A 72089-nucleotide genomic window follows, 5' to 3' on the forward strand; every position below is an offset into this window, starting at 1 on the left:
TGATTTTGAAAATATTTTTCATCAAAATGAAAGATCTAAAAATATAGGTTACAAATATTCAAACGGATTGAAAAATGGATTTTTATAGCCTAAGTTATGATTTTTCAAAGATTTAAAAGAAGAATTTTTGTGTTCCTTAAACACAACCTTCGGCTTCCGAAAGTCAGGGACAGAAACGAAAGTCCCCTATGTTCGGCCGCCGAACATTGACTTTCGGCCGCCGAAAGTGGGTTTTCAACCAGGCCCCTAAGTATAACCTTCGGCTTCCGAAAGTGAGGGACAGAGACGAAAGTCCCACACTTTCGGCCGCCGAACATTTAACCTTCGGCCGCCGAAAGTTGGTTTTTCAACCAGCCCCCAAAGTGTAACCTTCGGCTTCCGAAAGTGAGGGACAGAAACGAAAGTCCCACACCTTCGGCCGCCGAACATTTAACCTTCGGCCGCCGAAAGTGTGTTTTGGGTCTGCCTCCGAAGCCTAAAGTTTGGCTTCCGAAAGTGAGGAACAGAAACGAAAGTCCACCATGTTCGGCCGCCGAACATTGAGTTTAGGCCGCCGAAAGTTCAGTTTTAAAGGAATAGTTTCTTCGCCCCAAATGGTTCGGCCGCCGAACTCTAAGCTTAGGCCGCCGAACCTGAGTTTTTCTGAACACGTTGTAACCGTTATTTCTGAACATAAACGGCTCTATTTGCATTTAATGCACCCCCAACGGCCATATTTATGAATGAACTATAAATACAACTTGTTTTTGTTGTTGTGAGGCTACAACAACCATCTAAGCAAATATTTATTGACATTACAGCATTTTTCATTCTCTCTCTCTCAAAACCTTGAGCCAAAGCATTGATTTCTTGAAAGCTTGTTTTGAGTTGTAATTGGTTGGCTTTTCTGAGTGAGTAAAGGTTGATTGAGAGATTCTGTTGTTGTGAGTGTGGCATTGAGCAAAGAATTGCTCTTGAGTGAAAAAGGAGATTTGTAAAGAGCAAAGGCTTGCTCTAAGATTGTAAGGGTTTTGATCTTCACCCAAAGAAGATTTGATAGTGGAGTTGAACTCTCAAGTGGACCTTGAGGAGAGGACGTAGGCTTGGATAGCTGAACCTCTATAAACCATTGTGTTGATTTTTCTCTTCCCTACTCTCTTCTAATTTCTTGTCTTAGCCATTAAATTTTTTATAAACCCAATTCACCCCCCCTCTTGGGTTGCCTCAAGGGACAACAAGTGGTATCAGAGCTAAGTCTCCCTTTCTTGAAGATATAATTATCTTGGAGTAAAGATCAAATGGCAGCCCTCAATTCTCAAGAAGGTCAATCGGTTGTGAGACCACCTTTCTTTGATGGAAATGACTTTCTATATTGGAAAAATAGAATGTATTATTTCCTTAAATCAGAAGGAGTTGATTTGTGGGACATTGTAGAGAATGGGCCTTTCTTTCCCACAAGATTCATTGATGGAAACCAAGAGCAAAAACCTAAGAGTGAATGGAGTGAGCTAGAGAAGAGAAGGGTAGCCCTCAATGACAAAGCCATTCACATCTTGTTTTGTGCTCTTAGTAGAAGTGAGTACAACAAAGTATGCATGAAGTCCACCGCCAAGGAAATTTGGGATGCTTTGGTTGTCACTCATGAAGGTACCAATCAAGTCAAGGAAAACAAGATGGAATCCCTCATCTATCAATATGAGTTGTTCAAGATGAAATCCGATGAAACTATTAGCCAAATGTATGATAGGTTCATTGAAATCATTGGAGGAATGAAATCTCTTGGGAAGACATTCACAAATGAAGAGTTGGTGAAGAAAATCCTAAGATGTCTACCTAAAGAATGGCTACCAAAGGTAACTTCCTTAAAGGATGCCAAAGACTTGACCAAAGTGCAATTGGATGAACTCTTGGGAAATCTCATTGACTATGAGATGACTCTAAAGAGAGAGCAAGTGGAGGAACCTAGCAAGATGAAAAAGAACATTGCTCTAAGGGTAGCCTCCGAAGATACTAGTGAGGAAGAAGAAGAGATAAGTGAGGAAGAATTGGCTTTGGTAACTAGGAGAATAAGGAAGTTGCTTCTCCAAAATAAAAGGTTCATCCCAAGGAAGAATTTTAGAAAGGAAAAGGGTGAATCAAGCAAAAAGGAAGTAGTCATTTGCTATGAATGTAATAAGCCGGGTCACTACAAAGTGGATTGTCCCAAGTTGAAGAAGCCTATCAAAAAGTTCAAGAAGAAGGCCTTCAAAGCAACATGGGATGAGTCAAGTGATTCCGAAGAAGAGGAGGTTGGTGATGAAATTGCCAACATGTGCTTCATGGCTCTAGAGGAAAGCTCCGATGAGGTAACTACTCTTGATGACTTTACTTTAAATGATGATGATGTTGAGTTTTCATATGATGAACTTGTAGGTGCTTTAAAATTGATGAATGATGAGCTTGAAAAGAGTCATAGGAAAAATAAAATTTTGAAATGTGAGTTAGCTAGCTTTAAAAAGGAAAGTGAGAACTCACCCAAGGAACCTTTACCCTCAAATGACTCTTTACAAAAATCCTTAGATGAGCTCTCACTAGAAAATAAAAATTTGAAAAATGAAATCCTTGAGTTGAAAAATTCTCTTTCAAAATTTTTAAAAGGCAAGGACAAACTTGATGAGATTTTAGACTCTCAAAGGTCTCCTAGCATCAAGTATGGCCTTGGCTATGATAAATCAACTCAAGCAAATTTTTCTAAAACCGTTTTTGTTAAAGCTACCAACTCACATGAACCTAAGGTTTCTAGCTCAAATGGAAATGTGCCTAAAGTTTCTAGTAGCAATATGTCTATGAGGAATGCACCTACAAGGAATGCACATGTACACCAATCCACTAGTTACAACTCTCATATAAGACACACACCTAGGCAATTTGCATATAAGAGAAATGATCATTATAGAACACACACTTCTAGTTCACAAAATCACCACTCTAATCATATCTCTTGCTCACATGCTTTTAATAAGCAAATGAGAAATGGCCACATGAGAACTCAAACACACTCACTCACCTATGGACCTAGAGTAAGAAGGTTCAATGGTCATTGTCACTATTGTGGCAAGTTTGGTCACACCAACTATAAGTGCTATATTAGAAAATTGCATCTTGGATATGGTAGCATATGGAAATTGGATAGTGGAATGACTAACCCCCAAGGACCCAAGTACATTTGGGTACCTAAAAGTGTTTGAATTCTTTCTTTTAGGTGTGCTTGAAATCCTCCAAAATTGAAAGCAAATGGTATCTAGATAGTGGATGTTCAAGGCACATGACCGGAAACTCAAATCACTTCATCTCTCTTGAAAAGAAAGACGGAAGTGGACAAGTAACCTTTGGAGACAATGGAAAAGGTAAAATTGTTGGTATAGGTAAAGTCGGTAAGGGAAACTCTCCTATTCTTGATAAAGTTCTATTAGTTGATGGTTTGAAGCATAATTTGTTAAGCGTGAGTCAATTATGTGATAAAGGTTGTAGAGTTATCTTTGAGCCAAAATCATGTTTTGTGTCTAGAATGTCGGATAACAAAATATTGTTTGTTGGTGAAAGAGTTGAGAATATCTATCTTATTGACTTACAAGCTATGACTAACCAAGATATGAAGTGCTTTGTGTCTATTAGTGATAACTCTTGGATTTGGCATAGAAGGCTTTCTCATGCTAGCATGGATCTCCTCAAAAATTTGAGCAAAGATGAGCTAGTTGATGGTCTTCCAAAGATCAAATATGAAAAGGACAAAGTATGTGATGCATGTCAAATGGGTAAGCAAGTTAAGAGTTCCTTTAAAGCTATTAACAAGGTAATCTCTTCTAGACCTTTGCAACTCTTGCATATGGATTTATTTGGTCCAACTAGAGTAGCTAGTCTTGGTGGCATGCATTATGGTTTTGTTATAGTTGATGACTACTCTAGGTATACTTGGGTTGTGTTCCTTGCTCATAAAGATGATTGTTTTGATGCTTTTAAAAGTTTTACAAAGAAAGTTCAAAATGAAAAGGGTTTTCAAATTTCTTCTATAAGGAGTGATCATGGTAGAGAATTTGAAAATGAAAAATTTGAAACTTTTTGCAATAAGTTAGGGATCACTCATAATTTTTCATCTCCTAGGACTCCCCAACAAAATGGTGTTGTTGAAAGAAAAAATAGAACTCTTTTAGATATGGGGAGGACTATGTTAAGAGAGTATAATTTACCTACCTATTTTTGGGCGGAAGCCATAAATACGGCTTGTTATGTTTCAAATAGAGTTTTAATTAGACCTCTCCTAAATAAAACTCCTTATGAGCTTTGGAATGGAAGGAAACCTAGAGTTAGTTATCTTAGAGTTTTTGGTTGCAAATGCTTCATATTAAACAATAAGGATAATCTAGGCAAATTTGACTCCAAAACCGATGAAGGTATCTTCCTAGGATACTCTATTTCTAGTAAATCATATAGAGTATTCAATAAAAGAACCTTGATAGTTGAAGAGTCAATGCATGTTGTTTTTGATGAATCTAATCCCTTTGCTTCTAGAAAGGAGGTATCTTGTGATGATGATCTTGTAGGTAATCTTGATGAGTTGACCATTGAAGATCCTCAATCTCATGGAGATCAATGTCAACCCAAGGAGGATTCAATAGATGCAAAGGAAGATGAAGTTGGACTTCAAGAGCAACAAATGCAAATTACACAAAGTCAAGGAGTCCAACATGACTTGCCAAAGGATTGGGCCTACAAGAAGGATCACCCCAAGGATCAAATAATTGGTGATACATCACAAGGGGTAACTACTAGATCCTCTCTTAGACATGTATGTAATAATATTGCATTCATATCTCATATAGAGCCTAAATCTATAGATGAGGCTATTGGTGATGAGAGTTGGGTTCTTGCTATGCAAGAAGAACTCAACCAATTTGAAAGGAACAAGGTTTGGACCTTAGTGTCTAGACCAAAACATCACCCCACCATAGGCACCAAATGGGTGTTTAGAAACAAGCTTGATGAAGATGGCAATATCATAAGGAACAAAGCTAGGTTGGTAGCTAAAGGCTATAACCAAGAGGAGGGCATAGACTATGATGAAACTTTTGCCCCCGTAGCTAGATTAGAAGCCATTAGAATCTTGCTTGCATATGCATCATACATGAATTTTAATCTCTTTCAAATGGATGTGAAAAGTGCCTTTTTAAATGGTTTTATTGAGGAGGAGGTTTATGTTGAGCAACCTCCGGGGTTTGAAAATCATGCCTTTCCAAATCATGTTTTTAAATTGTCTAAAGCTTTATATGGTTTAAAACAAGCTCCTAGAGCTTGGTATGAAAGACTAAGTAATTTTCTTTTGCAAAATGGTTTTTCAAAAGGCAAAGTGGATACAACTCTTTTTGTCAAAAATCATGAAAATGACATCCTTGTGGTACAAATATATGTTGATGATATTATATTTGGTGCTACTAATGTGTGCTTGTGTGAAGAGTTTTCAAAAGTTATGAAAAGCGAGTTTGAGATGAGCATGATGGGAGAACTCAAATTCTTCCTTGGGCTTCAAATCAAACAAGCTAAGGATGGCATCTTCATCAACCAAGCCAAATATACAAAGGAGCTAATCAAAAGGTTTGGAATGGAGAATTGCAAGCCAAGTAGAACTCCAATGAGCACAAACACCAAGCTTGACAAGGATGAAAAGGGTAAGCCTATTGATGAAAAGCTCTATAGAGGTATGATCGGAAGCCTTTTATATCTCACCGCATCTAGACCGGATATCATGTTTTCCGTATGTCTATGTGCACGTTTTCAATCATGTCCTAAAGAGTCTCATTTGCATGCCGTTAAACGCATTCTTAGATATTTACATGGCACATTGCATTTGGGGTTATGGTATCCTAGAAGTTCATCCTTTAGCTTATGTTCCTACTCGGATGCCGACTTTGCCGGAAGCATTCTTGATAGGAAAAGTACCTCCGGTACTTGTCAACTTCTAGGACAATCTCTTGTTTCTTGGTGTAGCAAGAAACAAAATTCGGTTGCACTATCAACCGCCGAAGCCGAATATGTGGCGGCGGGTCTTTGTTGTAGTCAAATCCTTTGGATTAAACAACAATTAAGAGATTTTGAAGTATCTCTTGATCACATTCCTATTAAATGTGATAATACAAGTGCAATCAATCTAACCAAGAACCCCATTCAACATTCTAGAACTAAGCATATTGACATTAGACATCATTTCATTCGTGATCATGTGTTAAATGGTGATGTTGTTCTTGAGTTTGTGGATACAAACAACCAACTAGCTGATATTTTCACTAAACCTTTGAATGAAGAAAGATTTAACTTCATTAAAAGGGAATTGGGAATGCTAGATAGTGATGCTTGTTGAGTGTATTTTTTATTTATTTTTTTTTATTATTTTCTCTTATCTTTTGAAAGTTTGTCATTGTTTGTTATTGTGTTAATTCCTTTTATAAAAAAAAAAAAAAAAAAAAAAAAAAAAAAAGGAGAGAGGGAAGCCCAAAAATTCCAGGTTCGGAGGCACATTCGGCCCCCTAACCTTCAATTTCAAGGGCAATATGAAAAGCGGGAATTTATTTTGTCTTTTTCTTTTCTCTCTTTCGGCCGCCTAACATTTTATTCGGCCGCCGAACATTCTGAAGTTTCGGCAGCCGAAGATTAAGTTCGGCCCCCTAAACCTTGCCATTTTCGGCCGCCGAAGATTAGTTCGGCCGCCGAAACTGCGCGTCCCTTAAAAACCCCCGCGACAGCTCATCATCTTCCTCGCGCGCTCTTCCCTCTCGTCGAAGCTCTCTCTCTCTCTCCCGAAGCTCTCTTCATCTTCCTCTTCGAAAATCGCCTGATCCAAGCCATTTTTGCCCAAAAATCTCCTTTTTCTCTCATTTTCTTCTCCTAAACTCACAAAAACACCTTCTTTTCTCCAAAAATAACCCATTTCGAGATTTTTCATTTGGGTAAGTTTTCTGTTTTCTCTCTCTATTTTTTATGGGTTTTCCTTATTTTTAATGATTTATCTTGTGTTTAGTTTCTTATATTTCTAGGGTTGTGTATTTGTTGGCATTGTTGATAGCTGGGTTATTTGATTGATGAGCTTTTGTTGATATGGGCATATGCAAAATCCGCTGATTTTTTTTTTGCTCTGTTTTTTGAATGTGTGCATGATGCAATAACTGGTTAGCTGGGTTATGTGATTGATAGCTGGGTATTTGTAAAAACTGCCTATTCTTTCTCTGTTTTGTTAGCTGAGCAACAATTAGCTGGTTATATACATATACTCTGCCTATTTTTTTTTGTGTACTGCTCTCTGTTAGCTGGGTATATATACATATATATACATATAATATTTCTTTTTGCTCTCTTTATAATGCATTTTGATAGCTGGATTGAGTTGGTTGGTTTTGTCTTAGATACTTGTTTATGTTTTTGCAAACAATGGAGCATCAGAATTTTTCTCTGGTTTTGAACATGACCTTGGCTCTGTATATGGGCTTGGTGCAGTAACTGCTTAGCTGGGTTGTTGTGATTAGCTGTGTTATCTTGATTAGCTGGGAATTTATATATCAAGTTTTAAATATAAGACTGTGATGCTTATTGGTTGGCTGTTACTGTGGTTTATGGATTGAGTTATGTGATAATGAATTGCTTATGGGTTGGTATTTTATTTTCTGGTTGTTTCTTTCATTGCCTCTTTAGCTGCTGTGTTTTAGAATGGGTAGAAAATCCACAGCCCGTAGGCACCCATATTTTAGAGGTCAATCCAGTAGAGCTCCTATGTCTTCCTCCCCAGACCGTCCTGCCTCACCACCCTTTGAGTTCCCTGTAGTTAGAGAGCAGGATCCAGCTTTTGAGCCTTTTTCTCTCAGGTTTGTTCATCCTGGGAGAACAATCCATGATAATAGTGTTCAGCTTTTTCACACTCAGGGTTTCCTACAGCCCTTCATTGTTCAGGGATGGGACCACCTTCTTACCACTCCAGCAGACACCCATCCTAGAATTGTTAGGGAGTTCTATGCTAACCTTCACACCTTTACCCGTCACACTCCCCCTCACCTAGTCAGTTTTGTAAATGGTCAGAGGGTTTACCTCACTCCTGACATCATTGCTCGTCACCTAGGTATCCCCAACTCTGGGGCTGTTGTATCCACCACTCATAAGTGGATTACTGGTGAGGTCTCTTCCCTTCACCAGACTAGGGTCATTTCAGGAGACATAGATCGTGAGGAGCCCTCTAGGCTTAAGGCCTGTGACCTCAACACTCTCCCCAAAGTTGTTCACCACATAGTCACCTATGAGATTCTCCCTAGATCGGGTCATAGGACTGCACTCTCCTACTCTGACATGTTTGTAGTGTCATGTCTGCTAGAGGGTCGAGCCCTTAACCTGCCACATATTATGATTCACTCTATAGCAGACTCCCTTAGGCTGAGTCGAGGCTGTCTCCCCTTTGGTCGTCATCTTACTCTTCTTCTCCGAGCCCTAGGTGTTGACCCAGGTACCGAGTCGGCCTTACCTTTGTCTAGTGAGTACACTCCCTATACTGAGGCTACCCTCCACCACATGGGTTTGACTAGGAGAGGCAATGAATTTTATAATTCTAGGAGAGATTTTGCAGCTCGCAGAGCAGCACATGCAGCAGCACAGGCACATGATGGTTCTGATGAGGAGTCAGATGATGCTTCTCCTGCTGATCTTGAGACAGAGCGAGCTCCCAGAGGCGATACTAGTACTGGGCGGTCCACCGAGCAGGGTACATCTTCTCGGACTGCATCTGATCTGTATGATGCCATGGGTCGTCTGGAGTTGCAGGTTGCTCAGATGTCTGATCGCCAGACTCAGATGGAGCAGCAGTTAGCACGACTTACAGACCAGCAGCAGACCATGATCGAGCAGCAGAGTCAGATTTTACACTTCCTTCAGCAGTCATCTGGAGTGCCACCTCCTCAGCCTCCTCAGTGATATATTTTTTTTTGTTGTTGCTTATGTAGTTGCTTTTGTTCTTTCCCTCTTGATATTGTGATATTTTTTTTGTTTTTGATGATGTCAAAAGGGGGAGAATGGATGGTATTTTTTATGTACATATTTGATGATTTTATGGATATTGGCAATATTTGGTTATTACCTTGATTTTTTGTTTGACTCTTTTGAATATATATTTTTTCTCTCTCTTGGATTGTGAATATTGTGTGTATTCATTTGAGATGCATTCCTTGTTAGCACTCATTCATTCATATAGGATCCATTGCATCTCATTGCATTGAGTCAAAACCTCCCTTATGTGCCTTCTCTCATTTTAAATATGGCATAAATTATTTTTGACAGGGGGAGCACATTAAGGGGGAGAAATTTTTTTTAAAATGCACACACTACACTTATGATAATTATCCTAAGTTTACCAATTGTTTGTCATCATCAAAAAGGGGGAGATTGTTGGACCTAAATGTCCTAATCCTTGTTTTGATGATTAATAAACAATTGGTGTGTTACTAATTATTTCCAAGAGTGTTTGTATTGAGCTTGCAGGTCCCTTATTGAAACAAATGATATTGCTTCAATCGCAAAAGTGAAAAGTGCCAATTTTGGAAGCATACTACAAGGAAGGGATCATAAAGTATTTTCATTTAGCATGCTTGTCATTTTATTCATTGTGAATTTCAAGTAATTAATTGTGATGGCTCAAGGGTTCTTTCATTTCTAAAAGTTCTTTTAGATATGGCCACTTTTTTGAAGTACTTGACTTTCAGGGACCAAAATGAAATTTTCCAAAAGAAGTGATTTTGAAAATATTTTTCATCAAAATGAAAGATCTAAAAATATAGGTTACAAATATTCAAACGGATTGAAAAATGGATTTTTATAGCCTAAGTTATGATTTTTCAAAGATTTAAAAGAAGAATTTTTGTGTTCCTTAAACACAACCTTCGGCTTCCGAAAGTCAGGGACAGAAACGAAAGTCCCCTATGTTCGGCCGCCGAACATTGACTTTCGGCCGCCGAAAGTGGGTTTTCAACCAGGCCCCTAAGTATAACCTTCGGCTTCCGAAAGTGAGGGACAGAGACGAAAGTCCCACACTTTCGGCCGCCGAACATTTAACCTTCGGCCGCCGAAAGTTGGTTTTTCAACCAGCCCCCAAAGTGTAACCTTCGGCTTCCGAAAGTGAGGGACAGAAACGAAAGTCCCACACCTTCGGCCGCCGAACATTTAACCTTCGGCCGCCGAAAGTGTGTTTTGGGTCTGCCTCCGAAGCCTAAAGTTTGGCTTCCGAAAGTGAGGAACAGAAACGAAAGTCCACCATGTTCGGCCGCCGAACATTGAGTTTAGGCCGCCGAAAGTTCAGTTTTAAAGGAATAGTTTCTTCGCCCCAAATGGTTCGGCCGCCGAACTCTAAGCTTAGGCCGCCGAACCTGAGTTTTTCTGAACACGTTGTAACCGTTATTTCTGAACATAAACGGCTCTATTTGCATTTAATGCACCCCCAACGGCCATATTTATGAATGAACTATAAATACAACTTGTTTTTGTTGTTGTGAGGCTACAACAACCATCTAAGCAAATATTTATTGACATTACAGCATTTTTCATTCTCTCTCTCTCAAAACCTTGAGCCAAAGCATTGATTTCTTGAAAGCTTGTTTTGAGTTGTAATTGGTTGGCTTTTCTGAGTGAGTAAAGGTTGATTGAGAGATTCTGTTGTTGTGAGTGTGGCATTGAGCAAAGAATTGCTCTTGAGTGAAAAAGGAGATTTGTAAAGAGCAAAGGCTTGCTCTAAGATTGTAAGGGTTTTGATCTTCACCCAAAGAAGATTTGATAGTGGAGTTGAACTCTCAAGTGGACCTTGAGGAGAGGACGTAGGCTTGGATAGCTGAACCTCTATAAACCATTGTGTTGATTTTTCTCTTCCCTACTCTCTTCTAATTTCTTGTCTTAGCCATTAAATTTTTTATAAACCCAATTCACCCCCCCTCTTGGGTTGCCTCAAGGGACAACAGTCCTCAATGTAAAAGAAGAGAGAAAAAGAGAACAAAGGAATTTGAATACTCCCCTGGGGTGTGGTGTGCATGGCATGATCACTTAGGCAGAGTGAGTGACAAACATATATTTGTCTGGGAACTCTTCTTTGACTGGGCATGGCGTAGAACTATAGGGAAGTCGGCTGAGGTAATCTGCCACAAGATTCTCTTTGCCCTTCTTGTCTCTTATCTCTAGATCAAATTCTTGTAGAAGTAGGATCCACCTAATGAGCCTTGGTTTTGCTTCTTTTTTCTTGATCAAGTATCGCAAGGCTGCATGGTCAGAATAGACAATGACTTTAGTTCCCAATAGATATGGTCTGAACTTTTCCAAAGCAAATACAACTGCCAAGAGTTCTTTTTCAGTTGTTGTGTAGTTGCTTTGCGTAGCATCTAGTGTGCGAGAGGCATAGTGAATGACATGGGGTGAGTTTCCCACACGTTGCCCCAAGACTGCTCCTACTGCATAATTGCTTGCATCACACATGATTTCAAATGGTAAGTTCCAGTCAGGTCCTTGAATAATTGGGGCAGTCACAAGCAATTCTTTAACCAAATCAAATGCCTTTTTTCAATCTGCATCAAAATCAAATGTTACATCCTGTTAGAGCAATCTGCATAATGGCAATGTAATTTTAGAAAAATCTTTGATGAATCTTCTATAGAACCCTGCATGGCCAAGGAATGACCGAATGTCTCTAACATTTGTGGGATAAGGCAGATTTTTTATGGTATCCACCTTAGCTTTGTCCACTTCAATGCCCTTTGCTGAAACAACATGACCTAAGACCATACCTTGATTAACCATAAAATGACATTTTTCATAATTGAGCACAAGGTTAGATTCAATGCATCTTTGTAAGATCTTTTCCAAGTTAGCAAGGCATTCATCAAAGGAGTTGCCATGTACTGTGAAGTCATCCATGAATACTTCAATGGTCTTACCCACATAGTCAGAGAATATGCTCATCATGCATCGCTGAAAGGTGGCAGGTGCATTGCATAGTCCAAATGGCATTCTTCTGAAGGCAAAAGTGCCAAAAGGACAAGTGAAGGTGGTTTTCTCTTGGTCCTTTGGGGCAACTGGAATTTGATAAAAACCTGAATAACCATCAAGACAACAATAATGAGACTTACCTGCGAGCCTTTCGAGCATCTGATCAATGAACGATAGTGGGAAGTGGTCTTTCCTTGTTGCAGAATTTAGCTTTCTGTAGTCCATGCATACTCTCCATCCATTCTGAACTATTGTGGGAACAAGTTCTCCTTCAGCATTCGGAACAATGGTAATTCTAGTTTTCTTTAGAACTACATGTACAGGGCTCACCCATTTACTATCGGAGATTGGGTATATGATGCCTGCATCAAGGAGTTTGACTATCTCTTTTTTCACTACCTCCATCATAGGTGGATTCAGTCTTCTTTGAGCATCTCTGACTGGCTTGCATTCATCCTCCATGTGAATTCTATGCATGCAGGTGGAGGGAGAGATACCTTTGATGTCATCAATGGTCCATCCTATGGCTTCTTTGTGTTTCTGTAATACCTTTAAGAGGCTTGCTTCTTCTTGTTGGCTCAATTCATTGGACACTATTACTGGTAGTGTCTTGTCAGCTCCCAAGTACATGTATTTCAGATAGTCTGGGAGAGGCTTCAGATCAGAAGGTTGTTGCAAGGATGGATTAGAGGAGCTTGCTTGCGATGGATTCTGCTGTGAGAGGTTCGGCGACCGAAAAGTGTCTGAGTTCGGCGGCCGAAGTTCTTCAGTTTGCGGAGTGAACTGTGGCGATGGATTCGGCTTCTGAAAGTCGGTCGAGTTTGGCGGTCGAGAGATGTTCGGCGGCCGAGAGATGTTCGGCGGCCGAAGGACGTCTTCCTTCTGCATAATGTGTTGCAAAAGTGGTGCAATAGAATCTGGTGTCTGAAGAGCAGTGGGGTTCGGCAGCCGAATGTGGGCTGTGTTCGGCGACCGAATGTCTTCTGTCTGCGCAACTTCTACTTGCTGAATGCTGCAGATGGTTTCTTTCAGTTTCAGGTTTTCAGTCCTGCAAAGATCATCCTCCAAAATACAATCTTGATTTTCATTAAACACATCTTGGCTTAAACAATCAATAATATCAAGACCATAAACTGGGGACATATCATGTGGGTATTTCATCGCATTATAGACATTGTACTTAATGACTTCTCCTTCAAATTCCATGGTAAGAGTACCATCATGCACATCGATTTTAGTTCTAGCAGTACTCAAGAAAGGACGTCCAAGAAGGATGTCAGAACTAGTATTGCAACTATCTTCCTTAGTATCAATCACATAAAAATCAGCAGGAAAGACAAGTTCATCTACTTGGACTAACACATCTTCTAGAACACCTATGGGGTATACCACAGATCTATCAGCCAATTGTATCACAACTCTTGTTTCTTTTAGTGCACATGCATTTAGAGATCTATAGATGGAGAGAGGCATGACATTAATGGATGCACCAAGATCACACATGGCTTTCTTGATACCAACATTCCCAATCTTACAAGAGATAGCAAACATACCTTTGTCCTTGCATTTGGTAGGGAGTTCTCTTTTAATAACAGCAGTAACTACTTCACCTACACTTACTTTTTCTCTTTCAGCAAGCTTTCTTCTATTTGTGCAAAGCTCTTTCAGAAATTTTGCATACCTGGGGATCTGCTTGACAACATCTAGCAGTGGTATGTTGATTTCCACTTTTCTGAAAGTCTCAAGGATCTCCTTTTCCTCTTTTTCTTTTTGTGTTCTTTCAAATCTTTTGGGAAAAGGAGGTGGAATGTGAAAGCTCACCTTCGGATCAGGCTTGTGAGAAGGAGGTGGTTCAGATTGTGATGGAGAAGCTTCAGGTGGCCTTGGTTCTTGCGCAGGAGGTGTCTTTGGTGCAACTTCCTTCTCTTGCTCATGACTGGTATCTTGAAGCTCTTTGCCACTTCTCAAAGTAATAGCACTGACATTCTGTCTAGGGTTAGTTTCAGTTTGAGAAGGGAGTTTGCCTTGGGTTTGCAGTTGGCTTATAGAGGTGGCCATTTGTCCTAGGTCTTGTCGCACGCCTTGCATGGTGCTTATCAGTGTCTCCATCATCTTTTCAAGGCTCGGATTGGAGCTTGAAGGTGTTGGTTGAGCTTGATTTCTTTGGTAATTTTGGTAATTCTGATCATTGTTGGCCTTTCCATAGCTAAAATTGGGGTGGTCTCTCCAACCTGGATTGTATGTATTGGAATATGGATCATGTCTAGGCTGGTTGTTGTACCTCCCAATTGCATTGACTTGATGATTGTCTTCTTAGAGGGTAGGACATTGATCAGTTGGGTGTCCCACATATGAACAGATACCACATGGCCTAGGAGGCTGGGGTGCTTGAATCTGTTGCACTACTTCTATGGCAATATTTTTCATAACAGATGTTAGTTCAGAAATAGTGGGAAAACTTACCTCATTGGCTCTTTGTAGTTGCCTCTCTTCTCCATACTGCCTAGATGAGGCTGCAAGAGTAGATATCAACTCTTTCATCTCCCTTGGTGACTTGTCTAGGATGGATCCTCCACAAGCTACATTTATGAGTTTTCTTTCTGATGGAATCAATCCTCCATAGAAGAACTGTATGAGGGCTTTGTCTGACATATCATGTTGTGGACAACCTGTACATAGTCTTTCAAACCTTTCCCAATAATCATATAAGTCCTCATTTTGTTTTTGTCTTATGCTAGTGATTTCTCTTATTATGCCAATTGATTTAGATGGTGGGAAGTACTTGTCCAAGAAGGTTTGGATCATATCATCCCAAGAAGTTATAGATCCAGGTGGCAAATAAAATAACCAATCCTTAGCATAGTCATCTAATGAAAAGGGAAAAGCTCTCAACTTAACATGATCTTCAGAGATCCCTTAAGGTCTCATGGATGAACAAACAATACTAAATTCTTTTAAGTGCTTGTGTGGATTTTCATTCTCTCTACCTCTAAATTTAGGGAGAAGATGTATCAAACCTGTCTTGAGTTCAAAGGGAACTATAAGAGGTGGATAGGTGATGCAAAGAGGTGCTTGATCACCTATAGGTGTTGCTAACTCTCTCATGGTTCTTTCCCTTGGCACTTGAGGTCTTATTGCTGGATTTTCTTGAACTATTTGATTCTGGACAGCTTGTCCATTGGGGCAGCAGCTGGTGCTTGAGGTTCTGCCATTGGTACAAAGTTCGGTTGCTGAGTGAAGGACTTTCGACGGCCGAATATAGGGATGGTTCGGCAGCTAAAGGTTGGGCAGAATGTTCTTCAGGCGCAGAGGCTTGCTTTCCTAGCCTTCTGAGGGTGCGTTCAATTTCTGAATCAAAGGGCAGAGTGTCCCTATGCTCAGACTTGGTCATGAAAGAAAATTAAACAAGTAAAATCAATTCCCCGGCAGCGGCGCCAATTTTTGACAGTGCGGTTGTCAAAGCCGGTCAAAAATAACCTTCTTGGTTATCAACAATTTACAACTGCAGATAGTGCTGAAGGATCGAATCCACAGAGAATTGATTACCTATTTATTTTCTTCAATCAAGACCAAGAGAACTAATTGAAAACACAATTGAAAGAAAGTAAGTGAAAGCTGAATGAAAGTAAAGTGCAATAAAAGTAAAAAAGGGGTTTTGAGATTGATTTGTCTAACAGCTATTGAAAGCAATTAAAATAGCAAGTAATAAAATAAAAGAGGAAATGAATATGAGAAAAGTCTAGTTGAAGATATGGATCTACTTTGGTTGTTTGGGTTGATCATTGAAACTTAGGTTTTCTTAATTCATTCAATAGATTAGTTATGGGGGTGGAAAACGCTTCTCACCACCATGTCTCTCCTTATGATTAAATCAATTAGGGAACGTCCTCTAATCAATTACTAATTAACAAATTGCCAAGGAACGTCCTTGGGCCATAGGCATCAAAATAATTGTCAATTGCATAAAGAATGAGAGAGATCCAACCCTAGCTACTCAAACGCATGAGATGTTGCTAGATCATGTAATTCCCTAGTTTTTACACCAAGTGTTCTATGGACAGAATATTTCCAGCAATTACGGACTAACAAATATCCTAACCAACAATCAATTGACTTTGCAATCAAGAATCAAGTGGCCAATTTGATCAAAACAACAAAGCAATCTTTGAATTAAGCACAATTGCATGAATATTGAATAAACCAAAATCAAACACTTTATGTTCAGATCTCACAACCTTTTAAACAACCTTAGTTTCAACCAAACTTCAACTAGAATAAGGGTTTCAGCCACTTATGGCTGAACCAAAACAGAAAATAAAAGAAAAGAATGTAAGAAGATGAAGAACTAAAGGAAAGAACCCTTTGAGAAACCTTGCCAATTCCTTGGAGGAGAGGTGTATGAAATCTTGAATGTTGCCTCTTCTTGTGTTCTTGAGACCTTTAAATAGGAGTTGAGAGGTTGCCTAGGGTTTCTTGGATGTCCATCCATCTTTTGGAGGTTGCCCAAAGTGCCCTTGGTCCAAGATGTGCATGTGAAGGCAAGGGAGGAGCTTTTTGGTCTTTTAATTGCTGTCCAAGGTGTGTCCAAGAAGATTTATGCACTAAAGAGGAAGGTGGAGCCTTGTTTTGAATTTTGAATGTGCATGACACTAAGTGGGAAACATGTGATCTTCAAGATTTGGCTTCTTGAATAAGGAGACTGTTTGGGGGCACTTTCAGCCGCCTAAGATGAGTTTCGGAGGCTAGACTTTCGGCTCTGGACTTGACTTTAGGCTGCCGAAAGTGATTTCGAAAGTGGGTGACTTTCGGCATCCGAAAGTGCTTCTGAAGGTGCTTCCGAAGGTGGTTGAGTTTCGGCTTCCGAAAGTGCTTCCGAAGGTGCTTCCGAAGGTGGCTGATTTTTGGCATTCTTTGGCATTTTTAAGAGCATTTTCTCCAAATTGTTTCTTCACACCTAATATTTGCAAAACATGATTAAAACCACAAAATTAGGTAGAATAGGTGCAAATAAACATCAATAAGGTCATGATAATGTGGACTAAAATATGCTCTATCAACTCTGAAGCAGCTATCTCACTGCTGGGGTCATCAGTTCCTCGGGTCCGAACCTACACAGGTGGACTCAAATGAGGGACCAAACATATACTAACTGTAATACCCGGCTAGATTCCGGCATCGGAATCCCTACCTTCCGGCGGAATCTCCGTTGGAATATGGAATTTTGATGATGCCAGAGTCTTCTAGAGGGGTAAAATGTGATTTCTAAAATGATTTTTACTGATTTCATGGTTTTAAATGAAAAAGATTTGAGTTTTTAAAAGAAAAGACTAAGGAGGTTTTTGCCAGGTTCGGCCGCCGAAAGTGAAGTTCGGCCGCCGAACATGAGGTGGTTTTGGGAGCGCTTTTGGCCTCCGAAAGCTATGTTTGAGCAAACCAGGTTCGGCCGCCGAACCTCAAGTTCGGCCGCCGAACATGGGGGTGTTTTGCATGCACGTTAGGCCGCCGAAGGAGGTTTGGCTGGCCACCTATAAAAGCCCCTCAGACCGAAAATGGGCGAGTTTTCTCCCCATTCTCGAGCTCAGAGTTTTAAAGCTTGGATCAAGATTTGGAGAGCTTGGAGACTTTAAGGGTTTGGGTTCTCCACATCTCAAGCTTTGGGTCGCACCAACCCTCGATCTTCAAGAGGATCGGACCCGAGGAACCGAGGTCTTTAGCAGTGTTGGCTGCTTCAGAGTTAGTCCAGAGCTATCCAGAGTTTTGCAGGGTTTCCAGATAGCAGGAAGTCGTCAAGGGTAAAGTCTAAGGCTATGGTCTATTTTATGTAATAGTTAGAAAGTGGACATGATAATTTGTAAAGTGATGTAAAGTTGTATAGTCATGATTTGTATAATGATTTTGAGTTTTAGAAATTGTGCTTGACCCTATTGTTACTGTTATCCCATTTGTACATGATCTTTGATACTTTATGATGTTTATGTAAACCAACTCAACACAGGTTATGTCACCCTTGAGGTGTCGATGAAATCCCATAGAGGGATTAATGTTTATGAGTATGCTGTGCTTATGTACAGGTTGAGTTTGGTGTATGAAGGAAAAGAAAAGTTTTAAGTTTTATGTATGTTGTTGATCATGTATGGGATATGAAACAGGATTACAGGTTATGTTAGGCTTGCTACGGGTCCCGGCGGCCTTACGCCGATCCGGATCCTAGCGCCGGTAGCGGTCCGATTTCCGGGCTGTTACACTAACATCACTCTAAACATCTCCCCAAAAACCCCCTAAAACACCATAAAACATTCATAGAAAGCATGCAAAGGAAGGCTGAACAGGGCACTTTCGGCGGCCGTACCCCCTTCCAGATCCGAAAGCCATGCACCTTCGGCGGCCGAAAGTTCCTTCCAGATTCGAAACTCATGTACTTTCGGCGGCATCTTCGGCGGCCGAAACTCCCCTCCAGAGCCGAAAGTCCAACTTTCGAGGGCGAGTTTAGGCGGCCAAAACATGCCACCACAGGCAGGTTCGGCGGCTGAACATGGCTTCGGCTGCCGAACCTGAGTTCTTCTAGAATGGCAGAACTCAGCCTCTCATGCACAATTTGCCTCCCAAATCCTCCAAACTCAAGCCAAACCATGCAAAAACATGCATAAACACACTCTTAAGCATTTAGGGGCTTAAAACTAGCCTATACCCCAACAACATCACATTTTAACAAACAATAAACATACATTGCATCATTTAACTCACATAAACCCTAACCTTTTACAACTAAGCTAATCATGCATCAAAACTTTCTAAAACCCCTCAAAACTTACTAAAATCATAAAAGAAGGGTAGGATCTACTCTTACCTCTTGAAAAATCGAGAGGAGAGGCGGTCCAAACTCAGAGATGGGAGAAATCGAGCTTCGGGGTCTCCAAGCTTCAAAACTTGATCTTTAGCTCAAAATCTTCAAAACCAAGTTAAAACTTGTCAAAAACATGAATGATTTGAAGGAAATCATCAAAAGTAACCATGGAAGGGCATGAACTCACCTTTGCAAGAAAATGGGGAAGAAAACTCCCCCATTTTCGGACATGGGGCCTTTTATAGGTGGCTGGCCAGACCACCTTCGGAGGCCAAAGGTGCTCTCTAAAGTCACCAATGTTCGGCGACCGAACATGGGGTTCGGCGGCCGAACATGGGGTTCGGCGGCCGAACCTGGATTTCCTTTCAAGGCACTTTTCTTTCAAAAACTCAATTTCTTACTTCAATAAAACCATAAAAACATGTTAAAACATTTTAGAAAAACATATTTTACACTTCTAGAGGTTTTCGACATCCGAGATTCCACCGAAAAATAGGAATTCCGATGCTGGGGTCTAGCCGGGTATTACAGTGTCCCCTCTTAAGAACATTCGTCCCCGAATGTTCATCAAACAAGCATAACACACACAAACACACCAAAACACCTAAATACTAACCTTAAAAGAGATGAGAGTATTGCTAGAGCATAGACTCCCGCATCTCCCAGGTACATTCTTCTATGTTGTGGTGATTCCAAAGGACTTTCACCATCGGAATTTCCTTATTCCTCAGCTTTCTGACCTGCGTGTCCAGGATCCGTACTGGCTGCTCAATATAGGTGAGATCTCCTAGGATCTCCACATCAGGCTCACTAAGAACCTTGCCCGGATCTGACACGAACTTCCGTAACATGGAAACATGGAAAACCGGGTGGATTCTTTCCATTGATGCAGGTAAGTCCAACTTGTATAATACATTCCCGATCTTTTGCAAGATTTCAAAGGGTCCGATGTACCGTGGAGCTAGCTTACCTTTCTTCCCAAAACGAATCACCCCTTTCATAGGAGACACTTTGAGCAACACCAAATCTCCCTCCTGAAACTCCACATGCTTCCTGCAGACATCTGCATAGCTTTTCTACCGACTCATAGCAGTCTTGATCCTTTCTCTGATAATGAGCACTACTCTGCTGGTGATCTCTACTAGCTCAGGCCCTGCTAAGGCCCTTTCTCCAACTTCTTCCCAGCAAATAGGCGACCTGCACTTCCTCCCATAAAGAGCTTCATAAGGAGTCATTCCGATGCTAGCATGATAGTTGTCATTGTAGGCAAATTCCACCAAGGGTAGATGCTGCCTCCAAGAACCGTCAAAATCTAGCACACACATTCTGAGCATATCTTCAATTGTCTGGATGGTCCTTGATAGAGCCAAATTTAGACCCATTTTCCATATTGATATTTATGTTGATTTACACATTTTCTGCCTAATTTTGTGGTTTTGATCTTATTTTGCAGAAAATAGAGTAAAATGGTAATTTAACAAAAATGACCTTAAATCTGCCCAAAAGAGAGCAAGACTGCACAAGCATGGTTTGCCCAACTTGTTTGCTCAAACCAAAGTGAAGCTGAAATGAAGGAGAAAACTGATGAACTGACTGACCAGACTGTTTGCCCAAGACTGTTTGGGCAAATAGCGGAGCAAGATAGAGACAAAGACCAGGCACACAGACAACAGCCACGACAGACAGCCTGTTTGCCCAAACAATGCTGGGCAAACAGCACCAGCAACCAGAAAACCAGTAGATCTGCAGAATTTGAAGACCAAGTCAAACACAAGTCTTGTTGCACTCCAATCACGTGGGACAGCTCATCAACACATAATTCCACCTCAGCAATCTCTCCTCCAGAGCCGAAAGTCCAAACTTTCGGGGGCAGGGTTCGGCAGCCAAAACTGCCTCCTCAGGCAGGTTCGGCTGCCGAACCTGAGTTATTCCAGAATGGCAGAACTCAGCCTCTCATGCACAATCAGCCTCCCAAAACCTCCAAACTCAAACCAAACCATGCAAAAATATGCATAAACACACTCTTAAGCATTTAGGGGCTTAAAACTAGCCTATACCCCAACAACATTACATTATAACAACAATAAACATACATTTCATCATTAACTCACATAAACCCTAACATTTACAACTAACCTAAACATGCATCTTTACCCCATAACCCTTCATAAAACTTGCTTAAAACATCAAAGATGATGAGGATCGATGCTTACCTCTTGAAGATCGAGAGAAGACGTGACCCAACTTGGAGATTTAGGGAAAACGGGTTTCGGAGGTCTTCAAGCTTCACAACTTTGATTTTGAGCTTAAAAACTTCAAAACAAGATAAAAGCTTGTTAAAAGCTTGTAAGATTTGAAGGAAACATCAAAACTAACCATGGAAGGGCATGGACTCACCTTTGCCAGAAAATGGGGAAGAAAACTCGCCCATTTTCGGACATGGGGCCTTTTATAGGTGGCTGGCCAGACCACCTTCGGGGGCCAAAGGTGCTCCCTAAAGTCACCAATGTTCGGCGGCCGAACCTGGATTTCTTTCGAAGGTACTTTTCTTTCAAAAACTCAATTTCTTTCTTACTTAAAACCTTAAAACACATGAAAACATTTTAGAAAAATATATTTTACCCTTCTAGAGGTTTCCGACATCCGAGATTCCACCGGAAAAATAGAAATTTCGATGCCGGGGTCTAGCCGGGTATTACAGTTTTGATGCTAATAACGCTTATCTAGAGTTATGCCCCAATCCCCCAGAAGCCTACTTCTCGAAATCTAAGGACGTGTATCTAAGCAACCTATGCTTAAAATACCTCCACAGATTTCTGGCCTACACCTTGACTGGGAGAAAAGATGCCTCCAGCATCCTCCCCAGAGCTGAATTGTTTATACTTTGGAGCATGGTGCACCAGCGCAAGCTGAATCTGGGATTCTGGTTGGCCAACCAGATATCCAACACATTGGCACACCATCGTTCACTTGTCCTTGGCCACATAATCACCTTGCTGGCCGTAAATCTACAAGTGCTTCAGCCTGAACACACTGACATGACACCTACTTGCGAACCAACCCCCCTTGATTTACGAGCACTAGATGATATGGGGTTGTTACGCAAAATGGATAGTGTTTTCTATATTTCACCTACAAGCCTGATAGAGCATATTTTAGTCCATATTTTCATGATCTTATTGATGTTTATTTACACCTATTCTACCTAATTTTATGGTTTTAATCATATTTTGCAAATATTAGGGGTGAAGAAACAAATTGGAGAAAATGCTCTTAAAAATGCCAAAGGAAGCCAAAATTCAGCAACCTTCGGAAGCACTTTCGGAAGCCAAAAACCAGTCACCTTTGGCGGCACTTTCGGCGGCCGAAAGAGGACTCCAGAGACGAAACTTTACCACCTTCGGCGGCACCTTCGGCCGCCGAACCTTGCGTCCAGAGCCGAAAGTCCAGCCTCCGAAACTAATTTTAGGCAGCCGAAAATCCCTCTCAACACTCTCTTTCCTCATTCAAGAAGCCATATCTCAAGTTGCCATATTTGAGGAGCCAAACAAGGAAATATTTTGAGATCCAAATCTTCAAGATTCACATTCAAATATTGGATTTCAAGATCAAGCTATTTAAGGAATCCAAATCCAAAGATCACATGTTTCCCACTTAGTATCATACACATTCAAAATTCAAAAGGAGGCTCCACCTTCCTTATTAGTGCATGGGCAGCCTCTTAACTCTTAAGGCAACATCTTAAAGACCTTGGGCAGCAATTAAAAAGACCAAAAAGCCCCCACTTTGCCCCCCATCACATGCATCTCGTTTTTGCCTTCACCTATGCACAAAGAAGGCACATATGGGACCAAGGGCACTTTGGACAGCTTCTAAAAGACTCATAGACTGCCACCAAACCCTAAGGAGCCTCTCAAGATCTATTTAAAGGCTTGAAGAAGACAAGAAAGGCAGATTTTTATCTCCACCTCTCTTCCAAGAATCGGCAAGGCCTCTCTAAGGCTCTCTACCACTTAGTTCTTCATCTTCTTTCTTCTTTACTTCTATTTTTCTGTTTTGGTTCAGCCATGAGTGGCTGAAACCCTTCTCTCTAGTTGAAGTTTGGTTGAAACTAAAGTTGTTTAAAGGGTTGTGAGATCTGAACATAAAGTGTTTGCTTTTGATTTATTCAATATTCATGCAATTATGCTTAATTCTAAGATTGCTTTGTTGTTTTGATCAAATTGGCCACTTGATTCTTGATTGCAAAGTTAATTGATTGTTGATTAGGATATTTGTTAGTTCGTAATTGCTAGAAATATTATGTCCATAGAACACTTGGTGTAAAAACCCAAGAAATTGTATGATCTAGCAACATCTCATGCGTTTGAGTAGCTAGGGTTTGGATCTTTCTTGTTCTTCATGCAATTGGCAATTGTTTTGATGCCTTTGGCCCAAGGACGTTCCTTGGCAATTTGTTGATTAGTAATTGGTTAGAGGACGTTCCCTAATCAGTTTGTTCATAAGGAAAGACATGGTGGTGAGAAGCGTCTTCCACCCCCATAACCAACCTATTGAATCAATCAAGATAACCATGTTTCAATGATCAACCCAAACAATCAAAGTGGATCCATATCTTCAACTAGACTTTTCTCATATTGATTTCTTCTTTTATTTTAATTACTTGCTGTTTCAATTACTTTCAAATAGTTGTTAGTCAAATCATCTCAAAACCCCTTTTTTACTTTCCTTGCACTTTACTTTTGTTCTATTTGCGATTACTTGCTTTGTACTGTGTTTTCAATTAGTTTCCTTGGTCTTGATTAAGACAAATAGATAGGTAATCAATTCTCTGTGGATTCGATCCTTCACCACTATCTGCAGTTGTAATTGTAGGTAACCAAGAAGGTTGTTTTTTACCGTCTTCGACAACCGTACTGTCAAGGCCCTATCGTCCCACTGCATGACAGAGTATTTGGGTGACAGCCCAACGCAAGGGAGACAGCCCAGCGCGCTTACCAGCCAGCAAACCCTTTGCCAACACAGCAGGCTTCATCACCAGCACAGCAACCACTAGCAACTCAGCCAGCAGAGGCAGACCGCTTGGACAGAATTGAGGCTCGAATTGCCCACATGGAGAGCATGCTGGAGTTGCTGGTACAGCACATCCTGCCACCTACACACAGAAATACCTGAAGCATCCAGTTGTTTGCCCAAATAGCTTAGGCAAATAACCACACCAAGGAAGTATCAGTTTTCCACCTGAACTTTAATTTTCCCATACATTGAGGACAATGCATGAGCTAGGTGTGGGGGTGCATATCTCTGAATTTTTGATGCCTCTTGCATTCTTTTTTATTTCTTTTATGCTTTAATTCTAATTATTACACATTAGGTGAATTCTTTTCATTTTTGCTTTAAATTTACATTCACACACATGTAGCCACAGTTTTTCTGTTTTGGTTTGCTTTACTCAAAATACATAGGCTATGTTGAATGAGCTTCCTTTCCATGACCCCATTAATGTAATAACTCTTTAAACCTAAGTTGAATCAATTGCAGTGAGTTATATTCATTTTTGGGAATTGCTTTCTGAATTGAATCTTTGAGCTTGCCATGGTAAAAAATATATTGATGACCCTCATTAGAGAGATTAAATTGAAAATTGTGTGAACAAACTTAATATGACTTGATCTAGCAATTGGTGTTGATTTGCCCAAATCATTGAGAGAAAGGAAATTCAGCAAAGGCAAAGACCTCAAAAGCACAAATCAAAAAAATGTTCCAATGGTCAAAAGACTATGAACAGAGCTAGTAGCCACTTGGACAAGTGACCAACTGAAAATATAAACTTTCACATCAATAGGTTGGTGACTTGTTCAAGCAAGATTAGAAGTGCAAAAGCCTGAATAAAGTACTTCAAGGTAAGGGCAAGTCACTCTGAAAGCTAAGAAAAGTCTTAATCAAACAATATGTGCATGTATGGTCTCTCTTGAGGAAAACAAATCCTAGCCATGGTAAGGGAAACAAGGAAAGGAGGTGAGTAACCTTGGTGCATATATTCTTCACTGCAATGATTTAAAGTAGGGGTCTAGGGTTAGAAGCTTAAGTGGAAATAAGGATCACGTAGCAAAGAAAGCTTGTTTGACTAAGTCTGTTTGCTTGAGGATAAGCAAAGGGTTAGGTGTGGAGGTATTTGATAGAGCCAAATTTAGACCCATTTTTCATATTGATATTTATGTTGATTTACACATTTTCTGCCTAATTTTGTGGTTTTGATCTTATTTTGCAGAAAGTGGAGTAAAATGGTAATTTGGCAAAAATGGCCTTAAATCTGCCCAAAAGAGAGCAAGACTGCACAAGCATGGTTTGCCCAACTTATTTGGCCAAACCAAAGTGAAGCTGAAATGAAGGAGAAAACTGATGAACTGACTGACCAGACTGTTTGCCCAAGACTGTTTGGGCAAACAGCGGAGCAAGACAGAGACAAGGACCAGGCACGCAGACAACAGCCACGATAGACAGCCTGTTTGCCCAAACAATGTCGGGCAAACAGCACCAGCAACCAGAAAACCAGCAGATCTGCAGAATTTGAAGACCAAGTCAAACACAAGTCTTGTTGCACTCCAATCACGTGGGACAGCTCAGCAACACATAATTCCACCTCAGCAATCTATCCTACATATTTGGGAAGCCAAAAATCAAAAAGACAAAAATACCCTCCAAGAATCCAAGTCTAAATAGGAAAAGGAGTCCCAATTCAACAAGGAAACCTTAGGGCAGCCAATCCAACCTATAAAAGGACCAGCAAACCAGCAGAAGAGGCATCTTGGCATCTTTGGATCATCACTCATCCACGGCAGAAGCTACACCAGCAGCCGCACCACACTAGCAGGCCACCAGCCCTTCTTCTCCTTTCCTTTTTGCTTTCTTTCTTTTATTCTTGTGTTAGTTTTAGCCATGAGTGGCTGAAACCCTTTTTCTAGTTGAAGAATAAGGTGAAACTTTAGTTGTTTATGGATTGGGAGACCTGAACCTATATGTTCTTCTTTTATTTATCAATATTTATGCAATTTCATGCTTAAAGTCATTGTTGCTTTGTTATTTTAGATCAATAGGGCCCATTGAATCTTGATTGCAAGGTAATAATTTGTTAGTTTGGATAGTTTTTAGTCCGTAATTGCTGGAATTATTCAAAATACAAGAACACTTGGTGTAAAAACTGAGGAAGTTGCATAATCTAGCAATATCACCATGCGTTTGGGTAGCTAGAATTATGTCTCTCTATCTCTTAATGCAATTGACAGTTGTTTGTTGTCTAAGGCCCAAGGACGTTCCTTGACAACTTGTTGATTAGTGATTAATTAGAGGACGTTCCCTAATTGATCTATACTTAAGGAGGGATTTGGTTGGTGAGAAGCGTCTTCCACCTCCATAACTAATTTATTGAATTAAATAAAAGAATCTTTGTGTCAATGATCAATCCTATCAACTAAAGTGGACCCAAATCTTCAACTAGGCTTTTCTCTTTATTGATTTCTCTTTACTTTATTCTTTACTTTACTCGCTTGCTTTCAATTCTAGTTTAGCCCAACAATCTCAAAACCCCCCTTTTTTTATTTTATTGTTTATTTACTTGGTCTTAACAAGGACAATAAGTAAGTATCAATTCCCTGTGGATTCGATCCTTTTGCCACTATCTACAGTTGTAAAATTGTTGATAACCAAAAAGGTTATTTTTGACCGGCCTCGACAACCGCGAGTCAGTCCTCTCTGACTGTCCGTCAGTCTGAGGATGGAAAGCAGTGCTAAAATCCAACCTGGTACCCATAGCATTCTGCAGACTCCGCCAAAATCTGGAGGTGAACTGGGGACCCTATCAGACACTATTGAAACATGAGCCCCATGCAGCCTGACCACTTCATCAACAAACACCTGCGCCAATTTATCCACAGAGTAGCCACTCCTAACAGGGATGAAGTGAGCAGATTTGGTCAATCTGTCCACAATCACCCATATGGAGTCCAACCTATTGAACGTTGCCGGTAACCCCACCACGATGTCCGTAGCTATATTCTCCCATTTCCACTCTAGAATCGGCAGTGGGTTAAGCATTCCAGCCGGCTTCTGATGTTCCAGCTTCACCCTCTGACATACTTCGCAGGCGGACACGAACTGTGCCACTTCTCTCTTCATAGCTGGCCACCAATAAACTCTTTTCAGGTCTTGATACATCTTGGTGGCTCCAGGGTGAACACTGTATTTGGCATTATGAGCTTCCCTCATAATGTCGTCCTTCAGACTCACGTCGTCTGGTACACATAACATGCTCCCATAGTGGAGGATCCCCTTACTGTCAAATCTGAACTCTTCATTCTTGCCTGACTGAACAGTCCTGGCAATTTTCACTAACTCTGGGTCCTCATGCTGTTTCTGAGCCACCTGCTCCAGAAATACGGGTGTTACTCTCATCTAAGCTATCAAAGCACCTGTACCAAACAACTCCAGCTGCAGCCCTTCATTAATGAGCTTATAGAACTCCCTCACCATCGGTCTCCTCTCTACTGTAATATGGGATAGACTGCCAAGTGATTTCCGGCTTAGGGCATCTGGCACAACATTTGCCTTACCCGGATGGTACTGAATTTTGCAATCGTAGTCACTAAGCAGTTCCACCCATCTCCTCTGCCTCAGGTTCAACTCTCTCTAGCTCAAGGTGTACTACAAGCTTTTATGATATGTGAAGATCTCACATTTAACCCTATAAAGGTAGTGCCTCCACATCTTGAGTGCAAAGATCACAGCTGTCATCTCTAGGTCATGTGTAGGGTAATTCAACTCATGCTTCTTTAGCTGCCTAGAAGCATAAGCGATTACCCTCTCATTTTGTATCAACACACAACCCAGTCCCACACGGGACGCATCACAAAACACTGTGAAGTCTTCATTACTGGTAGGCAGAGCTAGGAACTTGGGAGCATCCAGCTTCAAGTAGTCAGTCATCTTAACTCTGCTCCCTCCAGATGAGCTAGGTTTAGGTACTTGGACTTCAGGAGCTACAGGTTCAGGGGGTGGTGAAAGAGGTGCAATATTCCCTTGATCAGGGTTTGTTACATTTGGATAGAAAGGTGAGGGTGGATACATTAGATATTGGGGGTATGGTGGATAGAAAGGAGGGTAAAGCATGAAAGAGGGATAAGGGTTAAAGCTGGGGTAATCCGATGTACCTCCCATCGAATACCCGGGGCCCTGTGGAAATGGTTGATATTAGGGTGGTTGAGCAAACCCCGAGACCTGAGTGCCTCCTTGAGATTCTCCCATGCCCTCTTCAGACATGCTTACTCCCAGACTTCCATCCATTCTCTGATCAACATCCATAACTTCCCCCTCAGCTGGCATTCCTCCCTGAACTGCTCCTCTTCTACTTATATCAAAAGACCTTCTAGGGTCCCTTGACACTCTCTCCCTGCTAGATCTGCAAGACATTACCCTTAGCAATGCAGGGGGACGGGCATCCATGCCCTCATTCTTTGGTGGGACTCCAGTCAATCGTGCAGATCGACGAGTACCTCTCATCTTGCTTACTGAAAAACAGCACACATCACATAAAACATTAGCATCAAATGGTTCATGTGGAAACACATGAACCTGCATCATACATAACATATCATTAATGCACATGCATAAAATCATGGCATTTCAGATCATCATTCAAGATAGGACTCCATATCCTATCCTAGTGGACATGATTTTCCTATTATGCTTGCCCTTCTAGAACATCTATGAGCCCGACACTCTCTAGGTCCGACCATATGAACCTAGGGCTCTGATACCAATCTGTAACGATCCGAAATCGGACCGCTATCGGCGCTAGGATCCAGATCGACTTAAGGTCGCCGGGACCCGTAGCAAGCCTAACATACAACCTGTCATACCTGATAATCCCATACATGATCATACATTTACATGAAAATTTTAAACTTTTTCATTCACCAAGCTTGACCTGCATGCATCATAACCATAACATAAACCCCACACAAGAGCCCTCATCAAATGCTCTAGTGGGACATCATATCATACATCAAGCTTGGTCTAACATTTCTTAACATTAAAACATTTTATAACGATAATGTACAAAAGGGGATTAACATAACATTAGAGCCAAGCACAATACTAAACCTCATAACATTTAAATACAATACTTTACATTACATTGTCTTTCATTTTTTTCTCATGTCCACATCTAACTATTACATCCAAAGAACCTTTACTCTTGCTGACATCCTGGTCTATCCCGAACCTGCAAGCCTAGGGGTTAAGGGAAAGGGGTGAGCTACTAGAGCCCAGTGAGCAGAATAGTAAAACAGTATATTAAAACATATGCTTTCATGGAATGCATCACATCACAACCAATTCACATCAAGGATGGACTTGTCACCAATAGTCCTCTACACATTCCAATAGTGCCAGGGGCATAGAATGGGCCTCACTGGTCTTTCTCTTAACATAACATAACATAACATTCCAATATGCCAGGGGCGTAGAATGGGCCGGGCCTCACTGGTCTTTCTCTTAACAGAACATAACATAACATTCCAATATGCTAGGGGTGTAGAATGGGCCTCACTGGACTTCCATACCGTATCGTCGTCATCATATCATACCGAGGACTAATGGGTCATCCAACATCCATCCACATCAACATCAAAGTATGCAATGCAACATATTCGTGAATTCTAATGCAAACAACCTAGTATATATCATGGCATTCGTGATGCATGAACATGCTTGAAATTTATTTGCTTTGAAACATAAAGATTCATTCTACTTACCTCAGGCTGACTCTGAGAAGACTCTGAAGCAGCTATCTCACTGCTGGAGTCCTTGGTTCCTCGGGTCTGAACCTACACAGGTGGACCCAAATGAGGGACCAAACATACACTAACATGACTCTAAACATCTCCCCAAAAACCCCCTAAAACACCATAAAACATTCATAGAAAGCATGCAAAGGAAGGCTGAACAGGGCACTTTCGGCGGCACCTTCGGCGGCCGAACCCCCTTCCAGATCCGAAAGCCACCTTCGGCGGTACCTTCGGCGGCCGAAAGTTCCTTCCAGATCCGAAACTCATGCACTTTCGGCGGCACCTTTGGCGGCCGAAACTCCCCTCCAGAGCTGAAAGTCCAACTTTCGGAGGCGAGTTTAGGCGGCCAAAACATGCCATCACAGGCAGGTTTCGCGGCCGAACATGGCTTCGGCTACCGAACCTGAGTTCTTCCAGAATGGCAAAACTCAGCCTCTCATGCACAATTTGCCTCCCAAATCCTCCAAACTCAAGCCAAACCATGCAAAAACATGCATAAACACATTCTTAAACATTTAGGGGCTTAAAACTAGCCTATACCCCAACAACATCACATTTTAACAAACAATAAACATACATTGCATCATTTAACTCACATAAACTCTAACCTTTTACAACTAAGCTAATCATGCATCAAAACTTTCTAAAACCCCTCAAAACTTACTAAAATCATAAAAGAAGGGTAGGATCTACTCTTACCTCTTGAAAAATCGAGAGGAGAGGCGGTCCAAACTCGGAGATGGGAGAAATCGAGCTTCGGGGTCTCCAAGCTTCAAAACTTGATCTTTAGCTCAAAATCTTCAAAACCAAGTTAAAACTTGTCAAAAACATGAATGATTTGAAGGAAATTATCAAAACTAACCATGGAAGGGCATGGACTCACCTTTGCCCGAAAATGGGGAAGAAAACTCGTCCATTTTTGGACATGGGGCCTTTTATAGGTGGCTGGCCAGACCACCTTCGAGGGCCAAAGGTGCTCCCTAAAGTCACCAACGTTCGGCGGCCGAACATGGGGTTCGGCGGCCGAACCTGAATTTCCTTCCAAGGCACTTTTCTTTCAAAAACTCAATTTCTTACTTTAATAAAACCATAAAAACATGTTAAAACATTTTAGAAAAACATATTTTACCCTTCTAGAGGTTTTCGACATCCGAGATTCCACCGGAAAATAGGAATTTCGATGCCGAGGTCTAGCCGGGTATTACAGCGGCTGTAGGAAAGCTAGCACCGACCTGGGAGGGCCCGTTCAGAATAGTCAAAGTGGTCAAACCAGGGGTATATCTGATCGAAGACTTACAGGGAAACCCTGAGCCTCATGCTTGGAATATCAAGCATTTGAAAAGGTACTTCCCCTAAGATGTTATCAAATGTAAAAAGACTGATTGTATTTCAAAAAGCATGATAATAAAATAGACGTTGTTATCGTCCGATTCTTCATTTCTCATAACTTACATCGCTTTCATGAAAGAAACAAAAAAGAAAAATAAAACAGGCACAAAGCCGAACTGAGATGATAGACCGGGATCCCCAAGATCTCCCGACGCTACAAGACCGAGATCCCCAAGATCTCCCGATGCCACAAGACAAGGATCCCCAAGATCTCCCGGCGCTACGAGATCGGGATCCCCAAGATCTCCCGGCACCACAAGACCGGGGTCCCCAAGATCTCCCGACACCACAAGACCAGGATTCCCAAGATTTCCCGGCACCACAAGGCCATGATCCCCAAGATCTCCCAGTGCCGCATGACCAGGATCCCCAAGATCTCCTGGTGCCGCATGACCAGGATCCCCAAGATCTCCTGGCATCATAAAACCGGGCTGAAAAGACAAAAGTAACGTGAAGACAAAAGCGCCGACCTGAGACACGCGTACATAAGCCCGGAAAGGCCGAGCTCAGCAAGCTATAAGCCTCCCATGATCTAGAAAGAAGCCTAAAGCATGAGCAGATAAGGCCCTAGTCTCGATTCCTATCGGAGTAGAACTAAGAACAAAAGGGCTAGCCCTGCTCATCACCTAAAAAGGTACATGACCCATTTCACTTTGGTTATATGAATGTTATACGTTTGAACTCGCATTGTGGACGAGTCAACAGAACAGAAAATAATAAGAACGCCTGTACGAAGTTATAGAAACTCATGAATTGGAAGTATAGTCAATAGTTAAAAATTGAACTCATAGGCGACGACCTGATATGGTTGAATCCTGCGAAAGATTAGATAAACATGTAGCTTAAAGGTTTTTATCTTTAAGGTAAATCCAGCTCGAAAAAGGCTGGCAGATAGGAATGCCTTGGTGAGATTGGAAAAATTTATAAGTTAAAAGTTTAGTCAATTGAAAGAATTTCAGCTCTGATTGGCTTGAGGGCAAAAGAGGAAAAACGGTATAGTTGATTCCTTAGAAAAATTATGAAGCACATGGTTTACGTATTTCATTCTTAATATATATAGCTTAAGTATTTTATCCTTGACATTTTGGGCTTTTTTACAGCATAAGCAGTTCGGCAAAGCCTGAACAGCAAACAAAAATAGAAACAATTCAAATATAGATACAAGTAAATAGTTTCGTTGTTTAATAAAAAAGACTAGGCTAAGGTCTTTCTGTGGGTCTATCAAACCGGAAGGGGGAGGATCGGGAAGAACGATCCTCTCATTCCGGTAAGGAGCTCGGATACGGTAAAGAGGGGTGTCCAAATATTTTCGAGAGAAGTTTGTCAGATTGGAAGGGGTGATACTAGACTCTAAATTAAAGACTTCAGAAAGCTTTGAGCCTTCCATGGTGAAGAGATAAGCGTACCTTGAAAATAAAGACAGGGAGACGAAGATAGCAGTGCGCACGAAGAACAGAGGAAAGCAAGAACTTGGAGAAGACGGAGAGAATTCAAAATTCGAAATGACAATAAGATGAAAAGATATTCTGAGGTAAGCTGTACTTAGACGGCACGGTCATAATGATTCTCGGTATTTACCCCCTCATCATTCGGGTAATAACTGATGAGAAGGTAAAGGGGCAATTGATGACAGCTGGATTTCACTACCCCGAACCAAGGCCAGGCCCACGATGACAGCCCATGACCTGAAGGCTTCTAAAGTCTCCCGCGTGAGCCAGGTCCAGCCCGCTCAATTTCAAGACCGGGCCCTATGTAGATTTCTCGATCAGGCCGGTCTGCCTTTTCCGGCCCAATGATCAGACCTCTTCTAAGCTCAGTCTTAATCTCCTCTTCCAGCCCAGTCCAGAAGGAGGAATATGGCCAATCCATCCGCCTGGTGGGTCCCCCAGCATGCGTGCCAGAGGAGAATTAAATGGCCGTTATGCATGGGACAAAGATCCGATACTCTCGTACGTCCGTATCTGTATGGCAGAGACAGGTGGCCCAATGAAAGCAAGGCCGTTACACGTCACTGACAGGCAGAGGAAAGGAATAAAAGGGGAAGAACACCCTCCTCTCAGACTAAGCTTACAGAACGCTTTGTAAACCCTATTTTCTGGATCTCAGATCATCAGAATTTATAAATATAATAATTATTTCCAAATAAGTGTTTGTATTTTAGTAATTGATCTTTTTATATTATACTTATTTATAAATTAGTACTTATACTTCTATAAATTGATTTCTAAGTGTTACTTTATTTATGAGTAACTTTGTTTATTTTATAAATAGATCATTTAGAATTATAATAATTTACAAATAAACCCCTGTTTTCTATAACTTGATCTCTAAATGGTGTGTAAATAATTGAAAGTAATCATGATGCTTGATGATCTGAGATCCAGAAAATAGGGTTTTACAAGGGTTCTGTAAAATTGGAAAAAGCTTAGACCTAGAGGAGAACATTTCTCCTTTTATATGTTTCCTCTCGTCCGCTAGTGACATGTAATAGAATGTGTGTCATTGGGCCACCTGTTCCTGCTACGTTGATACGGACGTACGAGGAGATCAGATCTTTGTCCTATGCGTAACGGCCCCGGATTCTCCTGGACACGCATGCAGGTGGTCCCACGAGGCGGATGGACTGAATCCCTTCCTGGTTCCGAGCTGGGCCGAAAAATAAGGTTGCAACTAGGCCCAGAAGGAATCTGTTGATTGGGCCGGAAGAGTTGGGCCGGCCTGTTTGAAGAAAAAGACTGGAACCTGGTCTTTGAGTCGGGCGGGCTGGACCTGATTCTTGGAAGAGGCTTAGAAGCCTTCAGATTATGGGCTGCTCTAATGGGCTTGGCCTTAGTCGGGGGCGAAGAAACCCAGCGGTCATCAATTGCCCTTTTACCTTCTCGTTAATTATTGCCTCAACTGACGAGGGGGTAAATCCCAAGAATCATTATGACCGTGCCTGTTTATGTACTGCTTTCCTCATAACACCCTTGCATCTTTTTGTCACTTCGACTTTCGAATCCCCTTTGCCTCTTTCCACTTCGGGCTTTCCTCTGTTATTCGTGCATACTGCTATCTCCACTTCCCGCTCTTATTTTCAAGATATGCTTTCCTTCTTTTCTCATGAATATCTTTTAAAGATCCTGGTGCCGCTAGCCTAGAGTCTAGCATCCTCCCGCTCAGCATAAAAGCCTCATTCTTAGGGTACATCTTGATATTACCCCCATTGCCACCTCCAGGACCCTCATCGGAATGAAAGGATCTTCCTTTCTGATCAGCGTACTTCTGGCTTCAGAAGGATGTGAGCTTAGTCTTTCCTGTTAAACAGAAAGAGTATGGTTTATCTCTTCCCTTAACTTCTTCCTTTTACAGGGTTTTCTGGTATTTCGAGGTTGCTTCTCGAACGCTGACCCTTAATTTCATTCTCTTCCTGTCTTCTTTCGAATCTGTCTGTCTGAGCGGGGGTTTTACATCCACAGGGTGTTTGTTTGATATTCCCCTCTCCTTTTGTTTTGCTGGTCCAGGCGAGCCAAAAATCTTATTACTTTGTCTCTCGTGGAGGTCTGTTTTAATCTTGCTTGTGTAATTTTTATTGAGAGTCATTCTGACTTGCCCCGGTTCTGGATGTTTTGCAGTTTCTAAGATGAAGATGGATCAGGTTGAGCCCCCTAAAATTCTTACGCTGCCCAAGGGGAGCCTGAACGCCGCCTCGGATGCCCTCCTAGTAGGACGATCGGCGAGGGGGTTTACCCAACAAGTGGCCGAAGTCATATCATTTACATCTTCTAGCCGACCTCCTCTTCCTCCTCCTGCTCGAGCTTCGGAGCCGAGCTTTCGAGATGTCGAGTTTTCAAGGCTGCCAAGTATCGACAGGTCGGTCTTAGTCGCTCTAGCTGTTCAAGCTCTTCGGTCCCTTCGGACTTCAAGGTCGAGCGAGGACTCTGGGTTGACGGGAGCGAAGCCTGCCCCGTCTTTCGACGATGCTTCTGGAGAAAGGCTTGAGGCCTCCGTAGCTGAGATGGGGGCCCTTGCAAGCGGGGCTGCGATCGCCTTTGTGAGGAATGTTAATGGGGTCCTTTCCGAGGTCGGCCCAGCTGCCGAGGATAGGGAACTCGGCTTTATGGATGACGGGGGTGTAGCAGAGAAGGTTGGGGGCAAGCGTCTCATCCCTATTGAAGTGCTTGTCCTGGTTCGCGTTCCAAAGAAGTCTTGGGCTTTTAGAAGACCGGCTCCTGCTTTTCTTCCTCTCAGGAAGAAGGGGAAGGTTCTCGTGGTGCCTCTGATGTCTGCTCCTGACTCAAACTTATGGAATAACATGGTTTCTGAGGTTTATTGTGGGATACAAGATGCTATTCACTCATGTAACATAAGCAAGGGTAATCTGCTAAAATTAGTCCAACATAGTATGTATGTAGGTTTGCAACATTCACTTGTTCCATTGCTCTTCAAAATGCCTCGTTGATGATCCCGTGGAATGTTTTGTTCATCAGTAACCAGTCGACAAGGCTGATCTTCCTGGGACTTTAACTTGAAGACTTATGTTTTTCATGCATGATATACACACAGCATATGATGGAACAGTGAGAGATGCTCATGGGTATCAACTTGTTCAGTTCTCCTATAATATCGAGATAGAGTTCCATTGGAATGTAAGGAGCGTTTAAAGGAGTGTAGGAAGTATAGGGAGTCTGCCGAGCTAAAAAAAAGGGGGGAATCCAACAGACTCGTGAAGCTCGTCTTCTGGACTGTAAGGATTCTCCTGCATTGAAAGCTAAGACAATAGTGTAGGTGATAGTGATGTAGACGTAGATGATAATGTACCTAAGCATGTAAGTCTTTTGATGGCGGTTTTTCTTTCAGTAGCGTGGATGATTGGACTGTAACTCTTCTTTTTCTTTGAATGAAATTTCATTTTCGTTTACTTTGCTTGTTTTTCTCTTTTTGCCTTCAAGCTCATCGGAACTAAAATTCTGTTAATTAACTGAACTTTTGGCTTATAAACTTATCTATTTTGCTAAGGCATTTTTATCTGTAAGCTCTTTCTGAGCTGGACTAGCCGTACCTTTGAGCTCTGTTTTTAACTATAGGATGAACTCTTCGACCTTTGAGGGTGATGCGCAGGGCTGGCCTTTTTTCTTTTAGTTCTGATTTGCTGTGCTGAAGCTGTGGCCTCATCTGTTCATGCCACTGGATTTTTCCTCGGGTTACCCCTTTACCTCCTCGGCATTTATTGCATGAGTGGTGAGGGGGTAAATCTTCAGACTTTTATTTGTAACTGCGCAGCTTCACTGTAGACGCGTTTGCCTTTCTTTTTGGTTATGAGCTCGGATATCTGGTCACTCTGGAAGTGACCCTTTGTCAGTCGATGCGGTCTGGGCTGTATGTTCCACTGGGGTGGGGAGTTGAGCTTTTTGTCATTTTTCTCTCCCAGGGTCATTTTTGCTAAGTGTTTTTTATTGTGAGTTAATCCGAGCTGTGGGTTGGGTCTCTTTCTTTCGTCGTGAGTCCGTCCATTCAGCGGATTAAGGAGCTCAGATTTTTTGTTCTTTGTATAAGCTAGTGGGCTATCTGTGTGCCGAGCTTAGGAGTTCGGAATTTCTTCTTCCTCACTGTGAAATCAAGACTTAACTTCCCGCCTTCTTTGACAAGCCTTATATGGGCTGTGTTTCAGGAATCCTGACTGTTTGTGCTCCGGGGAGATCTTGGTGATTTCGTCGGCCATTTTTGCTCCGGGAAAATCTTGGTGATCCCGCCGGCCGTTTTTGCTCCAGGAGATCTTACGGGATCCTGGCCGTTTTTACTCCGGGGAGATCTTGAGGATTCCGCTGGCCATTTTTGCTCCAGGAGATCTTATAGGATCCTGGCCGTTTTTGCTCCGGGGAGATCTTGAGGATCCCGCCGGCCATTTTTGCTCCAGGAGATCTTACGGGATCCTGGCCATTTTTGCTCCGGGGATATCGTGAGGATCCCGCCGGCCGTTTTTGCTCCAGGAGATCTTACAGGATCCTGGCCGTTTTTGCTCCGGGGATATCTTGAGGATCCCGCTGGCCATTTTTGCTCCAGGGAGATCTTGAGGGATCCTGGCCGTTTTTGCTCCGGAGAGATCTTAAGGATCCCGCCGGCCGTTTTTGCTCCAGGAGATCTTACGGGATCCTGGCCGTTTTTGCTCCAGGGAGATCTTGAGGATCCCGCCGGCCATTTTGGCTCCACAAGATTCAGGCTCATTGGCCTTACTGTCGCTTCGTTATCTCAGCCGGTTTTATGGTGTCGGGGGCCTTTTGGGAGCCCGGCCACCTACCTGACTGAGGTCTTGTGCAAGATTCAGGCTCATTGGCCTTATTGTCGCTTCGTCATCTCAGCCGGTTTTGTGGTGCCGGGGGCCTTTTGGGAGCCCGGCCACCTACCTGACTGAGGTCTTGGGCCAGATTCAGGCTCATTGGCCTTACTGTCGCTTCGTCATCTCAGCCGGTTTTGTGGTGGCAGGGGCCTTTTGGGAGCCCAGCCACCTACCTGACTGAGGTCTTGGGCATTTATGCCTGTTTCATTTTTCTTTTTTGTTTCTTTCATGAAAGCAATGTGAGTAGAGACAAATAATGAATTTAGGACAATAAGCACCGCCTATTTTATTATCATGCTTTAAGATACAATAGGTCTTTTACATTTGACAATACCTCAGGGGAAGTACCTTTTCAAGTGTTGGATATTCCAGGCATGGGGCTCAGGGTTTCCCTGCATATCTTCAATTCGGTATACTCCTGGCTTGACCACTTTTGCTATTCTAAAGGGGCCCTCCCAGGTTGGTGCCAACTTGCCTACTGCCACTCTTTTTCCCGTAGCCTCCAGATTTCTTAGGGCCAGGTCTCCCACCTTTAGGCTTCTTTCCCTAACCTTTTGGTTGTAGTAGCGGCCTGCCCATTGTTGGTAAGCGGCAGTTCGGATTTGAGCTTCCTCCCTAACCTCTTCGAGAGCATCCAGGTTGCTCCTTAACTTGTCATTGTTAGTGCTCTCGTTAGCAAATTGGACTCGATGCGTGGGGATTTGCAGCTCGACTGGGACTACGGCCTCTGTGCCAAAAGCGAGTGCAAAGGGTGTTTCTTTAGTGGACAATCTAGGGGTAGTTCGGAGTGCCCACAGGATGCTGTTGAGCTCTTCTGCCCAGTTCGCCTTTGCCCCATCTAGCCGTTTCTTCAATCCCTAGAGAATAGCTCTGTTGGTGACCTCTGTTTGGCCGTTGGTCTGAGGATGGGCCATTGAGGAGAACTTGTGCCATATGCCCATGTTGGCCGTAAATGCTCTGAAGGCGCTGCAGTCAAATTGCCTGCCGTTGTCTGAAATGAGCACCCTTGGTATGCCAAATCTGCAGATGATGTGCCCCTATACGAAATCTATCATCTGGCGGGCCGTGATTGTAGGAATTGCCTCCACCTCTGGCCATTTTGAGAAGTATTCCACAGCCACCACCACAAATTTCCTCTGCCCCGTGGACTTGGGAAAGGGCCCCAGGATGTTTATTCCCCATTGTGAGAACGGCCACGGACTGGAAATGCTGGATTGAGGAGTGGCTGGGATATTGATGGCGTTGGTAAACCTCTGGCATACATCGCATTTCCGGACGAACTCTTTTGCCTCTCTTTTAACAGTGGGCCAGTAGTACCCTTGCCTGAATATTTCATTGGCCAGTGTTCCTGCTCCTTCGTGGGCTCCGCACACTCCTCTGTGTATCTCTTCCATCACCTTCATTGCTTCCTCCGGGCTCACACATCGGAGCCATGGGCTGGACTTCCCTCTTCTGTACAAGGTCCCTCTCACTGCTTGGTAGTTAGCAGCGCGAGCTGCTATCTTTCTCGCTTCATCCTTGTCTTCAGGGAGCTTTCCTTTTTCCAGATATTCCAGGTATGGGGTCATCCAAGTCTTGCTTTGTCCTACCTGCAACACAGTGGTTGATTTATTAAAAGCAGGTGTACTGACATACTGTATGTATACTTCATCAGGGAGTTGTTCTAGTTCTTCCTTGGATAATCGACTAAGCAGGTCTGCTTCTTCGTTTTCTTCTCGAGGTATTCTTTGGTATTTGATGATGGTTCCCCGACCCTTGAGCTCGGCTTCTATGGCTTTTACCTTTGCTAGGTAATTCTGCATGGTTGGATCTCTGGCTTGATATGCCCCAGTCACCTGGTTGATCACCAGCTGGGAGTCACTATTCACTTCGAGGTCGGTTGCCCCTACCTCCATTGCCACCAACATCCCATTAATTAGAGCTTCATATTCTGCCACGTTATTGGAGGCCTTGAATTCCAGGCGTAGGGCGTAACAGACCTTAAATTCTCCAGGCCCTTTAAGCATTATCCCGACACCACTGCCCTCGGTGCTTGATGCCCCGTCTACATACAACTTCCAGTCGAATTCTTGTAGAGGCTTTTCCTCTCTCCCATTCCCCGACGCTTCAGAAGATGACTCTCCCCGCTATTTGTTGAACGAGCATTCTGCTATGAAATCAGCAAGGGCCTACGATTTTATAGCGGTCCGAGGTCGATACTGGAGGCAGTAAGGGCTAATCTCCATGGACCAGGCGAGCATCCGCCCTGATGTTTCCGGCCTGCGCAGAATCTTCTTCAGAGGTTGGTCTGTCATCACTACACCCTGATGGCTTTCTAGATAGACCCTAAACTTCCGGACTGCTAGCAACAGAGCATATGCCACCTTCTCAATGTTCAGATATCTGATCTCGGCATCCTTAAGCACTTTGCTGATGTAAAACACCGGCTTTTGTTCTCCTTCATCTACTCTTACCAATACTGCATTGATCGCTTGTTCAGAGGCTACCAAGGATATTAGAAGTTCTTCTCCTTTCAAGGGGCTACTGAGCACATGGGGCGAGCTGAGATAGCCTTTGAGCTCTTTGAAAGCTTCTCGGCAATCTTCCATCCATTCGAAGTTTGGTACTTTCCACAACTTCTTGAAGAATGGCAAACATTTTTCTGCTAACCTTGACATAAAGCGGTTTAACGCTACTACTCTCCCTGTCAGTCTTTGGACATCCCTTACACAGGTCGGTTCTGGCATATTCAGTATAGCTTCTACTTTCTCTGGGTTGGGCTCGATGCCTTTCCCGCTCACCATGTATCCCAGGAACTTTCCTCCTCTGATGAAAAAGGCACACTTTGCTGGGTTCAGCCTCATTCTGTACTGTTCTAACACCCCGAATACTTCCCTCAGATCTTCCATGTGTTGCTGGAAAGTTGGGCTTTTGACCACCATATCATCTACATAAACTTCTATGCTTCTGCCGATCTGATTTTTGAAAATTTTGTTCATCAGTCTTTGGTATGTTGCCCCGGCGTTTTTTAGCCCGAAGGGCATAGCTTTATAGCAGTAGGTCCCATCTTCTGTTATGAATGAGGTCTTTTCTTCGTCTGACCTGTCCATTGGGATTTGATGATAACCGGACATAGCATCCAAAGAAGACATGTAATCGAAACCGGCCGTAGAGTCGACCATTTTATTAATATCAGGGAGGGAATAACAATCTTTAGGACAGGCCTGATTGAGATCGATGAAGTCTATACACATCCTATATTTGCCATTGGCTTTTTTGACTAATACAGGATTTGCTAGCCACTGTGGGTACATCACTTCCCTAATAAATCTGACCTCTTTTAGCTTTCGAACCTCCTCCCTGGTGGCCTGTTGCTTCTCCCTTCCAACTGCCCTCTTCTTCTGCTTTACCGGTTTGGCCTCGGGGAGAACATTCAGCTTGTGCGTCATCACCTTAGGGTCGATTCCAGGCATGTCCGAAGGCTTCCAGGCGAAGCTCTATGCGTGACCTCCGATCAGGGCCATGACTTCAGTCTTTTGTTCTTTAGTGAGGCCGGCATTGAGACTGAAGACCTTATCTGCTTCTGCTTCTGATAAAGGAAAAGTCTCCAGCTCTCCGACCGGCTCGGTCCTGGCTTCTTTCTTCTCATCCCTGACCTCTAGCACCTCTGAGTCGAGCTTCTCTCCAGCCGAGCTCGGCTCTGAAACTGTGGCTAGATACACCGCTCTCGCCTCTTCCTGGCTTCCCCGGACTACTCCCACTCCTGCCTCTGTTGGAAACTTCATCGCTAGATATCTGATACTGGTGACGGCCTCGAAGTCAAACAGCGCAGGTCTCCCTAGGATTGCATTGTAGCTCAGTGGGAGTTTGACTACCAAGAACACCGCATAATGAGTGCGAGTCCTTGGTGCCTCTCCTAAAGTGAGAGCCAGTTTTACCTTCCCCTCTACGGGCACTGGCATTCCTCCAATCCCCTTGACCGGTGCCTGATCCCAGACTAGCTGTTCCTCGGGGATTCCCATTTGCTGGAAGACCCGGTATGGCAGCAGGTTAACCTTACTCCCATCGTCCACTAGAATCTTCTTCACCCGATAGTTGTGAATGACGGCTTCGATGACAAGAGCGTCGTCATGTGGCATCTGAACACCCTGAGCATCCTCCGAAGAGAAAGTGATGACCACTGAAGAATGCTCGATGACCTACATGACCTCGGCGCTGCTGCTTTCCCCCTCTCGACTCCTTTTCTTCCCCCTATAGCTCATCCGACCTCCAGTTCCCCCGACAATCATGTTGATGGTCCCACTGGACCCATCATTCACTAGTCCAGCTCCTGCTCTCCTTGGTATTTTGGCTGTCGGTTTGGGCTGAGATCTTTGTCCCTCCGGTTTCCTCACGAAGTGCTTGAGGTGCCCTTTTTTTATCAGTCTCTCGATCTCTGTGATTAGCTGTGTAATACCCGGCTAGACTCCGGTATCAGAATTCCTACCGTCCGGTGGAATCTCGGATGTCAAAAACCTCTAGAAGGGTAAAATCATGTTTTTATAAAATGTTTTAATGTGTTTTATGATTTTAAGTAAAAAGGTAATTGAGTTTTGAATGAAAAAGACTATGGAGGCATTTCCAGGTTCGGCCGCCGAACCTCAAGTTCGACCGCCGAACTTGCATGAGTTTTGGAGGCACTTTAGGTTGCCGAAAGGTGGTCTGGCAGCCCTATAAAAGGGCTCCATGGCCGAAATGGGCGAGCTTTCTCCCCATTTTCGGCCAACGGTGAGTCCATGCTCTCCCATGGTCGTTTTTGATGTTTTTCCTTCGATCTTTCATGTTTTAACATGTTTTATCTTGGTTTGAAGATATTTGAGCAAAAGAGCAAGTTTTGAAGCTTGTAGACCAAAGAGTTGATTTCTCCCCATCTCCAAGTTAGGATCATCTCTCCTCTCGATCTTCAAGAGGTAAGCTTAGATCCTACCTTTCTTGTATGTTTTAAACAAGTTTTGAAGGGTTATGGGATAGAAATGCATGTTTAGGTTAATGTTGAGTTTATGGATAATGTGTCTTGTATGAGTTGCTATATGTGTTTGTGTTGGGGTTTAGGATAGTTTGAGACCCCTATATGCTTATTTGCTTGTGTATGCATGTTGTAGAATAGCTAAATGCATGTTTGAATGGTTTGGGAGGCAAAATGTGCATGAGGAGGCTGAGTTCTGCCCTTTGGAAGAACTCAGGTTCGGCAGCCGAAGGACTTTCGGCCGCCGAACTTGCCTGTGGAGGCAAGCCTTTGGCTGCTGAACCCTGCCCCCGAAAGTTGGACTTTCGACTCTGGAGGGGAGTTTTGGCCGCCGAAGGTGCCGCCGAACATGCACGAGTTTCGGCTCTGGAACCACTTTCGGCCGCCGAAGGTGTTGCCGAAAGTGGCTGAGTTTCAGCTCTGGAGGGACTTTCAGCCGCCGAACCTACCGCCGAAAGTGCCCTGTTCAGCCTTCCTTTACATGATTTCAGTGATTGTTTTAAGGTGTTTTAGGGGGTTTTTGGGGAATAGTTTAGAGTCATGTTCATGTATGTTTGGTCCCTCATTTGAGTCCACCTGTGTAGATTCGGACCCGAGGAACCGAGGACCCCAGCAGTGAGATAGCTGCTTCAGTGTCTTTTCAGAGCTAGCCTGAGGTGAGTAGAATGACTCCTTATGTTTCAAAGAAAATAATGAAAGTTTTAGCATGATTCACGCATCATGAATGCCATGAGATATATTAGGGTGTTTGCATTAGAATTCACAAATATATTGCATTGCATATTATGTTGTTGATGTGGATGGGTGTTGAATGATCCATTAGCCCTCGTATGTTGACATGATATGGTATGATATGGTATGGCATGTAAGACCAGTGAGGCCCATTCTACGCCCTTGGCACATTGGAATGTTATGTATGTTAGGTAAGAGAAAGACCAGTGAGACCCATTCTACGCCCCTAGCACTATTGGAATGTGTAGAGGGCTATTGGTGACAAGTCCATCCTTGATGTGATTTGTTTGTGATGTGATGCATTTCATGAAAGCATGAATTGTAATATAATGTTTTTACTATTCTGCTCACTAGGCTCTAGTAGCTCACCCCATTCCCTTAATCGCCCAGGTTTGCAGGTACGGGATAGATCAGGAAGTCAACAAGAGTAAAGTCATGTTTTATGTAATAGTTAGATGTGGACATGTATTGTACAATGTTATAATGTGATGTAATGTAAAGAATTGTATTGAGGATAGAATTGTACTTGGCCCTAGTGTATATTAATCCCTTTTGGGTACATGATCTTTTAATGAAATGATTTTATGATGTTTATGTAAACCAAGCTTAATGTATGATATGTTACCCCATTGGAGCATTTGATGAGGGCTCCAGTGTGGGGTTTTATAGTTATGAGTTTGTGCATGCACAGGTTGAGTTTGGTGAACGAATGAAAAGAAAAGTTCAAAATTTTTATGTATGTGTTGATCATGTATGGGATTAAACAGGTATACAGGATGAATGTTTGGCTTGCTACGGGTCCCGGCGGCCTTAAGCCGATCTGGATCCTAGCGCCGGTAGCGGTCCGGTTTTCGGGTCGTTACAGATTGGTATCAGAGCCCTAGGTTCATATGGTCGGGCCTAGAGTGTCGGGCTCATAGATGATCTAGAAGGTCAAGCACAATAGGAAAATCATTTCCACTAGGATAGGATGTAGAGTCCTGTCTTGAATGATGATGTGAAATGCCATGATTATATGCATGTGCATTAATGATATGCTATGTATGTGATGTATGTGATGCAGGTTCATGTGTTTGCACATGAACCATTTGATGCTAATGTTTATGTAATGGGTGTTGTTTTTCAGTAAGCAAGATGAGAGGAACTCGTCGATCTGCACGATTGACTGGAGTACCACCCCAGGACGAGGGCACGGATGCCCGTCCTCCAGCATTGCCTAGGGCAATGTCCTGCAGGTCTAGCAGGGAGAGAACATCAAGGGACCCTAAAAGGTCTTTTGATGTGAGTAGAAGGGGGACAGTGCAAGGAGGAATGTCAGAGGATGTGGGGGATGATATGGATGTGGACCAGAGGAGGGATGGCAGTCTTGGAGTGAGTATGTCGGAAGAGGGCATGGGAGAGTCTCAAGGAGGCACTCAGGCCTCGGGATTTATTCAACCACCCCAATACCCACCCTTTTCACAGAATTCCGGGTATTCGATGGGAGGTACATCGGATTACCCTAGCTTTAGCCCTTACCACTCACACATGCCATACGCAGCTTTCTAACCACCATACCCACAGTACCCTATGTACCCACCCCCATGTTTCTACCCAGGTACAGCAAACCCTACCCTAGGGGATGTTGCACCTCCTCCACCACCAGCAGCACCTACTGTCCTAGAAACCCAAGTACCAAAACCTAGCTCATCTGGAGGGAGCAAGGTCAAGATGACCGATTACATGAAGCTGGGTGCTCCCCAGTATGAAACCGGTGATGATCCGTTTGAGTACCTCAGGACAATCAAGATGATAACAGATGAGTTAGGAGCAGATGACAGTAGAGCCATTCAGATAGCTGGGTTCACACTGAAGTGCAAGAAGGCCCGAGAGTGGTTTAAAAACTATGTGAACCCGAGGTTGGACAGCCTATCATGGGAGGAGTTTGCAAATGAGTTTGCAGGATGGGCTTTCCCTGATAGTTCAAGGGAGCAGAAGATGATTGAATTTGAACGGTTGAGGCAGACAGATGAGATGAGTGTGGATGAGTATACAGATAGATTCTTGGAGTTGTTGCCATTTGCCGGGCAAAATCTGGATACAGATCAGAAGAAGTCAAGGAGGTATATCATGAAGCTTCATTCCAGGTATTCCTCCTTGATCCAGTCAGCAGAGAGGGAGAGTTTTCATGCCATAGTGGATATGGCTTGGAGAATGGAGGCTAGTGCGATCATCGAAGGGAAAGTCAAGCAGTCAGTGGCACAGCCTTCTGGTTCCAAGACCCCAGGTGGGGGAAGGTTAGACCCTTCATCTTTGAGTTCAGGCAGTAAAAGGTGGGGCAGTACCACCAAGAAGTCAAAGAAGAATAAGTTCTGGAACAAGATAAAGTCAGGTCTGGGATTAGGAAGTGGCTCGAGCTCAGGTGCAGGCAGTGCAGTATGTATGAAGTGTGGGAAGCCGCACAATGGAGTATGTCGGTTTGGGACAACAGCCTGTGTCAGATGTGGACAGGAGGGACACATGGCACGGGAGTGTCCTAGAGCAGCTTTTATGGCACAGTCCCACCAGACAGCTTCTGGTAGTGTGGCTCAGCCAGTAGCTCCAGCCGCGACTCAGGCCAGTGGCAGAGGTAGAGGGAGAGGGGCACCCTCTTCTTCAGCGGGTTTCAGGGGTGAAGGTCCATCAGCTCCAGCGCGGATCTTCACGATGACACAGCAGGAGGCAAATGCATCAAACACCGTGGTGTCAGGTAATCTCATCATTAGTTGTTCAGATGTTTATGCCTTAATGGACCCTGGTGCATCTCATTCTTTTGTTGCTCCGAGAGCCGTTGAGAGGTTGGGTTTGATGGTCTCTGGGTTAGAGTGTCCCCTATGGGTCAGTGGACCCAAATGTGACCCGTCAGTGGCAGAGTCAGTCTGCCAGTGTAGTCTAGTTTTTGTGGAGGGAAGATGCCTTTCTGCCGACCTCGTGGTTCTAGATTTGACAGATTTTGACGTCATTCTAGGGATGGATTGGCTATCTACCCATGGTGCTACCTTGGATTGCAGGGACAAGGTAGTCAGGTTCAGATGTCAGGATGGGTCAGAGGTTGTCTTCAGAGGAGACAGGAGGGGTACACCTAAAGGTTTGATATCATCCCTACAGGCTCGTAGGCTGCTCAGGAGGGGTTGTTAGGGTTTTCTAGCTCATGTGAGAGAGCTGGATAGTCATGTCAGAGAGCCCGCCTCAGTGCCCGTGGTCAGTGAGTTTTTAGATGTGTTCCCAGACGAGCTGCCAGGTTTACCACCTGCTAGGGAGATAGAGTTCGAAATTGAGTTGATGCCTGGAACTAGACCGATCTCTATCCCTCCCTACAGGATGGCGCCAGTAGAATTGAAGGAGCTTAAAGAGCAGTTGCAAGAGTTGGTAGATAAGGGCTTCATCCGACCGAGTACCTCACCTTGGGGTGCTCCAGTGCTATTTGTGAAAAAGAAGGATGGATCCCTCAGACTTTGTATCGACTACAGGTAGTTGAACAAGGTCACTACCAAGAATAAGTATCAATTGCCAAGGATCGACAATCTATTTGACCAGCTAGCCGGAGCAGGTTGTTTCTCCAAGATAGATCTGAGATCGGGGTACCATTAGCTGAGGATAAGAGAAGAGGATGTACCGAAGACAGCATTCAGGACCAGATATGGGCACTATGAGTTCCTTGTGATGCCGTTCGGGTTAACCAATGCCCCTGCAGCATTCATGGATCTCATGAACAGAGTGTTTAGCCAGTACCTGGATCACTTTGTTATTGTCTTCATAGATGATATATTAGTGTACTCCAGGAATGCAGAGGAGCATGCCCATCATGAGGTTGGTTTTGCAGACCTTAAGGGAACACGGCTTGTATGCCAAGTTCTCTAAGTGTGAGTTCTGGCTGAGGAGCATTTCATTCTTGGGGCATGTGGTGTCAGAAAATGGAATCGAGGTAGACCCCAAGAAAGTGGAAGCTGTAGCTAACTGGCCTAGACCCACTACAGTGACAGAGATCAAGAGCTTCTTGGGTTTGGCAGGTTACTACAGGAGGTTCGTTCAGAACTTCTCTAAGATTGTAGCTCCTATGACCAGACTGACTAAGAAGAACCAGAGGTTTGCGTGGACCGACCAGTGTGAAGAGAGCTTTGAAGAGCTAAAGAAGAGGTTGACGTCAGCACCGGTGTTAGCTCTGCCAATGAGTAATGAAGACTTCACGGTTTTCTGTGATGCGTCCCGTGTGGGACTGGGTTGTGTGCTAATGTAGAATGAAAGGGTGATTGCTTATGCTTCAAGGCAGCTGAAGAAGCACGAGTTGAATTACCCTACACATGACCTAGAAATGGCAGTTGTAATCTTTGCACTCAAGACGTGGAGGCACTACCTTTATGGGGTAAAATGTGAGATCTTCACAGATCATAAGAGCCTGCAGTACATCTTGAGTCAGAGAGAGTTGAATCTAAGGCAGAGAAGATGGGTAGAACTGCTTAGTGACTATGATTGCAAGATTCAGTACCATCCAGGTAAGGCGAATATTGTGGCAGACGCCTTAAGCCGAAAATCACTTGGTAGTTTGTCCCATATTTTAGCAGAGAGGAGGCCAATAGTGAGGGAGTTCTTCGAGCTCATCAATGAAGGTTTGCAGTTGGAGTTATCTGGTACAGGTGCTTTGATAGCCCAGATGAGAGTAACACCTGTGTTTCTGGAGCAGGTGGCTCAGAAACAGCATGAGGACCCAGAGTTAGTGAAGATTGCCAGGACTGTTCAGTCAGGCAAGAATGAAGAGTTCAGGTTTGACAGCAAGGGGATCCTCCGCTATGGGAATAGATTGTGTGTACCAGATGACGTGGGACTGAAGGGAGACATTATGAGAGAGGCTCATAATGCCAGATACAGTGTTCACCCTGGAGCCACCAAAATGTATCAAGATCTGAAGAGAGTTTATTGGTGGCCAGCTATGAAGAGAGAAGTGGCACAGTTCGTGTCAGCCTGCGAAGTATGTCAGAGGGTGAAGCTGGAACATCAGAAGCCGGCTGGAATGCTTAACCCACTACCTATTCCAGAGTGGAAATGGGAGAATATAGCTATGGACTTCGTGGTGGGGTTACCGGCAGCGTCCAACAGATTGGACTCCATATGGGTGATTGTGGACAGACTGACCAAATCTGCTCACTTCATCCCTGTCAGGAGTGGCTATTCTGTGGACAAGTTGGCACAGGTGTATGTTGATGAGGTTGTCAGGTTGCATGGGGTTCCTGTTTCAATAGTGTCTGATAGAGGACCCCAGTTCACCTCCAGGTTTTGGCGGAGTCTGCAGAACGCCATGGGTACCAGGTTGGATTTTAGCACTGCTTTCCATCCTCAAACGGACGGACAATCAGAGAGGACCATCCAGACAATAGAGGATATGCTCAGAATGTGTGTGCTGGATTTTGGCAGTTCTTGGAGGCAGCATCTACTTCTGGTGGAGTTTGCCTACAATAACAGCCATCATGCTAGCATAGGGATGGCTACATATGAAGCTTTGTATGGAAGGAAGTGCAGGTCACCTGTCTGCTGGGAGAAAGTTGGAGAAAGGGCCTTGGCAGGGCCTGAGCTAGTAGAGATCACCAGCAGAGTAGTGCCCATAATCAGAGAAAGGATCAGAACTGCTGTGAGTAGGCAAAAGAGCTATGCAGATATCCGCAGAAGGCAAGTAGAGTTTCAGGAGGGGGATTTGGTATTGCTCAGGGTGTCTCCTATGAAAGGGGTGGTTCATTTTGGGAAGAAAGGTAAGTTAGCTCCACGGTACATCGGACCCTTTGAGATTTTGCAAAAGGTCGGGAATGTATCGTACAAGTTGGACTTGCCTGCTTCCATGGAGAGAATCCATCCGGTTTTCCATGTTTCCATATTATGGAAGTTCGTGTCGGATCCGGGCAAGGTTCTTAGTGAGCCTGATGTAGAGATCCTTGGAGATCTCACCTATGTTGAGCAGCCAGTACGGATCCTAGACACCCAGATCAAAAAGCTAAGGAACAAGGAAATCCCGATGGTGAAAGTCCTTTGGAATCACCACAACATCGAAGAGTGTACCTGGGAGACACAGGAGTCTATGCTCCAGCAATATCCTCATCTCTTCTAAGGTGAGTTTTATGTGCTTTGTATGTATGTTCATGTTTTATGCTATGTATGTTTGTTTGGTGAACATTCGGGGACGAATGTTCTTAAGGGGGGAAGAATGTAATGCCCGGCTAGACTCCGGTATCGGAATTCCTACCGTCCGGTGGAATCTCGGATGTCGGAAACCTCTAGAAGAGTAAAATCATGTTTTTATAAAATGTTTTAATGTGTTTTATGATTTTAAGTAAGAAGGAAATTGAGTTTTGAATGAAAAACACTATGGAGGCATTTCCAGGTTCGGCCGCCGAACATTGGATGGTTTAGGGGGGCAAGTTAGGCTTTCGAAAGAGGCAAAGGTTCAGCCGCCGAACCTCATGTTCGGCCGCCGAACTTGCATGAGTTTTGGAGGCACTTTAGGCTGCCGAAAGGTGGTCTGGCAGCCCCTATAAAAGGGCTCCATGGCCGAAATGGGCGAGCTTTCTCCCCATTTTCGGCCAATGGTGAGTCCATGCTCTCCCATGGTCGTTTTTTATGTTTTTCCTTCGATCTTTCATGTTTTAACATGTTTTATCTTGGTTTGAAGATATTTGAGCAAAAGAGCAAGTTTTGAAGCTTGGAGACCAAAGAGTTGATTTCTCCCCATCTCCAAGTTAGGATCGTCTCTCCTCTCGATCTTTAAGAGGTAAGCTTAGATCCTACCTTTCTTGTATGTTTTAAACAAGTTTTGAAGGGTTATGGAGTAGAAATGCATGTTTAGGTTAATGTTGAGTTTATGGATAATGTGTGTTGTATGAGTTGCTATATGTGTTTGTGTTGGGGTTTAGGATAGTTTGAGACCCCTATATGCTTATTTGCTTGTGTATGCATGTTGTAGAATAGCTAAATGCATGTTTGAATGGTTTGGGAGGCAAAATGTGCATGAGGAGGCTGAGTTTTGCCCTTTGCAAGAACTCAGGTTCGGCAGCCGAAGGACTTTCGGCCGCCGAACTTGCCTGTTGAGGCAAGCCTTTGGCTGCCGAACCCTGCCCCAGAAAGTTGGACTTTCGACTCTGGAGGGGAGTTTCGGCCGCCGAAGGTGCCGCCGAACATGCACGAGTTTCGGCTCTGGAACCACTTTCGGCCGCCGAAGGTGCTGCCGAAAGTGGCTGAGTTTCGGCTCTGGAGGGACTTTCAGCCGCCGAACCTGCCGCCGAAAGTGCCCTGTTCAGCCTTCCTTTGCATGATTTCAGTGATTGTTTTAAGGTGTTTTAGGGGGTTTTTGGGGAATAGTTTAAAGTCATGTTCATGTATATTTGGTCCCTTATTTAAGTCCACCTATGTAGGTTCGGACCCAAGGAACCGAGGACCCCAGCAGTGAGATAGCTGCTTCAGTGTCTTTTCAGAGCTAGCCTGAGGTGAGTAGAATGACTCCTTATGTTTCAAAGCAAATAATGAAAGTTTTAGCATGATTCACACATCATGAATGCCATGAGATATATTAGGGTGTTTGCATTAGAATTCACGAATATGTTGCATTGCATATTATGTTGTTGATGTGGATGGGTGTTGAATGATCCATTAGCCCTCGTATGTTGACATGATATGGTATGATATGGTATGGCATGTAAGACCAGTGAGGCCCATTCTACGCCCCTGGTACGATGTAAGAGAAAGACCAGTGAGGCCCATTCTACGCCCCTGGCACATTGGAATGTTATGTTATGTTAGGTAAGAGAAAGACCAGTGAGGCCCATTCTACGCCCCTGGGACTATTGGAATGTGTAGAGGGCTATTGGTGACAAGTCCATCCTTGATGTGATTTGTTTGTGATGTGATGCATTTCATTAAAGCATGAATTGTAATATAATGTTTTTACTATTCTGCTCACTGGGCTCTAGTAGCTCACCCCATTCCCTTAATCCCCCAGGGTTGCAGGTACGGGATAGATCAGGAAGTCAACAAGAGTAAAGTCATGTTTTATGTAATAGTTAGATGTGGACATGTATTGTAAAATGTTATAATGTGATGTAATGTAAAGAATTGTATTGAGGATAGAATTGTGCTTGGCCCTAGTGTATGTTAATCCCTTTTGGGTACATGATCTTTTAATGAAATGATTTTATGATGTTTATGTAAACCAAGCTTAATGTATGATATGTTACCCCATTGGAGCATTTGATGAGGGCTCCAGTGTGGGGTTTTATAGTTATGAGTTTGTGCATGCACAGGTTGAGTTTGGTGAACGAATGAAAAGAAAAGTTCAAAATTTTTATGTATGTGTTGATCATGTATGGGATTAAACAGGTATACAGGATGAATGTTTGGCTTGCTACGGGTCCCGGCGGCCTTAAGCCGAGCTGGATCTTAGCGCCGGTAGCGGTCCGGTTTCCGGGTCGTTACAAGCTGGACCAAACTTCAACTAGAATAAGGGTTTCAGCCACTCATGGCTAAACCAAAACAGAAAAATAGAAGAAAAGAAAGCAAGAAGATGAAGAACCAAAGGGGAGAGGCTTGGAGAGCCTTGGAGAAGATGAGGATCCAAAATCTACCTATTCTTGTCTTCTTGAAGCCTTTAAATATGTCTTGAGAGGCTGCCTAGGGTTTCTTGAATGCCCATGCATCTTTTGGAGATTGCCCAAAGTGCCCTTGTGTCTTCTATGTGCATGTGTAGAGTTGCAAGGCCCTTTTGGTCTTTTAATTGTTGCCCAAGTGTGTCCAAGAAGATTCATGCACTAAAGAGGAAGGTGGAGCCTTGATTTGAATTTTGAATATGCATCACACTAAGTGGGAAACATGTGATCTTCAAGATTTGGCTCATTGAATGAGAAGAAGGCTGTTTGGGGGCACTTTTGGCCGCCTAAGTTAAGTTTCGGGGGCAGGACTTTCGGCTCTGGAGCAAAGGTTCGACCGCCGAAGATAGGTGACTTTCGTCTTTGGACCCGAGTTTCGGCCGCCGAAGGTGACTGATTTTTGGCTTCCGAAAGTTGTTTTTCCAATTTTGGCATTCTTTGGCATTTTTAAGAGCATTTTCTCCAAATTGTTTCTTCACACCTAATATTTGCAAAACATGATTAAAACCACAAAATTAGGTAGAATAGGTGCAAATAAACATCAATAAGGTCATGATAATATGGACTAAAATATGCTCCATCAAATACCCCCACACTTAGCCTTTTGCTTGTCCTTAAGCAAATAAACATAGTCAAATAAGTTTTCTTTGCTCTAGATCCTTATTTCCACTTAAGTTCTTACTCTAGACACCTATTTTGAATCATTGCAGTGAAGAATATATGCATGAAGATTGCTCACCTCCTTTCCTTGTTTCCCTTTGCTTACCATGACTAGGATTTGTTTTCCTCAAGAGAGACCATACATGCATATTTTGTTAAGACTTTTTCTAGCTTTTGGAGTGACTTGCCCTTACCTTGAAGTACTTTATTCAGACTTTTTGCACTTTGATTTTGCTTGAAAAAGTCACCAACCTTTTGACATAAAGGTACATATTTGTGATACCCACCCCCAGTTACTCAGTCGGTCACCCTTTCAAGTGGCTACTAGCTTTGTTCTTAGTCTTTTGACCATTGGAATAATTTTTGATTTTGTGCTTTTGAGGTCTTTGCCTTTGCTGAATTTTCTTTTTCTCAATGATTTGGGCAAATCAACACCAATTGCTAAATCAAGTCACATTAGGTTCATTCACACAATTTTCAATTTATTCTCATCAATTGAGGGTCATCAATATATTTTTCACCATGGCAAACTCAAAGATTCAATTCAAAAGGCAATTCTCAAACATGAATATAACTCACTGCAATTGATTCAACATAAGTTTTAAAGAGTTATCACATCAATGGGGTCATGGAAAGAAAGACTCATCCAACATAGTTCATCAGTTTGAGTAGAGCAAAACAAAAAGAAGAAGAAGGTTGTGGTTGTGTGTTTTTTATTGAAAGCATAAACAAATTAAAGTTCAACTGTGGCTAATAAAAAAAATTTTGCAATCTGAAAGCATGTAAATTCGCAGAAGAGAAAGGGAGAAGAAGAAGAAAGAAGAAGAAGAGAGAGATATGCACCCCCACACTTAAATCATGCATTGTCTTCAATGTAAAAGAAGAGAGAAAAAGAGAACAAAGGAATCTGAATACTCCCCTGGGGTGTGGTGTGCATGGCATGATCACTTAGGCAGAATGATGTTGTAATAGAATTTCTTCCACCACTTGTACTGTGAACCCTTCAAAGTATGGTTTCAGACGATGTCCATTCACTTTGAAGATTTTTCCAGTTTATATGCTTTTGATGTCTACAGCTCCATGTGGGTAAGCATGTTCTATAATGAATGGTCCAATCCACCTAGACCGTAGCTTTCCTGGAAACAGTTTCAGACGAGAGTCAAAGAGTAAGACTTTATCACCAACCTCAAATTGCTTTCTTGAGAGATGACTGTCATGGGAGGCTTTGGTTTTTGTTTTGTATTTCCAAGAGTTCTCATATGCATCTCGTCTTATTTCCTCTAGCTCTTGTAGTTGCAACTTGCAATGGTGGCCAGCTTCTTTGAGGTCCATGTTGCAATTCTTCACAGCCCAATAGGCTTTGTGCTCAAGTTCAACTGGAAGGTGACAAGCTTTTCCGTAGACCAATCTGTAAGGAGACATGCCTATGGGAGTCTTGTAGGCTGTTCTGTAGGCCCATAGAGCATCTTCTAGTCTTGTACTCCAATCCTTTCGGTTTGGGGAGACTGTCTTTTCAAGGATGGCTTTAATTTCTCTATTGGACACTTCAGCTTGCCCATTTGTTTGAGGGTGGTAGGCTGTGGATGTTCTATGAATCACACTGTGCTTTTTGACAAGGCTTTCCACTATCTTATTGCAAAAATGGGTCCCTCTATCACTGATGATTGCTTTTGGTACTCCATGTCTGGTAAAGATGTTGGTCTTCACAAAGTCTACCACTGCATTGGCATCATCAGTCTTAGTTGCTCTAGCTTCCACCCACTTGGATACATAATCCACTGCAAGGATGATATAAGTGTATCCAAAGGATGGTGGGAATGATCCCATGAAGTCTATGCCCTAAACATCAAATACCTCACAGGCCATGATGGGGTTCTGTGGCATTTGATTTCTTTTGCTCAAATTTCCAGTTTGTTGACACCTAGCACATGTCCTGCAAAATAGAAAAGCATCTCGAAATATGGTGGGCCAAAATAGGCCACTTTCAAGTATCTTATGAGTAGTTTTCCTTGGACCAAAGTGTCCTCCATAACTATATGAATGAAAAAAAGTAAGTACAGAAGCTATTTCTTGATCAGGGATCATCCCCTTATCATTTGGTCAGCACAATGTTTCCACAAATATGGCTTATCCCAAACATAGTATTTGGCATCTTTCTTTATCTTATCTTTAGTGTGCTTTGGCATGTCAGAAGGCAAGTTACCTGTGGCCAAGTAGTTTACCATATCTGCGTACCATGGCTCATCAGACTGAGCAAGGAAGATTTGTTCAAGGAGATCATGCTTACGCTCTTCAGAATCTGGAAGGTACTGTTCTGGGCTTGACTGCAAAGGAGGTGTGATGGAAGAGCTTGCTTGCGTTGGATTCTGCTGTGAGAGGTTCGGCAGCCGAAGAATATCTGTATTCGGCGGCCGAAAGTCAGCTGGGTTCGGAGGCCGAGAGCTCATGGCCTCAATCTGTGCTTCAGGCGGAGAGGAAGAATTCGGCGTCTGAAAGGTAGTCGGATTCGGCGGCCGAAGATTGCATGTGTTTGGCGGCCGAAAGATGTTTGTCGGCTGAAGGACGTCTTCTTTCTGCGCAATGTGTTCTTGAAGTGGTGCAACAGAATCGGGTTTCTGAAGGGCAATGGGGTTCGGCGGCCGAAGGTGGGCTATGTTCGGCGGCCGAATGTCTTCTGTCCGCGCAACCTCTATCTGCTGGATGTTGTAAATAGTTTCTTTCTGCCTCTCAATTTGTACCTGATCAGTTTCTTGGCAGAAATTATGTTTAAGAGTATCGTCTTGACTTTCATCAAAAATTTCCTGGCTCAAACAGTCAACAATATCAAGACCATAAACAGGGGATATGTCATGTGGATATTTCATGGCATCACGGACATTGTATTTAATGACTTCCCCTTCAAATTCCATGGTAAGAGTACCATCATGCACATCAATTTTAGTTCTAGCAGTACTCAAGAAAGGACGTCCAAGAAGGATATTAGAACTAGTATCGCAACTATCTTCCTTAGTATCAATCACATAAAAATCAGCAGGGAAGACAAGTTCATCTACTTGGACTAATACATCTTCTAGAACACCTATGGGGTATACCACAGATCTATCAGCTAGTTGTATCACAACTCTTGTGTCTTTCAGTGCACATGCATTTAGAGATTTATAGATGGAGAGAGGCATGACATTTATGGATGCACCAAGATCACACATGGCTTTCTTAATACCAACATTCCCAATCCTACAAGAGATAGCAAACATACCTTTGTCTTTGCATTTGATAGGGAGTTCTCTTTTAATAACAGCAGTAACTACCTCACCTACACTTACTTTTTCTCTTTCAGCAAGCTTTCTTCTATTTGTGCACAGCTCTTTCAGAAATTTTGCGTACCTGGGGATCTGTTTGACAGCATCTAGCAGTGGTATGTTGATTTCCACTTTTCTGAAAGTCTCAAAGATCTCCTTTTCCTCTTTTTCTTTTTGTGTTCCTTCAAATCTTTTTGGAAAAGGAGGTGGAATGTGAAAACTTACCTTTTGTTTAGTCTTGTGCGCAGGAGGTGGTTCAGATTGTGATGGAGAGGCTTTAGGTTGCCTCGGTTCTTGCGCAGAGGGTGTCTTAGATAGTGCAGGCTTTGGTGCAACTTGCTTCTCTTCCTCATATCTTGCATCTTGAAGTTCTTTTCCACTTCTCAAAGTGATGGCACTCACATTCTGTCTAGGATTAGTTTCAGTTTGAGAAGGGAGCTTACCTTGGGGTTCAGATTTGCTCATCAGATGTCCCACTTGCTGTTGGAGAGTCTGTACAGAAGTCATAAGTGTTTCCATCATCCTTTCAAGGTACTGATTAGAGCTTGAAGGTGCTGGTTGGACTTGATTTCTTTGGTGGTTCTGATGGTTCTGATTATTGTTAGCCCTTCCATAGCTGAAATTGGGATGGTCTCTCCAACCAGGATTGTATGTGTTCGAGTATGGGTCATGTCTGGGCTGGTTGTTGTACCCTCCAATTGCATTGACTTGCTGGGGATCTTCTTGCAATGTGGGACATTGATCAGTTTGGTGTCCTACATAAGAACAGATCCCACATGGCCTAGGCGGCTGGACTGCTTGCATTTGTTGAACCAATCCTATAGCAAAATCTTTCATAACAGCTGACAGTTTAGAAATAGTAGAGGAACTTACCTCATTGGCTCTTTGTAGTTGTTTTTCTTCCCCATATTGCCTAGATGAGGCTGCAAGTGTGGAGATAAGTTCTCTCATCTCTCTTGGTGTCTTGTCTGCAATGGATCCTCCACAAGCTACATTTATGAATTTTCTTTATGATGGGAGCAATCCTCCATAGAAGAACTGTATGAGAGACCTGTCTGACATATCATGTTGTGGACAACCTGTACAGTCTTTCAAACCTTTCCCAATAATCATATAAGTCTTCAGTTTGTTTCTGTCTTATGCTAGTAATTTCTCTTATTATGCCAATTGATTTAGATGGTGGGAAGTATTTGTCCAGAAAAGTTTGGACCATATCATCCCAAGAGGTTATAGATCCAGGTGGCAAATAAAATAACCAATCTTTAGCAAAGTCATCTAATGAAAAGGGAAAAGCTCTCAATTTAACATGATCTTCAGAGATCCCTTGAGGTCTCATGGATGAACAAACAATATTAAATTCTTTTAAGTGCTTGTGTGGATTTTCATTCTCTCTACCTCTAAACTTAGGGAGAAGATGTATCAAACCTGTCTTGAGTTCAAAGGGAACTGTAAGAGGTGGATAGGTGATGCAAAGAGGTGCTTGATCACCTATAGGTGTTGCTAGCTCTCTCATGGTTCTTTCCCTTGGCGCTTGTGGTCTTATTGCTGGATTTTCTTGAACTATTTGGTTCTGGACAGCATGTCCATTAGGGGCAGCAGCTTGTGCATTAGGTTCTGCCATTGGTGCAAGATTCGGTTGCTGGAGCAAGGAAGGTTCAGCGGCCGAATGTTGGGGTGGTTCGGCGGCCGAAGGTTGGGCAGAATGTTCTTCAGGCGCAGAGGCTTGCTTTCCTAATCTTCTGAGCGTGCATTCAATTTCTCGATCAAAGGGCAGAGTGTCCCTGTGTTCAGATCTGGTCATGAAAGAAAATTAAACAAGTAAAATCAATTCCCCGACAACGGCGCCAATTTTTGACAGTGCGGTTGTCGAAGCCGGTCAAAAATAACCTTCTTGGTTATCAACAATTTATAACTGCAGATAGTGGTGAAGAATCGAATCCACAGAGAATTGATTACCTATTTCTTTTTCTCAATCAAGACCAAGATAGCTAATTGAAAACACAATTGAAAGCAAGTAATTGAAAACAGAACAAAAGTAAAGTGCAATAGAAGTATAAAGGGGGTTTTGAGATTGATTTGACTAATAACTATTGAAAGTAATTAAAACAGTAAGTAATCAAAATAAAACAAGAAATCAATATGAGAACAGTCTAGTTGAAGATATGGATCCACTTTGATTGTTTGGGTTGATCATAGAAACTTAGGTTTTCTTAATTCATTCAATAGATTAGTTATGGGGGTGGAAAACGCTTCTCACCACCATGTCTCTCCTTATGATTAAATCAATTAGGGAATGTCCTCTAATCAATTACTAATTAACAAATTGCCAAGGAACGTCCTTGGGCCATAGGCATCAAAACAATTGTCAATTGCATAAAGAATGAGAGAGATCCAACCCTAGCTACTCAAACGCTTGAGATGTTGCTAGATCATGCAATTCCTTAGTTTTTACACCAAGAGTTCTTAGGTCAGAATATTTTCAGCAATTATGGACTAACAAATATCCTAACTAACAATCAATTAACTTTGCAATCAAGAATCAAGTGGCCAATTTGATCAAAACAACAAAGCAATCTTTAGAATTAAGCACAATTGCATGAATATTGAATAAACCAAAAATAAACACTTTATGTTCAGATCTCACAACCCTTTAAACAACCTTAGTTTCAACCAAACTTCAACTAGAATAAGGGTTTCAGCCACTCATGGCTGAACCAAAACAGAAAAATAGAAGAAAAGAAAGCAGGAAGATGAAGAACCAAAAGGGAGAGGCTTGGAGAGCCTTGGAGAAGATGAGGATCCAAAATCTACCTCTTCTTGTCTTCTTGAAGCCTTTAAATATGTCTTGAGAGGCTGCCTAGGGTTTCTTGAATGCCCATGCATCTTTTGGAGATTGCCCAAAGTTCCCTTGTATCTTCTATGTGCATGTGTGGAGTTGCAAGGCCCTTTTGGTCTTTTAATTGTTGCCCAAGTGTGTCCAAGAAGATTCATGCACTAAAGAGGAAGGTAGAGCCTTGATTTGAATTTTGAATGTGCATCACACTAAGTGGGAAACATGTGATCTTCAAGATTTGGCTCATTGAATGAGAAGGAGGCTGTTCGGGGGCACTTTCGGCCGCCTAAGTTAAGTTTCGGGTGTAACGACCCGAAAACCGGACCGCTACCGGCGCTAGGATCCAGATCGGCATAAGGCCGCCGGGACCCGTAGCAAGCCTACTATGCATCCTGTACAGTCGGTATAATCCCAAACATGAACAAACATTTCCATAAAACATTTAAAACTTTACCTTTAATCAGCTTGACCTGTGTATGCACTATGACTGAACTCATAGAATCCCTAGGGTCAGCATACCCTAAGTCAAACTCGGTCCAATACATATATAAACATAAGGAAAATAAAACTCATGTACAAAGGGATTATCCAACTCGGGCCAAGCACAATACTATAACTCTGAACATATTACATAATCATTTACAATACAACTGTTTTACATCAATACATAAACTTACATTACATCATGTCCACTACTATTCTATTACCCATCAAAACCATAGCCATAGCCTGGTGACTTCCTGAACTATCTCCGACCCTGCAAACCTGGGGTTAGGGGAGAGGGGTGAGCTATAAAAGCCTAGTGAGCGGAAACCATACAAGAAAAATAGTTCATTTAAAGTATGGTATCATGGAATGCATCACATCACAAACATATCACATCAAGGATGAATTTGTCACCAATAGCCCTCTACATACCGTAATATGTCCAACTATACCAGGGGCGATGAGGCCACACCTAGTATTCGCTTACATAACTCATATCATAGCATGTCCAACTACACCAGGGGCGATTAGGCCTCACCTAGTGTTCGCTTACATTTAACATAGTGCCAGGGGCGACCTGGTCTTTCTATCTCATATCATACCATGTCATATCATATCATTTCATTATCGTACTGAGGGCTAAAGGATCATTCAAGATTCATCCACATCAACAACATATTATGCAATGCATCATAATCGTGAATACTAGTGCAATACAACCTACTACATATCATGGCATTTTATGATGCATGGATCATGCTTTGAAAACATTTAATTTCTTAATTTAAAACATTAAGTTTAGTTCCACTCACCTCTGGCAGATGCTGGACTGACTCTGCAACTGTTAACACTGATGGCCTCCTCGGTTCCTCGGGTCCGATCCTACACAGGTGGACACGAATGAGGTGCCAAACATACTCTAAACAACTCATAAACAACTCCCTAAAAACCCCCTAAAACATCATAGAAACATGCATACAGAGCACTCATGAAAGGGCTGGACAGGGCACTTTCGGCGGCAGGTTCGGCGGCCGAAAGTCCCTCCAGAGACGAAAGTCATGCAGGTTCGGGGGCACCTTCGGCGGCCGAACCCTCTCTCCAGAGACGAAAGTCAGGCACTTTCGGCGGCCGAACATCACCTTTGGCGGGCGAAAGTCTGCTCCAACTCCGAAACACAACTTTCGGGGGCAAGGTTTGGCAGCCAATCCATGCATCCATAGGCAGGTTCGGCGGCCGAAACCACCTTCGGCGACCGAACCTGAGTTCTTCCAGAACTCAACCCTTATGCATACTAGCCTCCCAACCCCCCAAAACAAGCATCCAACCTCTAACAACATGCATAAACTTCTCAAAACCAAGCATAAACCCTTAGTCATGCATAAAGGAGCTTAACAACTAGATTAAACTCCAAAAACAACATCCAAAGCATACATAGATAGCTTATGACCCATATAGGCCAAAACTATCAAAACAACCCATAATCTCACTTGCTCTTTCCCAATCATGCATACACTCTCCCACATGCATAAACTAGCCTAAACGTTTAACATAACATCACATAAACATACATTGGGCATAAAACCCACATAAACCCTAACATGCATATCTACCCATACTCAACCATCAAAAAATCATTAAACTTACTAAAACTTCATTAAAATAGTAGGGAAGCAAGGATCTACACTTACCTCTTGAAGATCGAGAGGTGGTGCGATCTCTAACTCGGAGGTGTGGAGGATCCAAGCTCCAAAAGCCTCCAAACTTTCAAAACTCCCTTTTTAAGCTTCAAAACTTCAAAACCAGAGTAGATCTCATGAAAACTTGAGGGATGGATAGAGAAAAACGTGAAAATGACCAAAGGAGGACGAAAACTCACCTGAGCTCGAGAATGGGGAGAAAACTCGCCCATTTCCGATCTGAGGGCTCCTTATAGGTGGCCTGCTGAACCACCTTCGGCAACCTAACGTGCCCCCTAAACTCATGCATGTTCGGCGGCCGAACCTGGGCTCGCTCAAACAATGCTTTCGGAGGCCAAAGGCGCTCCCGAAGCCTTCCCATGTTCGGCGGCCGAACCTGACAAAAAGCCTCCTTGGTCTATTCCTTTAAAAACTCAATTCTTTTTCATTTAAAACCATGAAATCAGTAAAAACATTTTAGAAATCACATTTTACCCTTCTAGAAGACTCTGGCATCATCAAAATTCCAAATTCCAACGGAGATTCCGCCGGAAGGTAAGGATTCCGATGCCGGAATCTAGCCGGGTATTACATCGAGGGTAGGACTTTCGGCTCTGGAGCAAAGGTTCGGCCGTCGAAAGAGTTGCCGAAGATAGGTGACTTTCGTCTCTGGACCCGACTTTCGGCCGCCGAAGGTCACTGATTTTTGGCTTCCGAAAGTTGTTTTTCCAATTTTGGCATTCTTTAGCATTTTTAAGAGCATTTTCTCCAAATTGTTTCTTCACACCTAATATTTGCAAAACATGATTAAAATCACAAAATTAGGTAGAATAGGTGCAAATAAACATCAATAAGGTCATGATAATATGGACTAAAATATGCTCTATTAGCTCTAGAGGCATTGAGTGGGGTCGGTGTCTCTGGAACCCATGGGGGGAGAGGCTTCTGTTCTGAGATCCGAGGAGGGTGGGGTCTTTGGTCCTTTCGATCCCAGGGTTGTCTGTAAGGCTCAGGTCTCTTGCCATGCTTTTTCTCGTGCTTCTCCGGCCTTTCTTCCTCCGGCTCTCCTCCTCCCGTCTCCGGTTTCTTGGCTGACAGTTCTGGGGTGGTTGAAGGTAGGCTGAGGTTCATTGGTCTGGGGTTCTTCTACCACTGGAGGCACGTTTGCGGGGGTGCTAAGGCCCCGTTGCTGCATTATCTGCCCCAACCAGTGGGCGGTGCTCTGTAGTTGGAGGGCTATAGTTTGAAGGTCTTGGTTGGACAAGGTAGCGACAGAAGCATTCCCCGCCAGGCTTGGCGAGGGGTTGAAAGGGATTGGTGTTTGGTTGTTTGGCGTTGTAGGACTAGAAAAGGAGAACTGCTGCCCCTCTTGGGCAGAGCTCAGGTCATTTGGAGTGACGTTGTTTTCATTGTGGTTAGCCATTGTGGACTCAGTGGGTATTTGTGAGAGTGGAACTCCGGCGATGACAAGATCTCCTTCGTTCCCACAGACGGCGCCAATTGATGATCTGAGATCCAGAAAATAGGGTTTTACAAGGGTTCTGTAAAATTGGAAAAAGCTTAGACCTAGAGGAGAACATTTCTCCTTTTATATGTTTCCTCTCGTCCGCTAGTAACGTGTAATAGAATGTGTGTCATTGGGCCACCTGTTCCTGCTATGTTGATACGGACGTACGAGGAGATCAGATCTTTGTCCCATGCGTAATGGCCCCGGATTCTCCCGGACATGCATGCGGGTGGTCCCACGAGGTGGATGGGCTGAATCCCTTCCTGGTTCCGAGCTGGGCCGGAATATAAGGTTGCAACTAGACCCAGAAGGAATCTGTTGATTGGGCCGGAAGAGTTGGGCCGGCCTATTTGAAGAAAAAGACTGGAACCTGGTCTTTGAGTCGGGCGGGGTGGACCTGATTCTTGGAAGAGACTTAGAAGCCTTCAGATTATGGGCTGCTCTAATGGGCTTGGCCTTAGTCGGGGCGAAGAAACCCAACGGTCATCAATGCTATATAAGGCTTAAGCATAAATATGTTTTAGGAATTAATTTTCATAAATATTTAGGGATTAAATGTATAAAATATAAGGTTTATTTTTAATTCTTAACAATATTTAGGAATTAATTTATAAAATAAAAGGTGTATTCATAATTTATAATACATAGGGTGTTATTCATTAACGTTGCCGCTTTTATTTTTTGGTTTTTATTGAAAAAAAAATGTAAAACATGTTGAATTGAAACTGTTATGTTTTTTTTTTCTTTTTTAAATTCTTATCATGTAACTTTTTTAAAAACTAAAAACCCAAAACTGAAAATCACAATGCTTGGTTTTTAATGATCGCCGGGCCTCACCATCCCTGGGTAAGGCCGGGTCCAAGAAGATAGCGCTGGCCCAATACCCATGAAAGCCTTCTTTGGTCGACTGGTCTAGCATTTTCAGCCTTGACCCAGACATGCGGGGCAGGCCAGATTGCCCGCGAGCATAGGCTCTGTAAAAAGTCTAGCCCGGTGATGTGACATGAGGAAGGACAGTAGGTCTAGTCACTTTGTAGCCTTGCCTGCATGCGCGCCAGGGGGAATTAAATGGCTACCTGGCGTGGAGAGGAGCTCTAACGCATCCGTACGTACAGACCCAAATGACAGGGACAGGTGGCACTATAGCAGAAAGGCCGTTAGGCATCACTAGCAGACAAATGGAAAGGAATAAAATGGGAGGGACATCTTCCTCTCCATGAAAGCTTACAATCGCACGGTAAACCCTATTCTTTGAATCTCAGAACATCAATTGGCGTCGTCTGTGGGAATGAAGGAGATCTTTTCGTCACCGGAGTTCGTTTCTTGCAAAACCCACTGAGATCCACAATGGCAAACCATAATGAAAACCACACCATTAACACTCCAAATGATATGAGCTCTGCCCAAGAAGGGCATCAGTTCTCTTTTTCCAACCCTACCACTCCCACCAGCCAACCATCAATGCTGCTTAATCCCTTGCCAAGCTTGGCAGGGAACACACCTAGAACCACCATCTCCAACCAAGAACTCCAAACCATAGCCCTCCAGCTACAAAACACCACCCACTGGCTGGGGAAATTAATGCAACAAAGGGGTCTCAATACCCCCATTGAACGTATTTCCCGTAGCTGAAGGAATCCCTACCACAAAACCTCAACCCACCTTTAACCACCCAGTTCCTCAGCAAAGCAGCCACAGAATCGGGGCAGGGAGTAGAGGGGTTGATAGGGAAGAGCTCATGGAAGAAGAGTGAGAGAACTCATTGAGAACAATGAGGCAAAAAGCTATTCTGCGGGAACAGCTAGGAGAACAGAAAGTGAAGAGTGGAAGGAGGGGTATCACCTGGAGAAGAGGCCCAGACAAGAGGAGGAAGATGTAGACCAAAAGTTGCAGAAGATGAGGGAGCAACTCCTGACAGAGCTGGGGGCAAAGGACCACAGCCAGACCCTCTTGCCCACATCCTCGCCTTTTTCGGGGTGGATCCAACAGGAGACCATCCCCAAGAAGTTTATGATGTCTTCCATAGCGACATATGATGGGACAGGAAATCCAAGGTAGTACATCTTAAACTATAAGACATTCATGGAGCTGCAAACCCTATCGGATACCTTGATGTGCAAGGTATTCCCTACAACGCTCACAGGACCAACGAGGGCTTGGTTTAACAGTTTGGAGGCTGGGAGTATCACGATTTTTTGTGACCTCGCCAACATCTTCATCAGCTGGTTCATAGCAGGAGGTCCGGCTAAAAGGAAAATCAGTTACCCGGAGACAGTTAGGCAGAGGAAGAGCGAGTCTGTAACGATCCGGAAACCGGACCGTTATTAGTGCTAGGATTCAGATCGACTTAAGGTCGCCAAGACCCGTAGCAAGCCTACTATACATCCTATGTACCTGTTAAAATCCCATACATGATCATACATCATTACAAAAACTTAAACATTTCCATGAAACCAAGCTCAACCTGTGCATGTATCATACTGAAAACATAAAACCCATACTAGAGCCCTCATCAAATGCTCTAGTATGGTTAACATCACATGCCTCAAACTTGGTTCAAACATAACTCATCATTAAAACTTTTACATAAAGATCATGAACAACAGGGATTTACAAAAACATATACTAGGGCCAAGCACAATTCTAATCCATTAAAAAATTTACATGTCCACAACTAGACTATTTTATTAACAATACCAACTACTATGCCGACTTCCCAAGCTATCTTCGACCCTGCAAACCTGGAGTTAGGGGAAAGGGATAAGCTACAAGAGCCTAGTGAGTAGAACCATAAAAACAGTTTAATAAACATATGCTCATATGAAATGCGTCACAGCACAAACAATTCACAACAAGATGGACTTGTCACCAATAACCCTCTACATAACCAAATAGTGCCCAGCCCTCGACGGAGCTCCTCAGGACTTCCTCTTAAACATAACATAGTATATCCATAAATGTCAGGGGCGTAGAATGGGCAGCCCTGGTCTTCCGTATCCGTCATAACATAACCTGCTCGAGGGCTAGTGGGTTATCCAATATCCATCCACAACAACAGTAAATTATGCAATGCATAATATTCGTGAATTCTAATGCAACAACCTATTACGTAACATGGCATTCGTGATGCATGAACATGCTAAAAAAGTTTGATTACTTAAAATAAGAGATTAGTTCAATTCTACTCACCTCTGGCTAACGCTTGCCTAAACTGTAGCAGCTGACTCACTGCTGGTCTTTACGGTCTCCTAGGTCTGATCCTACACAGATGGACTCCAATGAGGGACCAAACATAGCTAATACATTACTCTAAACAACTCCTCAAAAATCCCCTAAAACATCACAAAACATGCACATAAAACAAGCAAAGGAAGGCTGGACAGAGGACTTTCAGCGGCACGTTCCGAAAGTCACCAACCTTCGGGGGCAGGTTCGGCGGTCGAAAGCCTTCCCAGATCCAAAAGTCCATCCTTTTGGGGGCAGGTTAGGCGGCCAAAGGCTGCATCCACAGGCAGGTTAAGCGCCCGAACCCTGCTTCAGCGGCCGAACCTGGGTTCTCTAGAATGGCAGAACCCAATTCTGCCTTATGCACTCAGCCACCAAAACACTCTAAATCCTCACGTCCAACCCCTCAAAACATGTATACTCACTCAAATATGCATAAGGGGCATAAAACTAGCCTGAACCACAACAAACAACTATAAAACATCACAAGAGCAAGTATTCATCATCAAAACTAACACAAACCCTAACACTTTATATCTAACCAAAACATGCATTTATTACCCTTAATCCTTTTTAAAACTTACTTGAAACATAGGAAAAGGCAAGGATCTACACTTACCTCTTAGAGATCTAAGGTAGATGCGACCCAAGCTTGGAGTTGAGGAGAAATGGTCTCCAAACTTTAAAAACTTGGATTCAAGCTCAAATCTTCTAAAACTAGGCAAAAACATGAATTTCTTTAAGGGGTTTGAAGGAAAAACAACAAAATCAACAATGGGAGAGCAAGAACTCACCTTTGCCTGAAAATGGAGAGAGAAACTCTCCCATTTTCGAACTGGAGGCCTCTTATAGATGGCTGGCCAGACCACCTTCGGGGGCCGAAAGGAGAGCTCCCGCGGCAGCACCATGTTCGACGGCCGAACCTGGTTTTTTCCCCCATAGCATTTTTCTTTCTTTTAAAATTCTTTAACACAAAAACCAACAGTAAAACCATAAAATTCATTTGTGAAAAACTTATTTTACCCTTCTAAGAGGTTCCAACATCCGAGATTCTGGATTCCAATGGGGATTCCATCGAAAGGTTGGAATTCCGACACCGGAGTCTAGCCGGGTATTACAGAGTCCCTAAGAAAATATGTAGCCTGTTTCAACACGGAAGCCCTACAGATCCTAGAGCTGGATGAAAGCCGAGCTGTAGAAGCCATGTAGAAGTGGACCACCTCCCCTGAGTTCTTTGGCTCGCTGTGTAGAAAGCCACCAACCTCTATGGAAAAACTAATGAAAAGAGCAGAGAAGTACATAAGGTAGAATAATGCCTTAACAACTAGCAGATTCGCTAGAGAGATTGCAGACAAGGGGAAGCCCTAGAAGAGAGGAGGTCAGAAAGACCTGAGAGAAGGCAGAATAAGGGGCCCGAGACATACAGGCAACCCTGGGACAGGAGGGAGCAGAGACCATTCCCCCCTCAGGTCCCAAAAACAATAACACCTCTCAATGCTTCCAGAGCCGAAGTGCTCATGGCGGTCCAAGACAAGGAGTTCCTCCAGTGGCCTAAGCCCATGAAAGCAGACGCAAGTTCAAGGGACCCTGACAAGTTCTGCCAGTACCACCGCACCTATGGCCATGACACCAATAACTGCTACCAGTTGATCAGTGAGATCGAGAGGCTGATAAAGAGGGGGCACCTCCAGAACTTCGTAAAGAAACATGAGGGAGAAAGACCCTAGCAGAACCCCACCACAGAGAGGCCCCGTAGATAGGGGGCAGGGGCGATGAATGATGGCTCCAGTGGGACCATTAATATGATTGTCGGAGGAACCGGAGGCCAGATGAGTAGGAGGGGGAGGAAGAGAAGCTGAGATGGGGAGGGGAGCAGCAGCAAAGTACTACAGGTGGTAGAGCACTCTCCAACAGTCATCTCTTTCTCCCCTGAGGACGCCCAAGGCATTCAGATGCCTCAAAATGATGCTTTGGTCATTAAAGCCGTCATCCACAACTATCGAGTCAGGAAGATCCTAGTTGACGATGGAAACAAGGTGAATCTACTCCCATACAGGGTCTTCCAGCAGATAGGGATACCAGAAGAACAACTGGTATGGGATCAAGCCCTGGTGAAGGGAATCAAAGGGACCCCAGTGGTCGTGGAAGGAAAGGTGAAGGTGGCTTTGACTCTGGGAGAGCCACCCCTGTCTCAGACTCATTACGCCGTGTTCTTGGTAGTGCGGCTCCCGTTAAGCTACAATGCAATATTGGGAAGGCCTATGCTGTATGACTTCGAGGTGGTAACCAGCATGAGGTACCTGACCATGAAATTTCCAACAGAGGCAGGGGTGAGAGTAGTTCGAGGGCGTTAAGAGGAAGTGAGAGCAGTGTACATGGCCATGGTGGCAGAATCGAGCTCAGTAGATGAGGGAATCAACTCAGAGGTCATGGAGGTCAGAGATGAGAAGAAAGAGGCAAGGACAGAGCCTGTGGGGGAGCTAAAACCTTCCCACTATTAGAGGAAGAGACAAATAAGGTTTTCAGCCTCAACGCCGGCCTGACCGAAGAGCAGAAAATGACTGCAATGGCCCTGATTCAAAGCCATGCCTCGAGCTTCGCTTGGAAGCCATCTGACATACTGGGAATAGACCCTGAGGTGATGACTCACAAGCTAAATGTTCTCCCCGGGGCAAAACCTATAAAGCAAAAGAAGAGGATGATGGGAAAGTAGAAGCAGCAGACCACCAGAGAGGAGGTACAGAAGTTAGAAGAGGCAGGGTTCATTAGGAAAGTCATATACCCACAGTGGTTAGCAAACCCTGTGTTAGTTAAAAAAGCCAATGGCAAGTATAGAATGTGTATAGACTTTACCGACCTGAACCAAGCCTGTAACGACCCGAAAATCGGACCGCTACCGGCGCTAGGATCCTGTGAACCTGTATAATCCCATACATGATCAATAACATACATAAAAATTTGAACTTTTCTTTTCTTTTTTTTTTTTTCATTTAAGAACCAAACCCAACCTGTGCATGCATTAATATAGACATTAACATTAACCCCACCTTGGAGTCCTCATCAATGCTCCAACGGGGTGACATAATCATGCATTAAGTTTGGTTAAACATAAGCATCCATAAACATTTAAGATCATATATCTAAAAAGGGATTTACAACATACTATGGTCAAGCACACTTCTAAACCTCAATATCATCATTACATTACAATATCCATCATGTCCACTACGAGCTATTATATGACTAAGACTTTACTCTATCTGACCTCCTGCTCTATCCTGTACCTGCAAACCTGGGGGTCAAGGGAGAGGGGTGAGCTAACAAGCCCAGTGAGTAGAACCATAAAAAAACATATTAACAAACATGCTCATATGAAATGCATCATAGCTCAGACAATTCACATCAAGGGTTGGGTGAACTTGTCACCAAATAGTCCCAGCATCATTTCGTGCCAGGCCGTAGCATAGGGTCCTGGTCTTCCTGTCATGCCATACATTACTTACCATTGTCCCAGGGCCTCCTCTGGGCACCGGGTCTTCTAGTTCCATATCCGTGCCAGGCCGTAGAATGGGGTCCTGGTCTTTCCTCAGGGACTAATTGGGTCATCCAACATTCACCCACATCAACAACAAAGAATGCGATGCAACATTTTCATGAAATCTAATGCAATCATCCTATTGCATAATCATGATGCATGAAACATGATCAAAACATTTAATTTCTCAATTTAAAAGATTAAGTTTAGTTCCACTCACCTCTGGCTGACTCTGACAAACATCGAAGCAGCTGAACTCACTGCTGGGGTCCTCGGTTCCTCGGGTTCGAACCTACAAAGGTGGACTCAAATGAGGGACCTAACATACATTGTAATACCCGGCTAGACTCCGGTATCGGAATTTCTACCGTCCGGTGGAATATCGGATGTCGGAAGCCTCTAGTAGGGTAAAACCATGTTTTTATAAAATGTTTTAAATTGTTTTATGTTTTGAGCATGAAAGAAAATGAGTCTTTGCATGAAAATAGCATTTGAGGAAAACTCAGGTTCGGCCGTCGAACCTCAAGTTCGGCCGCCGAACATGCATGCGTTGCGGGTGTGCTTTAGGCCCCCGAAAGCATAAGTGAGGGAAGTCCAGGTTCGGCCGCCGAACCTCATGTTCGGCCGCCGAACATGGCATGCATGCGGAGGCACATTCGGCCCCTGAACATGGTCTGGCCAGCCACTATAAAAGGGTCCCTTAGCCGAAAACGGGCGAGTTTTTCCCCATTTTCGGCCAAGGTGAGCTCTCCGCCGTCCCTCACCCATTTTTGATGTTCTTCCTCTAAATCTTTCAAGATTTTCACTTGTTTTAACTTGGTTTTGAAGATTTAAGCTTTTGAGCAAAGTTTTGGAGCTTGGAGGTTCAAGAACCAAATCTCCCCTAACTCCGAGTTTTTGGTCGTCTCTCTCGATCTTCAAGAGGTAAGAGCCGATCTTAAGCTCGTTTTATGTTTTAAATAAGTTTTATGCAAGATCTATGGGTTAGAATGCATGTTAGGTTATGGTTATGTTTATGGGTATAAATGTGTGTTCTTGATCAATGTGGATGCTTGATGTGTTGTAGATGGGGTTTATGATGGTTTGAGGCCCCTAGGAACATGTATGCTTGTGTTTGTGTGTTGTAGAATAGGTTTGATGCATGTTTGGAAAAGTTTGGAGGCAAAATGTGCATTGGGAGCCAAGTTTCTGCCCTTTGGCAGAAACCAGGTTCGGCAGCCGAACATGGCTGGGGAGGCAGCCTTTCGGCTGCCGAAGCTTGCCCCCGAAAGGGAGACTTTCGTCTCTGTCGGGCAGTTTCGGCCGCTGAAAGTGCCGCCGAACCTGCCTGACTTTCGGCTCTGGAGGGACTTTTGGCCGCCGAACCTGCCGCCGAAAGTGCCCTGTCCAGCCTTCCCTTGCATGTTTTTCCATGGTTGTTTCATGTTGTTTTAGGGGGGTTTTTGGGGAGTAGTTTATAGTTATGTTATAGTATGTTTGGTCCCTCATTTGAGTCCACCTGTGTAGGTTCGGACCCGAGGAACCGAGGACCCCAGCAGTGAGTTCAGCTGCTTCGGTGTTGTCAGAGTCAGCCAGAGGTGAGTGGAACTAAACTTAATCTTTTAAATTAAATGTTTTATCATGTTTCATGCATCATGAATATGCAATAGGATGATTGCATTAGTATTCACGAATATGCCGCATTGCATCGATTGTTGTTGATGTGGGTGAATGTTGGATGACCCAATTAGTCCATGACAGGAAGACCAGGACCCCATTCTACGGCCTGGCACGGAAATGAAAGACCAGGACCCCATTCTACGGCCTGGCACGGTTATGGGACTCGAAGACCAGGAGCCTAGAGGAGGCCCTGGGATAATGGTAAGTAATGTATGTATGACAGGAAGACCAGGACCCCATGCTACGGCCTGGCACAGAGTTAGCTTGGACTCATTGGTGACAAGTTCACCCAACCCTTATGTGAATTGTCTGTGTTATGATGCATTTCATGGAGCATAATGTTAGAATGTTTTTATAGTCCTACTCACTGGGCTTTTAGCTCACCCCTCTCCCTTTACCCCAGGCTTGCAGGTACAGGATAGAGCAGGAGTTCGGATAGAGTAATGAAGTTTTATTATGTAATAGTTAGCAATGGACATGATCAAATTGTAATGTAAAGTCTTAATCAGGATAGTTATGAAATGAGATGATGTTTATGGATGTTAGAAGTGTGCTTGACCATAGATTGTTGTTATCCCTTTTAATACATAATCTTAGAGATTTTTATGATGTTTATGTAAACCAACTCAACTTATGTTATGTCACCCATTGGGGGCACTGATGAGATTCCACAGAGGGATCAATGTTATGTTAATGTTTATGTACATGTTGAGTTGGGTTGATGTATATGGAAAGAAAAGTTTTAATTTTTTTATGAATGTTGTTGATCATGTATGGGATTATACAGGTTTACAGGTTATATGTCAGGCTTGCTACGGGTCCCGGTGGCCTTAAGCCGACCTGGATCCTAGCGCCGGTAGCAGTCCGATTTTCGGGTCGTTACAGAATGGTATCAAAGCCCTAGGTTCATATGGTCGGACCTAGAGTGTCGGGCTCATAGATGTTATGGAAGGTCAAGCACAATAGGAAAGATCATGTCCACTAGGATAGGATGTGGAGTCCTGTCTTGTATGATGATGTGAAATGCCATGATAATATGCATGTGCATTAATGATATGCTATGATATGTGATGTATGTGATGCGGGTTCATGTGTGCCCACATGAACCATATGATGCTAATGTTTGCTTGTGATGTGCACTGTTTTTCAGAAAACAGGATGAGAGGAACTCGTCGATCAGCAAGATTGACTGGAGTACCACCTGAGGATGAGGGCATGAGCGCCCGTCCTCCAGCATTGCCTAGGGCAATGTCTAGTAGGTCTAACCGGGAAAGAGTAGCAAGAGACCCTAGAAAGTCTTTGGATCTGGGTAGAAGCAGATCAGTTAAAGGAACAGTTCAGGGAGGAATGTCTGAGGGCATGGGGGATGATATGGATGTAGAGCAGAGAAGGGATGGCAGTCTGGGAGTTAGCATGTCAGAGGAAGGTATGGGAGAGTCCCAAGGAGGCACTCAG

The sequence above is a fragment of the Manihot esculenta genome, chromosome 2 (assembly GCF_001659605.2).
Source record: "Manihot esculenta cultivar AM560-2 chromosome 2, M.esculenta_v8, whole genome shotgun sequence".
Lineage (NCBI taxonomy): Eukaryota > Viridiplantae > Streptophyta > Magnoliopsida > Malpighiales > Euphorbiaceae > Manihot > Manihot esculenta.